General features: G+C 34.1%; 1 long non-coding RNA gene across 6 annotated transcripts; it reads left to right on the forward strand.

Moving 5' to 3' along the window:
• Nucleotides 1-8,006: 8,006 nt before the first annotated feature.
• LOC109081955 lies at nucleotides 8,007-50,731 on the forward strand. Of its 6 annotated transcripts, none has more exons than XR_006158550.1 (6): nucleotides 8,007-8,499; nucleotides 30,215-30,372; nucleotides 33,646-33,749; nucleotides 36,619-36,687; nucleotides 36,796-37,531; nucleotides 41,328-43,497. It is a non-coding gene; the product is annotated as an uncharacterized LOC109081955 (long non-coding RNA). The 6 variants fall into 6 exon arrangements; XR_006158553.1 differs by lacking the exon at nucleotides 8,007-8,499 and adding an exon at nucleotides 19,876-19,937; XR_006158549.1 differs by lacking the exon at nucleotides 8,007-8,499 and adding an exon at nucleotides 29,697-30,122.
• The last annotated feature ends 8,459 nt before the right edge of the window (nucleotides 50,732-59,190 follow it).

Below are 59,190 nucleotides of genomic sequence, written 5' to 3' on the forward strand. Positions count from 1 at the left end.
AAACCAATTTAAACCAAACTTAATTTGGTGGTCTTACTAGTTCAAGACGGCGAACTGTGACAACAAATCCAAGTTTGGGTTTTTCTTGGCTTTTCTATGTTAGGATTTCACGACGTTTAAATACTTTATTATAGTGTTAACAAACTTGAATGAGAGTGGATTTAAACACGATGCATTTTTATTTTTTTCTGCGCTCTGTTCCCAAGCATTTTCACTGAATTTATTTGCTTTTGGTCAAAATCTGTCAATGGGACGTGGCTGAAGACTGCAGAGAGATTTCTGTTGACCAGATCGGCCCACAGCGGCCTGACCATCGAGTGCTTTCCCGTTAATGAAAGTAAAATCATTGGTTTTACTTATGGGAACTTGATTGAATCCCGCTATAAATTGTCAGACAGTAACAAAGGAGGACAGTTTGGTTAATAATTGAGATGTGCAGTTCTCCCTAGACGCAAAAGACAATAAACTTAAATTGCATTTAACGTAATTAGGCTGAAAACCATATGCTATTACAGACACATCTCCAGGACTGAATCACAGAGAAACTTTGCTTTCAAGACTATTTAGTGGAGCAATGCTTGGAAAATATAATTCAGCATCAACCCACGTCAAGTTAACTGTAGTTTTAGAGACCACAGCGAGAGATAATTATTTAATTTCTCTCAGGAATATATTATGTTGTATCAAAAAAAAAATTTTTTGGAAGTTAATGTAGAAAAGCAAGATTGTTTGGGTAACAAAATAAAGATGCTTTAATATGGCTTCACTGCACGCCTCGCACTGGAGCAATGCAGTACGCAGCGCTGCCTTTAGAGGTCGCTGGAGCGCTGCAAATTGTGAAGAACTGCCGCTGGGGATTTTCCACTAAGAAACCTACGTTTTTTTTTTTTTTCTATTATTACGTTTTTGTGTGCATAATTAAAACAGCAGTACTGTGAATGAGCAAATTATGCAGTTGTCAGGCTGCTAATTTTCAATATATCAGATACCAAACACACACAGGCACACAACTAACATCCTACCAATATTCCAGTGAGTAACATAGAAGAGCTGAATCATCTCCTGGAAACGTCAAGAAATTGAATGTTTTGGAGAAATAATAAATAATAGGCATTTAGCTTCACAGTAAAAATCAATTCTTCCAGAAAACTTTAGACAACCAGATGTGCAATAGCTATATCAATTAGGTTTAACATTTTTATGTTTGTAAAGCATTACCATATCAATACATCTCAGATATTATAACCAATTAACCTCATAAATGTATCTTCACTTACAAAGCTAGTGAACTAAATAATACAATGATACTAAACACTAAACGATACTTACAAAACTACACAATACCATGGTACCAGGATATTTGGAATTTGGTACTTTGAAATAAATCTCAAAATAATAGTGTCATTGAATTGAATTGAATGCCTTTATTGTCATTGTATTTTTCTGCATACAACAAAATTAGGAGCACTGCTCCTGACTGGTGTTAGAAAAACATAACCACAGACAATAAATTAGACTATAAGACTGTACAGTGCAATTTTACAAATAAATACAAGTGACTGAGTCGTGATATATTTACATTGAGCAATCTGAGTAAAGTGACCATTTATAGTATTGCACGTTGGCTTTATTTTAGCACACTGGTCTATCTATCTCTCTCTCTCTCTCTCTCTCTCTCTCTCTCTCTCTCTCTATATATATATATATATATATATATATATATATATACACACACACACACACAAGTTGTTCCATGGTGTTTTAGTTAGGTTTTTTCTTCTTCTTACTAACTAGTAGAGGGCAAAATATGTGCAGAAGTCAATATTGTACAATACTGGCTAGCACAAAACTGAATTTAAGTCTAATATAGCAGAAATCTGTATTCACTTGTATACTCATAAACAAATGTGCATGCTAACCAATGCACTTTTGTGTTTTAAAAAAAAGTAAATTGTACTGGTAATCAGAGGTGGAAAGTTAAGCAAAATTCCTGCCACATGTTTACTCCACTCATTAACCCAGCCAGCTGATTTCACTAATAAGTTCTACCTTCTGGCTGAAAACTCTGCTAAATTAGCATATATAGGTGACTAGAACAAAATACTGAGGAGGACTTTCACTTTCTGAACCTGGACACTCCACCTCTGTTGGTAATTTTCAGCCAGGACATTATCCAGTAATTTTATGGACATCTGTTAACACAGAAACAAAATGACATTGAGTGCAAAATGTAAAAATACAGGCAAAACACCTTTAAAAATATTGCTTCATATTAATACAGTACATTGTGCCCTACCTTTTTTTTCTTTTTTACAGTGCACATACTACTACAAAGCAAAAACTGTCACATATCTAAGTAAATACCATGCAAAGTTCCTTTCTGATGAATTTTACATGAGGTTTATGAATACTAAATGACTTAAAAATCCTTATGATACAGATTGATTCATTAAAAAAAAAATCGAGATTCTAGAAAAATAGAAGTCAATTCTTCCGCGAGTTACTGAAATCACTGACAGTTTCGTTATCCACCAGCAGGTGGCGCGATATCCTCAGTAACCTGGCAGAGATCTCCACGCACATTGTAGTGCTGTATGGAACGGCCTTTTCTCTCTCAGATTACGTCTGTCTCTCTCGTGTCAGGTTTTAGCGGGGCCCCTCGTCCCCCGAGACAGATTACATTCAGCGCAAACATACTGAATCACGACCAGCTTTCCCCAAGCGCTCGCCAGCCGCTGCACCGCAAAATGAAACGCAGTTCCAGCGGCCGGATCGGTGGCAAACACCTGCACATCATTAGTCATTAGATTTGTTAGCGCTTTCGGCTCGGTTTGCACGCACGGATGAAGGTGCACGAGAGAACTCGAGGAACCCGCTGATTGCGCGTGCAAGCGCGCACATCTCCTCCAATCGTGCCCCCTTGTAGTGACGAGAACAACGCCACGCTCTACACGCTCGGGGTTCAAAGTGCTGGTAATTAAAGCAGGCCTTTGCGTGTCGCCGTGCCGAGAAATCTTTTGTTTTCATTCACTTTTAATCAGAAAGGACAAGCTGCCGTGATGAGCCGTTGAAAAGACACTCGAGAGAGCTAATGAAAGAAACAAAGAGCAAAGGCAAGAGCGAATTAGGAAAACAAAGAGCTGATGATCATAAGAAAATAAGCTTTGTGCGCTTAAAGGAACAGTTCAACCAAAAATGAAAAAATCTGTCATCATTTACTCACCCTCATGTCGTTCCAAACCTGTGAAACACAACATTTCATACAGTAAAAGAGCTTTCCAAGTCCAAAAAGACCATAAAAGCACTCGTGCACTATATTCTAAGTTTTCAAAGTCGTAGGATCGCTCAGTGCACTAAGCAGACCGACTTATTGTTTAAAAAGTTGACCACTGAAGCTCTGAAGTCTGATTTATGCATATGCTTATTCAAGTGACTTAAGTTATAAACAATTACGAGACACACACACAACAAAAAACAAAGAGAACATCCCAATCAAGTGAAGAGATTTGTGGAAACTGTGGTTCCTCATTATTGTGACCTAACATATGCCTCGCAAACATTTCAGGTGAAGAATAATCCACTTCTTACCTCCGAGACTGTGTTATGATCTATATGACCTTATTATTTTTATTGTGAGTATTAGGCTTATCCTTATTGCTGATCACTGTTGTTGTGCTACATTATTGTAATATTTACCATTATTTAATCAGAGGAGTATAGAAAAGTTTATGAAATTGTCACTCCACAATACAATAGCAAAATATATAAATGTGTATAGTATTTGTTACATTAATCAGTGTCTATCACACCTTCCCAAGGAAGAACAGAAGACATTGCAATACTAAATGATATTTAGACAGACTTAAAGAAGTTCCAGATCTATACTTGTGCTCTTATTATTTTAGTTATTTTGCCTTTAATATAAATAAACATGCAAACAATATATTGTGTGAGCTGTCTCTTTAACACCTTGTGGTTTATATACATGTTGCTGCTGATTGGGCTGACATTTTTGACACACCCACCAAACAAGAGAAAACGTTGCACACCGTTTCCAGGAAACATGTCGTTCAAACCAGAAACCGTAGCAAAACGGTGCACACCGGTTTGAGCTTGAACTTGCCCGATTTAACTCATCAGCTTATAAGTGGAGACTGCAAGACCTTGGCTGCATCCTAAAACTATAAAATGCGGTCTTCGTAGGCAGCATTCCAAGACAGGAAGACATAAAGGCACGTTCGAATCCAAATTCTGCTTTACTTCCTGTCTCTGGAGGTACCTTCTTCTGATCGAATTTTGAAGGCAGCGTAGACGTGTCCTTCGTTGCCTTTTATATCCCACAATCCTGTGCGTTCCATTCCATGATGGTTGAGCTAAAAAAAAAAAAGATGGCGTCTGAAAGTAAATGTAAAAATTTTGCCAGCAAATACGTTTTTAAAAGGAATTTAAAAGGTTTGCGAATGAACATGACATTTCTCTGGAGACGCACAAGTTTTGACAGCATGCAAAGTTTTTCAAGGGAACGCAAAAGCTCTAGGAACGCGAACATTTTACCAGCAAATGCATAATTTCTGCAAAAAGCACAAAACTTTTGTGAGAGAATGGAAAAGTTTTGGCAGCGAATACAATGTTTTAAAGAGAATTCAAAAGTTTTTGTTTTAGCAAACATTTCGGATGAATGCAAGCGTTTTACAAGCAGATACTTAGTTTCTTAAGGGAATTTAAAAGCTTAGTGCGTGAACTCAATGTTCTGTGAAAGTTTTGGCAGCAAATGCACAGTGTTTCAGGAAAACTGAAAGTTTTATTTGTGTAAGCTAAATTTCAAAATGAAAATGCAAAAGTTTTATGAGCAACTGCAATATTTCTTGTGCAAGTTTTGGCAGCAAATGCACAGTGTTTCTGGGAAACTGAAAGTTTTATTTGCGTAAGCTAAATTTCGAAATGAAAATGCAAAAGTTTTATGAGCAACTGCAATATTTCTTGGGCAAGTTTTGGCAGCAAATGCACAGTGTTTCAGGAAAACTTAAAAGTTTTATTTGCGTAAGCTAAATTTCGAAATGAAAATGCAAAAGTTTTGCGAGCAACCACAACATTTCTTGTGCAAGTTTTGCCATCAAATGCAAAGTTTTTCAGGAGAACATGAAAGCTTTGTGAGGAAAAATAAAATAAAAAATCTTGGGGACTGCAAAATGTTTGCCAGCAAATGCAAAGTTTTTTTTTTATGGAGCAACATGCAAGTTCCCCAAGTGGATGCAAACGCTTTTTGTTCCCCATCACCATGTCATAATTTAGCACGTCATATTTGAACTGAACATCTGTGTGAATGTGATTTGACAGCTGCAGTGGAAAATGTCAGTATTTGGATCTGTTCCTCACACAAAGCATCTTATGACTTCAGAAGATGTAGAGAGTCATATGGACTACTTGTTTCTGACCAATCGGGATGGAAAAGAGGATTCTTCTGTTCATCCAACACAACTTAACCCTCTGTGACTTCGGACAGATCTAGTGAAGTTTCATTTGCCCAGTCTCTGCAAGCCTGCACGTTTCATCTGACTGTGTAGGACGAGGCAGCCTTGACTATCCTCCCGCAGAGCGAGTCCAGGCCGGCCTCTCTGGGGAAGCAGGGCCTGAAGAAATAAATTCAAAGGTGTTTTAACAGTCATATATCCAGCACTCACCTTCATCCGTGCGATGTGGGTTTTGGATCAGATGTGAGAGTGTGTTTATCATTACTCCAGCGGCAATGAAATACAGATGTTGCATCTCTACTGGGATGACCGGTCGTGTGATAAAAGGAGAAACCTGACAGCCTAACGTTTAGAGAAGAAATAAAGAGAGAGTATAGTGAGAAAGATCGGTTTCACAGATCGGTTACAATGTGAATATATATATATATATATATATATATATATATATATATATATATATATATATATATATATATACACATACACACTTTACATAAACAATTTCCCTTATATATATAAAAAGGGAAGTTGTTTATGTAAATTCAAGTGTTATAAAATATAACTTTATATTGTTTTTTAAATGTTATTACATTTATTTAAACTTTTATAAACAAAAATATTTACATTATAAAGTATAATAAGTATACACTAATGTTAAAATATATTTATCATTTTATTTTTATGCTGCCATAGAGAATGATGCATAATTGCTATGCAAACCTTATAAAATGGCTAAATGAGTGATATTTTTGTGCCACAAGTAAGGGAAGCTCTAACACTGTATATTGTATAACCAAATAAACGCTGTTATTAATAAACTGCATTTTACTAATGGCTTCTAACGTGGCTCATCCAATCAGAATTTAGAGAAAAATCATTTTATAGCATATAATTCACCCCGGTTCTCTAATGAAGTTTCTGATTAACTAACACTTCAGTATGTCATCTGATCCCAGATCAGAGCACAAACACAATTTAAGCATTAACCTCCAACAGTTTTATCCGGTCACATGACCGGGCCAGCGGAGCCATGACGTCATCCCCCGTTCGTCACACTGGGCTAATCTAATTAGGCCCATCCGCGAGCGTCTTTCTGGGTCATCAGGGCTGATCCTCCCTCTTTGTCTCCAAACACAAGCGCCACGCTAGACACGCGCAGGTAAAAGCTCCCAGAGTTCACAGCGGGACAGACGGCCTCCGTGAACTCGAGCTGGGGCAGCATGTTTGTTTGTGAGTGACACCTGTGACAGAGCCCTTTCTGGAGGACCTCTGATTGATCACGTCACTGTTGCAGAAACATCACCTGTCTGTCTGCGATGTGCTGGAAACACAGCTGTGCTCTCGGGTCAACATGAGACTCAAATGATAATTAGCACATCCAGATGGAATGAATAAATACATGCATGAAGAAAAAAAAAAGAGTTCGGCTCAGTTAGTTCTTAAAACTGGAACAAAATAAAATACAAGTACATGCAAATAAAAACAATATAAAGTCCAAGGCGAAGGAAGTTTTTTTTCTTTATATTCAAATTATATATTATTTATTTTAAACTTTATATTCAAATTATATATTATTTATTTTAAATATAATATTATATATATATATATATATATATATATATATATATATATACACACACACACACACACAAGTCAAAAACATGATTCAATACTTAACCTGTACACTCTGGTTTATGGAAATGTAAAATAATAATGATAACCATTGTTTGCACAATTTGACATTTATTACAGTATTTGTATATATAAACATACACACTTGCATAAAACATCATTGCAATAGATAATTTATCTCTTTTGACAAATTATGTTCATTACCGTTTCCATGTTTTATATAGACTACACACACACACACACACACATATATATATAAATATATACACACAAACACACACTTATGATTTAATATATACACACACACACACACACACACACACAGACACACTTATCATTTAATATATATATATATATATGTATATATTTTTTTATTACTTGGATACATAGATAGTCAGTTTTATGAGTTTAATGAATTATATGAATATTTTTTTATATATTATATATATACACACCTACACTACCGATCCAGAATTCATTCATAGATTCATATAAATAAAAAAAACTGAAATACATGCTGTTTAAAATAAATTATATATATATATATATATATATATATATATATAGCACTGGATAATTGACTTTGCTCATTTATTTTCACAGAATTAGAAATGTCATTCAACTTTAACATGTTTATATACCGTCATACTTATATTTGCTTATGTTGCTTATATTTGCATGACTTTTGATCTGTAAAGCTTCAATTAACGTTTCCAAATCAGTGTTATTTTTGAAGTGTTTGTTATCCAGTATTCACTGCGCTAATCATTGTCGAGCTTTTAGTCGGAGAGTTTGAAATAATCTGTGAGCTCAAACTTTTTATGAAGTTCTTTATACTCACTTCCAGCTGCAAAATACAACTTTCCTCTCAACTGATACACATGCTGAGCGAAATAAGGCTTAAACATGTTTTACACGGTGATTTTCCCTCAGCAGGCACGTGGAGATGGGCGTTGATGGAACAAACAGACGCGAAAGTCCACATCCAAACGTCCCTCGTTCCAAATCGCTGTTTTATCGTTCCGCGTACAAACTTAATTTACATTCCGAAATTCCAGTCGGTGATTTTGACACTTCTCAAGTTGCTTTCCCTCTTTACATGTGTAAATAAAATGGTGGAAAGCAGAGCGTCCAGTGCGTAACCGAGTGTAATCAAAGAAGCGGCGCGACGCGCGAAGACGCACAACACAGATGCGATCAAATGAGTTCACGGAGTTTACCGTGGGATTCGGCTCTCTCTTTGTCCCACAGCACAGTAATCCTTCACCAGGACGTCCTGAAGTTTACTGGAACGCCGAAGGAACTGGATCAGAGATTGCAGACGGATCTCAAAGTCTTAAAAACACTGAACAGAAGTACTGCAAGTCTCTGAAATGACCTCCTGATGTTTTTTAAGGTGAGTGTACCTGTTATAGTTTAATACTGCATTCACAATTCTGTGGGGTTCTTTCTGGTATTCTGATCATTTAGAACAATTCAGCAATTTTTTAGAACATTGAGTAGTTCACCATGGTTCTTATAAAACAAAAGGCATATTTTTAATGCTTATACAAACTTGTATCTCCAAATTTTATCTTTTTTGATGCCATTAGGATTTTTTAATATTATGATACATTTAGAGAGTCTTATAGGATTTTTTTTTACTATGTATAGAATGAAAATACACACCAGTAGCCTTACGGCTTTAGATTGGAAATCTATTTTAACATACAAGTGTAAATATGCTATAATCAGCTTCAATAGGAAATATACATTTTTATGTAAATATTATAAAGGTCTAAAGTAAATCTATAATGCCGCCAGTGATTTTTAATTGAGTCAACTTATCAAACTGCAATTTTTTTACTGGCTGATTGCTTTTTGTGGCTGTATTGACAATACTATATTTAACATAGGCCTGTTTAAATTTTCCAGTGTCCCTGTGATGCATAAATTGTGAATATAATAAATTAAATTAACCGTAACAGTGTATGTTGTAAATTGTAGTTTGGTAATGCAGTCTGTGTGTTTTAGAAGAGCAGAATCCTTAAACGCTCGTCTTAGACTGCCAGCAGATAACTTTGCATTGCAGAATGGCAAAATAATTTAATTTATATGTTGTTTATCATCTCAGTATTTGTGTAAATCTACAGGAACAAGAACACTCTTAAGTCAAATTTTCTAAAACACAGCTTGTCATCTGTAAAATAACTTCAGTCTGTTCAAAATGATCACATTTGGTGTAGATATTATACAGATTGGTATTTAATATGATTAATCTCTAAAGTGTCCTTTTATTGAAGATTCACAGAATTTTCTTTACAAGGAAAAGGTAACATTAAAAGCTCAATACGCACATTTAATTATAATAACTCAAAAAGTAACTAATATTTTTCACTGCGTCAAAATCATGTCACATTGTCATAAGTGCAGGTCACATTTCATTCTTTTACAATTATTCTATATTCTAATAACTGTACTCTAAAGAAATGTAATTGGTGTGGCACCACTTTATAACATAAAAATGACAATGATTTATGCAACTTGTACAGTATGGTTTTAACTGCATGTGGAATGTGCTTTCTCATGTAGTTTGATGAATCTATATATCTCCTGTGCTCTGCCAGATGCTACAGCTTCTGCTCGCCAGAGTTATTGAAAGTGACTCAAGCAAAAGTGATAGTTTTGTGGGTTTTGACTCTGGTTTGGTGGTTTTGGCAGCATGTTTGACTCATCTATATCATCTTAGTCACTGTGGTTTCAATGTGGTGCCATATCGCTGCTGTAAAAGCTCCTATTAGTGCATCACTAAAGCATTCTGGGTAACTGGTTTTGGTCTTTGTGGTTGTAGAAAACTCGGTGATTGTGCTTTGGTGGTAGATGTTATTTGTAATAATCAGAATTTGCCATATCATCATTTTCGAATAATCAGAAGTGGCTTTAAATCTTAAAGCGATAGTTCACCCAAAAATTAAAATTCTGTCATTAATTACTCACTCTCATGTCGTTCCAAACCCGTAAGACCTTCGTTCATCTTCAGAACACAAGCTAAGATATTTTTGATGAAATCCGAGAGCTCTCTGACCCTGCATATAGACAGCAACACAACTGAATTGTTCCCAGGTCCAGAAACAAAGCAAGGATCATTAAAACAGTATTAGTTTAGCCGACATTTTACGAAGATACGAGAATACTTTTTGTGAGCAAAGAAAACAAAAATAACAACTTGATCTAAATCAAAAACAAATCTTCTCCTCTAAATCACGCATTTCGCCATTATAGAGAGCACCACGATGCATGTGTGTGCTTTCCTCTGCAGGTCAACAAGTCGCATGCGCTTTCTACATCAGCAGCATCTATGCACATGCATTGTTTACGTGCAGAGATACTCTCCATAATGGCAAAATATGTGATTTGGAGGAGAAGATTTGTTGAATCAAGTCATTATTTTTGTTTTCTTTGCGCACAAAAAGTTTTCTAGTAGCTTCGTAAAATTGCGGCTGAACTCACATGGGCTGTTTTACTGATGTCCTTGCTATGTTTCTGGGTGTGGGAACATTTCATTTGGGTTGCTGTCTATATGCAGGGTCAGAGAGCTCTTGGATTTCATCAAAAATATCTTAATTTGTGTTCTGAAGATGAACGAAGCCCTTATGGGTTTAAAACCACATGAGGGTGATTAATTAATGGCATAATTTTAATTTTTGGGTGAACTATCCCTTTAATTTGGCATGCATTAAGAAGAGCTTTTATTATTATTATTATTTAGAGAAGGCATAAAAAACAAACTAAAATTAATGATGCTCAAAAGTAACAAAACCACAACTGCAGTGACTAAATGCAAGCTTTTGCATCAATTTAGCTTCTTATGGGTTGTTGTTTTTTACAATTGCGCGCGCAGTGAGCGATCTGGCATCTCCCTTGTGTCAAAAACATTTCAGTTTAATTCCTCTACAAAGCATATAATCAGTAGAAGAACCTCAGGACAGTTGGAAGCAACTTGAGGCCGCCGCGAGAACGCGATCTGTTGAATACAGTGGAGTCACGCGCAGCTGCAGCGAGAGTCTGGATAGTCACGAGTGCTGAGGAGAAAAGATTCTCTTTCATTGACTCTGAGTCTCTGTACGTGCGAGTTTTCGCCGGTTTGTTTACCTCTCTCGCTTCTTTTGACTCGTCTGCAGTTGACCCAGTTCTGCGAGCGCGCAAAAATGCGCGTGGCCGTCCCCTCCCCCAGCGCTTCCTTGTGAGAGTCGCAGAGCGCGGCGAGAGTTCATATGAGGACAGGGAAGTGCTTTCTTTTCCAGCGTGAATCATGAAGGAAAAATGAACCCCTGGAACTAGTTGCCCCCTTCATTTTGGCATGTTCCTCCCCTTTGCTTTATTGTCTATTTTGGCTGAACTTGCAGTTCTTCCCTGAGCTGCCAAGAAAACTTCAAGTCCTTTAAAGATACAGCGAGCGAAAGCTAGTTCCTGCCTCCGCCGCGTCTTGAAAGCAAATGAAAATAAATCTTGTTAGGATTCGGCCATTTCTTCCTGTTTGGTTGTGAATTGGGTCAGAACTCTGTCCCTAAGTGTCCCGTGCGGGATTTAGACCTCATTGTGGTCCCTAACAGTTTGAAGAGGTCCTTTCTCTGTGCTTTATGCTTCCTACAAAGTGAATTTACAACGTGATCTCATTAGTATTCGTAGCCGCATGCTTTCAGTGGGCTACTTTTGGACAGAGACTTAAAAGTAAGATATCTACGTAACACTTACTTATGAACCAATTCAGAGTCACAATGTTGTTATTCTTAACTAAAACTATTAAAAAATCATTTTTCGTTAAATTTAATAAACTAGACATGTTGCCTTAACTGAAATTTAATAAGTACTTGAAGTATTAAATCTTGAAGTACCAGGTGCAGAAAATTATATATATAAAAAAAGGGAAATATAAAAAACTAATAAAATTTACAACTACATATTACTTAAAATAAACAAATAAAAGCTATTACAAAATATTATTGCATTCTATAAAAATTTTTTATAATTAATACTAAAGTAATACTGAGACATACAAATGTTTATGAATCCTTTGAGGTTCGTATTGATTTTTTTATTATTATTATGTGATTTAAATATTTTTTTTTTTTAAATGTACATCAATGCCATTGTTGCCAAAATTGCATCAGTTCTAGCAGGTTTTATTATCCAAACACATTTACGATTTCAGCATTTTGCTTGTATTTCACTTTGACAGTTATTCAAACTCATATTAAAACAATAAAAATGTCTTTTATTATTAATATAAATGCATTTGGTATTGAAAAGGTCTTGAGTAGTTAGAGTTCTGATGAAGGTTCTGGTCTGAGATCGTATTGAATTATTGCATATTTTGAGTGATTATTAAAGTTTCATGTCTGTAATGTCTTGTTCATAACTCAAAATGTTCATTTTTTATAATTTTTTTTTAATATAAGGCAATGTTGTACAGTTTAAAGCATGTAAACCAGAATAACAACAACAAAACATAAAATGAACATAATCATAAAGGCTATATACAAAAATGCCAAGACAAAAAAAAGTGCTATATAATATTAGGGCAGTTACATAAATTTTGAAAAGTTTAGAATTTTTGTTTTTGTTTTTATAAGCTTCTTATTTTGTGATCTCATTTTAGAATTCAAAATGTCCATGTTTTAGATGATATCAGTGTGTAGATATTGTGTATGCCATTGTCTACCCAACATATGTATACATTTTACATATGAATGCCAATAGAGAACCAATGTGTTTGCTATACCAACTGTGAATTGTACAGTCCAGTACAGATCTCTCCAGAAAATATGCAAATTATGAACACATATCTCTGTTTAATCAACGTATGATTTGTGTTTGTATACATTGTCAAATTGAGGTTCACACACCTGATGAAGCTCGAAAGACCTTAATATATTCATTGGTGCTGCCTTGTTCCATGTTGTTACAGCTCTAAAGCATGAAACTTTAGCCATTATTAGAAAAAGAACCAAGCCAGACGGCCAAAGACAACAGTTAAGCTCCTTCGGTTGAGTAATGCTTGGCCATTTTAAACATCCGCCGACCGCCGTGCTGTTTTGTAGCCGAACATGAGTCGAGCTCTTCCCTGTCGCCCTGATGGTTTCCCCAACGATGAAAGACAAGAGTCGGCCGCTGGTTTTGATTGAAGAGCAGCATTCTCAGGTAGCAGCTGGCCGAGTTAGGACAGACTCGGGAATGGCAAACGGCCTAATTAGAATGAATTACCTTGCTGTTGGCGTTCCTGGAGCCTGTGATCGGCTCCGGCAAGGACCTGGACCTGGCGTGCAGACTTCCTATTGGCTGGCATTTGAGCGGGTGCGGATGGTAACGGATATTTTGATTGGTGTGCTAGTGATGCATCTCTGACTGCAGTGCTTAGTAAAAAGCACCATTGCGGTTGCATCCATTTCAGACAGAATATAGGCATTTTTGTCTGTGCCAGTGGTGGAAAAAAGCAACAACAGTCCTTTTATTCCTTTTGATGCCCAGCATGCATTGGGTTGCTCGAACAGCAGTGCACTGCATGAACTGATAACATATAATGCAAAAGAACACAATTGCACACAGATTTAACCATACAGAAAATAAAGTCATTTGAATAAAAGCGTCTGCCAAATGTAAAATGTAAAGTGTTAAATTTGTCACTTGACTCTTCCTGCAAGATAAATCAGAATAAATCCAGAAGCCCAACATGACTTAAGCTGGCTATAGGATTTTAAGGCAGTTTTTAAGATGGATTTGCATCCCTGAATGATCGAGGGTGTTGCCCGATTCGCGGCTTGTTGCAAGCATTTTTTTTGGGGAGGTTGAAACAGTCTTCATGTCTGTGGTCTCCCATGATTTGAAAAGCGTCTAGTGTGCGGCCAGCTTTAGTGTGATTAGCAAATCAATGTGATCAGCTCTGATTTAATTAAATAAATACATGCACTGTGGGTTTCAGAGTGAAATGCAGCACTATGTACATTTACACATGAGCTGCAACATCTCAGAGCGACTTGGTTCGCAGTAAATGCTGCAAAATAATGCAAAATAAAATTATTTTTTTCTTCCAAAAATTTTAGATTTTTTTTATTGTATTTTTAAATTATTTGTATTTATTAATTTTTTATTGTGTTTTATTTAGTAATTTTTATTGAATAATAATTTATTATATTTTTATTATTAATATTTGAAATCAATTATTACTTGTTTATTTTATTTATTAATTATTAAATGTTAATTTTTTTATTTACAATCACAGTTTTAGCCAAACTGTGCAGCCAAGGACAGCAAAACTGCAATGTTGTTGTTTTTTTACATAAAAAACTACAAATTTAATAATTTTTTATTCAGTAAGTTCATAGTTTCATTTAACAATAATAATAATAATAATAATAATAATAATTATTATTATTATTATTATTGTTATTATTATTATTATTATTATTATTATTACTTCTACTACTACTACTTTAAAGCCATATTGATTTATAATTCCAATTTTGGCCAGATTTTGCATCAAGCACTGCGAACATGGGTTTTTCTATTTTTATTTTTTATTCAGAAATTTAAAAAAAAATTTAAATTTTAAATTAAAAAATGCTTTTAAAATGGTCAGTCTAATATAAAAAATCTAATTTTGATTTTATCCCCAAATCGTACAGCCCTAGTTGACTTGTAGCTTTTGATTGTCAGAGGTTATGAATTTGTTGTATTAGCTTCATTACCAGTCTTTTTGATTTGTGTGTGAAATCCGCTTACATTACTTAAGTAAAAGTCAAAGTTTAACTTTACTTTTAATTTGACACATCAGCTTAATATCACATGGTTCAGGGCTCGAGATGCTAAAAACGTTAGCTGTGTCATGTCTGAGAGAATGACTGTGTTTTTAGATAAAAGCATGAATTTTCTTGGGATAAAAACTTAAGAATTGTCTGTTTTGATTTCATTTTGCAGATAAAGTCTCATTTTTCTGCCCATCTCACTCCATGTGCTTAGAATTGAGTATCTGGTCATGCACATGCATGCAACTACGAATGACAAATGAGAACCGTCTGCTAGCTGCTAAAAATGCCATGCAACCTCAGAGGCCCGACGCAGAACACATTAATGCCCTCTCTGCTAAAATAGAGTGGCTAATTTCATGCTACACTCTCTGCTTTATGTCATTTTAATCACCATCGATGTTTTATTTTTCTCTGGGATCATTTAGAGACTGTCTTTTTCTCCCATAGTGCCACATTATTAGCGGTTAGCTTCAATCCCAAACCCGTCCAGCAGTTCAGATTTCTATTTATAAGCTAACTGCTAATGGCAAAAACACTTGCTAACCTAATTTTATGAACACTTTTAATGGGCCAGAAGAAAGTTAAATCAGGAAAAAGCCACTAAAGACAGGGCTTTGAAATGAAAGCTGAGCTATTCAGCAATAGGCTTTTGGCCGAGGACTTTTCTCTGTGCCGCTTCCATAAGCTAAATGCCAGAGGGAATTTGAATGGATCGCGGCCCAGAATCAACCGTTACGGCCCGGTTTCGTTGGAGGTGTGTTTGTGAGCGAATGGCTTCGATTTGGACAGTTGCTGATTTCAGCATTTTTTCAAATGAAACTGTTCTAGTAAGTTTCTGCATCGTTTAGTGAAACGATTCGTTCGCTCTGTGCATGTAGGTACATAAAACGAATCACAGAGTCATGCATTTGATTTTTTGTAGATAATTCTTGTTGTTTGACTCAAAATTTTATCTTTTTTAGTATGTTTTTACTTTGATTAGTAAATCAGTTTGTTTGGATGGTGCATCTACTGTAAATGAAGTGACTCAAAAATTATTCACAGATGAATTCATGCATGTTCCATTTTTTTTTCTTGTTAATTGTCACCAAGTTTTATTGATGAGGTCTTTTATTAGTTGTTTTATGTGTAAAGTCAATACCTTTTTAAATGAATGTAACTTCTAGCAAGTTTCTACATTTCTTAGTGAATTGGTTCATTCGGTTGGTGCATGTATAGGTTCATAAAATGATTCACAGATTCATTTGAGTCATGCATTTTACTTTTTTTATTTTTTGTAGATAAATCTTGTTTAACTAATTTTGAACTTTTTTAGTAAATTTCTACTTCGCTTGAATCGGTTTGTTCAGATGGTGCATCTACTGTGAAATCTTGTTAAATCTTGTTGTTGTTCAACTCGGATATATATTTTTGATAGGGTGCTTTATTAGTTATATTATGAGTAATTTCAGCACTTTCAAATCGCTTGAGTGTGAATCAGTTTGTTCAGATGCTGCATGTAAATAAACCGATACAGTGAATCAGTTTGTTCAGATGGTGCATGTGAATGCCAGTTCAAACAAAATTATACACTGATTCATTCAAATCATGCCTTATTGCACATATTGATTCAAATATTTGGTAACACTTTATTTTGATAGTCCACTTTAGACATTGTACTAACAGTAAGTAACTTCACAACTACATGTCAACTAGCAGTCTTTAGAGTATTAGTAGACTGTCTGCTTAATATCTTCTAACACTTTATTTTGATGAGTCCACATCATACTAAGTATAAGAAACTTTGCAAGTATATATCAAATTATTCTAACCCTGTCTAACCTGACAGTCTACTCTGCAAGTAAGTATGTAGTTGCAAATTATGAGAAATAGTTGACATGTAGTTACAAATTAATCAGAATTAGTTGACATGTAGTTGCAAATGAATGAGCATTAGTTGACTTGTAGTTGCAAATTAATGAGCATTAGTTGACATGTAGTTTCAAATGAATTAGCATTAGTTGACTTGTAATTGCAAATTAATGAGCATTAGTTGACATGTTGCAAATCAATGAGCATTAGTTGACTTGAAGTTGCAAATTAATGAGCATTAGTTGACTTGTAGTTGCAAATGAATGAGCATTAGTTGACTTGTAGTTGAAAATTAATGAACATTAGCTGACATGTAGTTGAAAATTAATGAGCATAAGTTGACGTAGTTGCAAATTAATTAGCATTAGTTGACTTGTAGTTGCAAATTAATGAGCATTAGCAGACATGTAGTTGCAAATTAATGAGCATTAGCTGACATGTAGTTGAAAATTAATGAGCATAAGTTGACATGTAGTTGCAAATTAATGAGCATTAGTTGACATGTAGTTGAAAATTAATGAGCATTAGTTGACTTGTAGTTGCAAATTAATGAGCATTAGTTGACATGTAGTTGCAAATGAATGAGCATTAGTTGACATGTAGTTGCAAATGAATGAGCATAAGTTGAAATGTAGTTTCAAATTAATGAGCATTAGTTGACATGTAGTTGCAAATTAATGAGCATTAGTTGACATGTTGTTGCAAATCAATGAGCATTAGTTGACATGTTGTTTCAAATTAATGAGCATTAGTTGACTTGAAGTTGCAAATTAATGAGCATTAGTTGACATGCAGTTGCAAATTAATGAGCATTAGTTGACTTTAAGTTGCATATTAATGAGCATTAGTTGACTTGTAGTTGCAAAGTTACTTGTAGTTAGTTGTATGTCTAAAATGGACTATCAAAATAAAGTTCAACCAAATATTTTTGATAGGATGATTCATTAGTTATATTATGTGTAAACGTGAATATTTATTCCAGCACTGATATCAGTGCACTTTAAGGGCTCCAGTGTCTTGAAACAACTGTAAGGTGGGGATTTGGAAGCGTTGAAGGCTGCAGATTTGCAGAAGCCATTATAACTCCCTGAGTATGAGAGAAAAGACATTTCGATTAAACCATGCAGTTTAGATTTCCATCATAGGAGGGCTATTGGGCATCAGATATTACGTTTCACATATGGAATCAATTTATAGCAAACAGTACGCCGTAAATTGTTGGATCGCATTTATGGGCTTTCGATCCGAGAATGAAAATAAACTAGGAATTAGGTGGGTTTCATTAATCGACGGATTAAATGAATAGTACATGCATTAAAACGAGGGCTTTAAGTATAATCAGTAAAGTGGATTGTTCTGTAGGTTTCGAATGGCGTGCAGTCAGCCCTTTTCTGGCGTGATGTATGACAAAGTCAACACTTCTCGACTGAAACTCAATTCCCTGTCGTTCTGCCGTGATATTTCACTGAGGTCTACTCGTGGCGATGACATCCCACTGTACCGTCGTGTCTTGGCCCCGGCGAGTGTTTTTGTTGCCGGTCTGAAGGTTTGGTGGCAGGGTTTAGTGTGAATTATGAGCTGAGAGCGCTGAGATCTCGACAGGTCGGCCCTTCATTTGCACGTTTATGCCATTAATGTGGATTTCTGCTCTGAACGATGGATGGCTTTTGCTCTGGGCTCTGAAAGCAGTGACGTATGACGGATTGATGCCATTTTGGCACGTCTGATTTGATTTTTAGAGCAGTTCAGCAACTGTAATATTATGAAATTTTTCCTTTAAAAATCATTTGACTGTCAAATATATAGCAGGTAACACATGTAAAATATGTGTATATAATACATATTTAAAGCAGATATTTACACTCATAGATGGATGGATGTAGATGTGACTATTTATAATGTAGCTTGTAGCTTTTTATGTTTGGTTAATAAACCTTGGATATGAAAAAGTAAAACAGATACAAAATAATAAAACCCCCAAATAATTATGAAATCTTGCATTTAAAGGTAATTTAATTTGTTTCTCTTATAAAAAAAAATAGGATATATGGCATGTAATTTCATTACGTTACATTACTTTTAGTCATTTAGCAGACTTACAAATGAGGACAATAGAAGCAATCAAAATCAACAAAAGAGCAATGATATGCAAGTGCTATAACAAGTCTCAGTTACACGTAGCAAGTTTTTTTTTCAAAATCATATAATAACAAGAAAACAGATATATGCTGCACAAATTGTTTCACATCATTGAAAAGTGCATATGATAATGCATACTATTTATGTGACCATGGTCATGTGGGTCAATTTTTCAGAATTGAAATTTATACATCATCTGAAAGCTGAATAAATTATCTTTCCATTGATGTATGGTTTGTTAGGAGGACAATATTTGGCCGAGATACTATTTGAAAATCTGGAATCTGAGGGTGTAAAAAAAATAAAAATGGCCTTTAAAGTTGTCCAAATGAAGTTCTTAGCAATGCATATTACTAATCAAAAATTAAGTTTTGATATATTTACAGTAGAAAATTTACAAAATGTCTTCATGGAACATGATCTTTACTTAATATCCTTATGATTTTTTGGCATAAAAGAAAAGTCAATAATTTTGACCCATATAATGTATTTTTGGCTATTGCTGCAAATATACCCCAGCGCCTTAAGACTGCTTTTGTGCTCCAGGGTCACATGTATTTTATTTATGTATTTTATATGCATTCTCTGCTGTGTATCGTGTATCTGTGTATGTCTTGGATCAGCTCAGATTTACTGATGGTTGACCTCTGACCCCTGAGCTGTTAGTGCTGCTCATGTGGGTTAAGAGGGTCATAGTGTATGTGTGTGTGTGTGTGTGTGTGTGTGTGTGTGTGTGTGTGTGTGTGTGTGTGTTTGTGTGTGTGTGTGTGTGTTTGTGTGTGTGTGAGAGAGAGGTCCCTGTCCTGTCTACAGCTGCTGTGTGTCTTGTGTTACAGACACTATGCATGTGAATGAAAGGCGGTGTGTATTTACTGGCTCAGCGTCTGGCCTGCGGTCCGTGCTCTTATTTACTTCCTTACTGAGACAGAAAGCATGTGTGTGGTGTCGGGGGGGAGGATGCTGTGGTGTAGTTGGGTTGCGTGCGTGTCGTTTTTTTTTGATGAGCGAGCCAGCGTTTGGTTCGTTGGCCTCTCGGACGCTTCCCTGGACACGGATCAAGGTCAGTCCTGGAATCCATAAACACTAATGGCAACTTCTCTTTGATATCGATCCATCGACGACAGTGTTTAATATCTGTCTGGAAAACTGCTGGTTAAGGTTTAATCCCACATCGCTTCATTATTTTGATGCAGATGTTCAGATCTTGGATCGCTTCCTTGTGCTTTCGGCTTTTATTTATTTATGTCTTGTGCGTGTTTCACATTTTGCCAGAGATGAGCTTCACATACTTTATGCAAAATGTCTTTAAACTCAGTGTTTTAATTAGCTGAGAGGTTAAACGTAATGAAAAAACTAAAAGCAACAGCGAGCAATTACATGTAGTGTATTTTACCATTCATTTTTGTAAAATAAAAACCACAAATGAGATTTCTTTAATATTAATAAAACATACTTTATTAATATTTCAATATACATTTTTTTTACATGATTACATTTTTAAATAAAAAAAAACATTGCAGCATTTAAAATTTCAGATATGATAATTTTAATATTTAATATTACATTAAATCATATAAAATATTTTTTTCTCATAGACAGCAGTGACCAAATACATCTAAAGTAGTGTATTTAAGCCTAAAATCATAATAAATAAAATAAAACAATAAAAAAGAGATCTTTATTGAATAAAATGTTGATTTTTATATATTTTATATATTAAATAAATATTAAATAAATTATAGTGTTTAATGTAAAAAATAATTATAATATATAATACTATATTAAATCATATTAATTATTATATTTTTTCTTCTTCTTGAAAACATTAAGATTAATTTAAGATGTTTGACTTGTGCTGCTCGGTTGTTGTGTTTGTGTCTGTTTTAAGCAACAGTGACCAAAAAGTATTATCTAAATTGTAATTAAGAATTTATTTTAAATATTTTTATATATTTATATTTAATATATATATATATATATATATATATATATATATATATATATATATATATATATATATATATATATATATATATATATAAAACAATAAATGCATCATATTTAATATTAAAAAATAATTATTTTAATATATAATATTACATTAAATAATGATTTATTTTAATCAAGTTGGCAAGATAAGTCAAATAATTCAGATAAAAATCAAATAATTATCACATACGTGTCAAATACGATTAATGTTTTTTTATTTATTCTGAACATTTTGGCCTTTTCTGTATATATTTCTGGTTTTAAGCAAAATGTCTTTTAACATTTTTTTAATATTCCCAAACGGTTCCCATTGGCAACTCTAGAATTAATAAAGGAGCATGTTAAAAACCATTCAGAACACCCTAGCAACCATATAGCAACGCCCTAACAACCGTTCACAGGACTCCAGCAGTACAGCAGTGAGTTGTCTTTGGGCAAATGCTCAAATTTCAATAAGAAAATGTATAAATCTAGTTTTATTTTTCTATTTTGTAGTTTTGCCAGGGAAGAGCAGATAGTCTTGAAGTAATCTTGTCTGTTATATTTTTGGAGACATATTTTTCCAAACACATGAGCAGCGCTGATTTACTGACAGCAAGAGATCAGATGCGTTTCCAGTTGATCCATCAGGTGGCGCTACTGTCTCTTTAACAGAAGACCTGCTGCTGCCAATCACTCGCATACAAAGTCTGACTCCAGTTTATTTATTTCCATCATATTTTCAAATCAGCTTCAATGGCAACATTGTAATGTAATGGGAAATTGTTTGACATCTGTATTAATATTTCTGTATTAGACTGTAGATATAATATTTAGGGTTGGACAATATAAATTAAACTACATCTCAATATTTTTCACTTAATTAACGTTTAATTAAAAAATTGTACATAAATTTACACAAAAAAAAATAGTCATTTTTTACAGTCCTTTTTCGGTTAGAGGAGCCGAGCAGATTCAAATGAGTTAATGTAGTAAAAATCTAGTCAAATCATAAATGATGAAATTTTTCATAATAAAATGATATTATTTTTAATATATAAGCATTATTTTGTCATATTAAAGTATGTGTGTGTAGATATATATATATATATATATATATATATATATATATATATATATATGTGTGTGGTGTGTGTGTGTGTGTGTGTGTGTGTGTGTGTGTGTGTGTGTGATGAATTTAAATTAAAATCAGTTGCTATTAAAAAAAAACTAAAACAAAAAAAAATTGCAAACATAAAAATGTAAACAAGCAAACTATAAAGTGAAACTTGAAAAAAAAAAGAAATTTAAATTATTAATAATGAAACAAACAGCATTAAAATTGTGTTAATATGAAAGTATTTTATTTTAAAATGCCAGAAAATTCATTATAAATATATGCCAATATTCTGTTATTATTATCTAAAATGGTTTAACAAGTTTTGTTAAATAAATTAAATAATTATTAAGTAAATAAATACGAAAGAAAGAAAAATAAAAACATATGCTAAGGCAATACAAATGTTCCATTGGTAAATGAAAAAGTTTATAAGCTGAATATATAATTATTAACTGTAAATAAATAAAAATCTAAAATAAAACAAATTAAACCTCCAAAATTTTGGACTATATAAAGGAATGACCATAAAGTTTTTTTTTTCTTTCAGATTGTAAAAATATTGATGTGTCTGTTGCTCCCTCTTCCCTGTTTTGTTTGTTTGAATGGATGTTGTTTTGTTGAATTACAGACAATAAAAAATGTAATCACAAAACAATAAAAAAATTAAACCTAAATAGTTATATTTAAAAAGAACAAAATCTAATAAGTAGCAACAATTCTAGAATTAAAATGAAAACTCTATAATTGAATCTCTCTTGGCTGAGTCTCATCCTCAAATAAAGTGATTGTATTGTTGTCTTTATAGTTTTTTTTTAATCCTTATAAAAGCGTTAAAAGCTGTTTCTAAAGATGAAATAACATCATACAGGTTTTTGACGAGCATGAGGGTGAATAAATGACTTTTTTGGGGGAACTGTTCCTTTAAGTAGCCACTTAAAGATCTCCAAATGTGTCAGATGTGATGTCACGGCGCTCCGACACATTTTTAAGCGATTAAACGAATGAAATATCGGCGATCTGTATGTTTACTGTGTTTGGCCTTTGAGCAAAACAAACGCATTGTGTGTCGAGCCGAGCAGCTCAGAATGTCCAAACAGAAGGAGAAACGGTTGTTTAGAAAGAAAAACAGAAGACAGAGGAGGAAAAGAGATGGAGAAAGAGGTGCGTTAGGGGTCGCAACAGTTAACTCTCGGAGCTGGACACAGCTGGGCTTTCGCCAGGCATTCTGGGACTTTTGGCTGTCTGACAAACTGCCTGTGAAGTGACCTGAAATACTTGGTTACGCTGGACGACGGTCAGCTAGATCCAGCAGACAATGAGACGCACTTCAGGTCCGTTTTTAATCCGTTCAACTGAAAGCGTTTAACAAAAGCTCAAATCTGTGTGTTTAATCCGAGGTGATGTCTATAAAACTATATTTCAGCTATGTCTATCACCCTGCATACTTATACAAATAAATGGTATTTTGTTTATTATGCAGGAATAAACACATTTTCAAAGTGCAAATGATTTACATAATGTGATTTATTTACCACATTCAGCAAACTGTAGGATCTTTAAAGGAGTAGTTCACCCAAAAATGTACATTTTCTGAAATGTACTCACCCTCAGTCCATCCAAGATGTGGATGAGTTTGTTTCTTCATCAGATTTGGAGAAATGTACCAGTTCATCACTTGCTCACCAATGGAAGTGAATGGGTGCCGTCAGAATGAGAGTCCAAACAGCTGATAAAAACATCAAAATAATCCACACCACTCCAGTCCATCAGTTAACGTCTTTTAAGAGCTATTTTGGACGGTTTTGGCTCGTAAACAGTGGTTGATTTGTGCATATTTCTCTCCTGATTCAGATGAGATGGACTTTTTCACTGGGGGAAGAGTTATTTTATATTATGGACTATTTTATATATAGGATAAATTCGTTTTTTACAAACATGCATCTTCTGGCTTCTCAAGATGTTAACTGATGGACTGGAGTGGTGTGGATTATTGTGATGTTTTTATCAGCTGTTTGGACTCTCATTCTGGCGGCACCCATTCACATGCATTGGTGAGCAAGTGAAGTATTGCTACATTTCTCCAAATCTGATAAAGAAACAACTCATCCACATCTCGGATGGCCTGAATTTTTGGGTGAACCATTCCTTTAAGGAATTGATGTGATGGTGTAAAGTAGGCGCTTTCAATTTTCAATACTTTCAATTTTCAAAAAATTGAAAGTATGTATGTTTTTTTGATGATCGTAGAGCCAATTGTACAGTCTTAGCATTGTGTTTGTGTTGCTCTGGGACAGTTTTGTCTCTGTGATGTCAGTGCCGTCTCATTTGAATAGCGTTTAGGGTTTGTGCGAGTGAGTTCGGGTGATTTGCATTCACTGCAGCCCTAGAGTTTGCTGGTCAACCTGGAGAAAAAAAACAGTCTTTCTTTCTTTCTCATTTGTCTTTCTTTTTTTATTATTGTGTGCCTTTTTAGACACTTAATATACACATAAAATGTCCGAATGCCATTGCATTATATAATAAAATATCAAAGTATTCTCAAAATATCAAAGTATTCTAGAGAAAATTGCTTAAACAGATTTTTCACACAAATCATTTTTGACAGACAGAAGTTTCTGAAATGCTAAAACAATGCACATGAATTTTGCGTTTTCCCCCTTTGTTTTATTTCCCCAAATGCATTTAGATGAAATAAGGTTTTTTTTTTGTTTTTGTTTTTTTTTGCATTACATATTTCTTTATTTGAAGTCATTCATTATAAAAATGTACAAGAACACTTTAAAAGCAAATCATTTGACATAAAAAGGTGACTTCTGTGTGGTGTGAAATGCACACTAAAGGTTTTTTTTTTTTCATGTTTTCCAGTACAAATATCTAAACATTCTTACATTTGAGAAACATTTACTTGAGATGCAAAATGACATGAGACATTAAGAAAAATGAAAAATGTTTTTACTGAAAACAAGACAAATATCTGCCAGTATAGGTTTATAAAATATAAATTAGTTTTAAGTTTTAATTTTTCTTGCCCTATTCTTGGCAGATTTTTTTCTCCTTCTTTAAGCATGAAATCACTTAATTGTATTTATTTAAAAAAAAATAATTCAGATAACAAAACCTTATATATTTAGTAAAGTAAATACAAATTCAATTTAAAAATATTTCAATTTGTGTACTGTTAAATGACAAAAATTCAAAATAAGAAAAATATTCTAGATCTCGTGTAGAAAATGAACACAGTCATTATTGTGTGTGTGTTTGTGATTAGTTCAACATGTTGATAATTAATGTAATTCTCTGGTTACTTTGTTTTGCTAAAAATCACCAAACGAGCAGCTGATTGAGATATTGAGACTTTTTTAAAAGAAATGATGAGGACTCTGTAAGTTTGAGATTTTACGTCTAATGCCGTGGTATTGAGACACTTTGCAGAGTCTGAATGTGTTTGGGAGTCACTGTAGATGTTGCTGTGTCTCCAGCGTGGAGCCGGTTGGGTGTAAGATGGCGGGCGAGGGTCTGTGCCAACTTCTTTCTCCCTGTGGCACAAGACAAATCAACCCGCAGACAGTCATGCATCGCCGCGGCTCCTGCGTGTTTAATGAGCTGTGTGTGTGTGTGTGTGCTGACATACATGTGCAGGTGAGAATGCATGAGTGTGGCTTATTCTTAAATTAAGATGTTGTTCATTTAAGGCCCACAGGTCCAGAAATGACCTTGAAGTTGAAATGAAACAGCATTTGCAAACTATTTTAATTCCATAATGGAAGTGTTTCAAAATGAATGTTTCAAAAAATTGTGAAAGATTATGAACACATTTTTAATGTGCACTGACAAATTATTCACAATAATTATTCACATTTATTCAGACCAAGAATTATAACTAATAACTATGTTAGCATCCAAATCAAATTGCAATTACGTTTTGTATATTAGGTGTGCTGCTGTTTTGTCATCTGTCACTTTAAATGTTCTTTAAAGCAGGATGGACTGTGGCTGCCAATGATTTTATAATGTGAATAGTTGTAGTGCAATTATCTTTAACTAAAACTATTAAAAATTAAATAAAAGCTGAAATAAAACAAAACATGAAGTTCAAACTAACAGATTCCTCTTCGAAAAAGTCTCAAAAGCTGGACCAGCTGATGATTTTTAGTGGATGTTTGAAGCAAAAGAAAGCACAGGTAGAGTATTACATTAATTATCAACAGGTTTAACTAATCACAAAAACACACAAAATAATGATGTTCGTTTTCAACACTAGGTCTAAAATAATTTTTTTATTTTGTATTTTTATTTAGTTTTTCCAGTACAAATATCTAAATATTCTTGAAAGCTTGCTACTGAAATGAGCTGAAAGTTGAAGCACTACAAATACTGGAAATAAAAACTAAAACTGGGATAAAGATAAATTAAACCTAATAAAAATAAAAAAAAACCAAAACCTAATGAAAACAAACAAAAGCACCCAAAAAAAAAATGTAACTACAATTAAAATGGAAAAAAAGCAATACCTTTAAGTCTAGGGGGGGAAAGGAGCGTTATGACTTATATATTCTTATATAATGGTTAAAAACACAAAAAAAAAACCCTAATAAAAATTACAAAAGCATTTACTAAAAATTTTACTACAATTTAAACAAAATCTTAAAATAGAAAATTAAAAAAGCAAAAAATAAAAATAAGAAAAGCTTTATATATAATTAATATATATACTTAATAGCAATAAATCAAAATCTAGAAAAAAAGAAAAATGATTTAAATTGATATTGTGGCAAAAAAAAATTAAAATAACCTTAATAATGACGAATGTGGAATATTTTTGTTTTTTATTAGTTAAAAAAATTTCATTTTGCATATTGTTGCTTCTAAAAACACAATGGTTATATTAATACAATTTTACTTTTACATTTATGTGCTAAACAGTATTGGTTGCCATTTGTGTACTTTGGTCCTGATGCAAAACCAGTTGAGAACCACCTTTCAGACGGACTTAAAGCCAAAAAACTTTCTTTAATGAACATTTAAATCATTTTGTCGCAAACCTGGTTGTGTTTTCTGTGCACATACCAATTTCACACCAGTCACGAGCTCTCAGAGCATCTACATCTAACTCTCTCTTTCTCTTTCTCTCTCCCTCCTCCTCTCCATCCGAGCTTGGGGTCGGTGCACAAAAGCAGCAGCTCTATCTGCATACGCTCTTCATAAAAGAGGCTTTTGTCATGGGCTTGGCACACGTGATCTTCCCGAGTCCACCCAGCCCCCCTCAGTCTAGACCCGAGAGAGAGACAGTCCCACGGACAGACAGACAGCTCCACCTTTAGAAAATGAAAAAGGGTGGGGATTATTAGGCCAAAGCCCCCCCGTTAACTCTGGCTCTGTCTGTCTTTAGGTGAGCGCGCAGCAGCTTTCTCTGAGAGGCCACACTCAGACGCACGGATTGTAGAGTTCATCACGTTCACAAGTAAAAGTCAGCCGACCTCTGCTTGAGCTGAATGCGTCGAGTGCTCTTAGGTTCAGGATTGAGATGTCAAAGAATGTGCATTATTATTATCAACTGAAAAAGGCTTTGCATTGAAAATTGCAGGCTTGGTGAGTGCAAACACAATATAGATACAAAATAAAGTCAATTATTTCTAAAATGACTTTATTAGAAAGTACTTTTGTGCTTTCAAATTTTAATAATAACGTGTTTATTTAAAATGATTATTTAGAAAATAACCTAAATTGCAGCACATTCTCTTGAGAAGTATTATTACAGTAAATATGTAAGTAAATGCAATGCTAGACTGCATTTTAGTTTAGTAAATTTTGTTTTTAAGGCCCAATTTTGTATTTTAGAATGTGTTATGAATTGTAGATAAAACTTTTTTTTTTTTTTTTTTACTATAAAGTCAAAAGCACATTCTCCTGAATCATGTAAGGAGCATAATGACAGTAAATATAGGAGAAATGATTTCCATAGTTTTTAGAAGCAATGCCATTCTTGTAGTTTAGTAAATGCTGTTTTTTTCTAAGCATAGTTTTATATTTTAGAATGTAATATAAATGGAGGGTTTTTATATTTTTTAGATAAAGTCAATTATTTCTAAAATAGCTTTATTTGAAAGTACTTGATATCTGTCTTTTGTGACTGTTAAATTCAAATAATAAAATATTTTTTTGAATTTTAATTAAAAATTATAGCACATTCACATTACAGTAAATATACAAGTATATAATTTCCATACTTTTTAGAGGCAATGCTAGGCTGTGCAGTTGAGTTTAGTAGATTCTATTTTTAAAGCCTACTTTTATAATGTAATATGGAGGGTTTGGAAAAGAATATTATAGAAGTTTATTGCAGCAATTGTATTAAATGTAAAACGTGGTAAAATACTTTTTAAAGAAAAGCAAAACCTCAAAGTCAAGATAAAAAAGTGTGATAAAATCCTTTTTTTAATTATTTTTCTTATGGCTAAATACAGTCAAAATTAATGTGTTCACTGGTCAAGTTAAAACTAGCTAAATGAAAAAAATGCTAAATATTATTTTGTGATCAGATACATCCAACATTATTCAGTTTGAATCTATATATTGTCAGTTTGTCTGCATGAATTTTGCTCTTTGACCCTCAGTTTTGTGTCTCACACATACAGTTAAAATGTCTGAATGTCACTACATTACATATTTGATTTGGTATTTCATGTCCAGAAAAATGCATAATTACACTTTTAAAGCAAATCATTTGCCAAAAAGAAGTTTTAAATGCTAAACCAGTTGTTTGTTTTTGTTTTTTGCGGTTAGTTAGTTTGTTAATGTGTTTCTCCACACCTGTGTGAACTCGACGAGAGCTGATTTTATACATCCACTAAAAATACACTGAGATTTCAGACATGATGAAGAAAAGTCAAGCTAGTGAAGAGGAAAGATCCTAGCGTTTTTAGATTTTGCCATTTAACGGTATTTCAGCTTTTCTAAGCATCCAAGTATTTTTGATGTTACTGTATTTACAAGCATGAAGGATTATTGAGTTCATATTGCCGAGATATTACATTATTTACAATTATGCATTTAGCAGAAGCTTTTATCAAAAAGGAAATTATATGACTGTGAATTTTCCTTATCATTCGATTGAATTTTAAGCACGGATTGTGAAAGACATCAAAATTGCATGCAGATGGGTCTTTGTTGCACTTTAAGTGGCTCAAAAGTGTTTACTCAAGTAATCACATAAAATCCAAGCGCTTTGAGATGATTTCAAATGTATTTCACAATTAGGTAAAGATGATGTAGATGCACAGATTTGAGCTCGGTTGCATCCGGTGTAACGCAAAAACTAAAAAGTCCCAGCTAACAGGGAACACTCTTATAACTGTGGATAATGTTCTGGCGAGTTCTAAACAAACTTTCTTCCAGTAACGTTAATAGAAAGTTGGTTTAAATCTGGTCATTAATAATGTTCTCAAAACATGTATACATCATTTATGGAACATTTAAGTTGGACGGCCAACTGATGTTTTCAGAGAACATTCAAAAGTAACATTCCGATAATGTTTGCAAAATGATCAAATGGAATGTTTTTTTTTTTTTTTTTTTTTTGGAATGTTCGGAAGAACATTTAAAATTGTATTATGATTAAAAGGTTCCGTTGAAGCTCATAGAAGCAAGAGAAAATGTTCCGAGAGCATTCAAAAATAACATTTTCATAACCTAATGGTAATATTAGCAAAACGCTCTTTGCACTCTGAAGTGTGAAATACAAAATAAGTCACGAAACAACGATGCTTGTTGCTCGTTTGTGCTGGTTAAAACAATTTTCGACTAAAATTTCAAAAGTGTGTTTTAATGGCCCTGTTCCGCGTTAATGTACAATCAGAGAAACATCACAAAAGACAAAGTGTTTACTCTTGACGGCTGCCGTTGTGTCTTACGGATGTGCTTTTATTTGCTGATGTCTGGTCTGTGAAGAGGGGCACCATGGGTGTGTCGGGTTCGACCGGAGGAACATGATGATGCCCGGCCCAACAGGACATTGCTGACGTGGCACTTAGGCAGGTCCTGGTCCCAATGCAAGAGTATTTAATGCACTTTATAGGTGAATTTGTGCACACATATGCCAACCTGCTTTGCCATGCATTTCATTGTCCCCAGCGTTCGAATCCGCTGAATTTTAACGGCGTAAATTCCCATATGTTTCAGTTTGCACCTGGTTTGTTTCTGTGTTTTTCTTTTCTGACCAGTTTCTTTCTCCCTCACTCTCTCTTTGCCAGGTCACGTCCCGCGCCAGCTTTGGATGAAGAGTGGCCCAAACAGAAGGACACAGCTTCAGTCAGACTCACTTTACAAGGCTGTCAAAGACGCAAGCACCAGCTGCGAGAGTAGACCTGAAACGAGCACGTGGAGCTGGCTCCACACACATCTTCACCGGGTGAGTCGAGTTTACATGTGGTCATTTTTATTGTGGTCATACATTCAAATCCAAAACAAAAAATGTTGTTTAAAATGTAAGTTTGTATGAAAATACTTTGAACTAAAAAAAAAAATGTGGAGTTACATTTGAGAAATGTCATGTTAGTTTTTACAAACTTAGAAAAGGAAAGCTGAGATTTGCATTTGATGCTTTTGTTAAAAGACCTGCAGAGAAAATGATTTAATTCTCGTTTATCGTGGGAAATTTTAACCAACCTAAATAACTGCCGCTCATATTTATCCATAAGTGTGCGCATTATATTTTTGTTAGGAAATCATCTAAACTTTAAAAGATTTTATAGAAAATGGTTGTATTGTCTTTTCATGCTTCTCCATTTAGGGTAAGATTGAAAATCATAAGAAATGATATTGCGTGTGTTTATGATTGATGTTTTGTTGAAGAATTAAATGATTGTGAATATCACAGGCAAAGAAGATTTGAGTGTCTTTACACTGGTGTGTTTGAATTATATTTTCACACACCTTTATTCATCGCATGAGGAATACGATATTTTTGAATATTTTTTTTAATTTTTTTTAAATGGGATATTATCAGAAAATATTGTGGCATTTGGTTCACTGAATATCAATGAAGACAGTCTGTGACAAGAGGCTGAGGGTTTTTTTTTTTAATTAAATTTCTAATTTTAATAATAATAATAATAATAATAATAATAATAATAATATAATTTAAATAATATTTGCCTATTTAATGTAAATTTATTGGCACAGTTTGTAGTTGGACACTATTTAAATGCTTAAAGTGAGTTTTAAAATGTCTAATTGCCTTAATGTTTTTATAATCACAGAGAAAACAGTTAATAAAAATTATTTCTTAAAGGACTATTGAGTGTAGTTAGTAAAGCTAAATATGAGTGATTTAGTGGGGAAAAACCAAACAAAACACAATGGATATTTTCTTTGTCTCAGTTTTGTTTCTCTTGTTTTTCTCTCTCGCTCTCTCTCTCTCTTTCACACACACACACACACACACACAACTCTCATTTGCACAAAGACACTATATATTTTCCCCTCACAGTGTTTTATTTTAGACATAGGACATGCATAATATGTATTTATAAATATTTAATATTTGAAGGGCTTTGCACAAAATTTGAGTGGGAAAAATGTATCTTATGTAATTGCTAGTTCTACTGAAGTTTTACACAAACTTACTACAATATTGTATCATCTGTATGTAGAAATGTTGGATTTGAATCATCATTTACATTACATAATTAATTATATTAACTTTATTATAAACTTTCTTTCAAATGCAACTCTAGCATTTTTACAATTATTAGAAACCAGTTTTTAATTTTTAAAAACATTACTTTTCAAATTCTCTGAAAGAATTATCTTGCTTTCTTTTAAATGTTTCATTAAGCTGATCATTTTGGATAATAGGTTTTAAAAGATTAATTCCAACATTTTAGTTAAATAATTATGGAATATAAATTCATATGAAGGTTCAAATTTGCATGCTATTATGGATTTCTGGATTGCTACAGATCAGGTGCGCGAGCGGGACGCGTCCCTACAGAAGCGTTTGCGAGCGCGAGAACCTGGTTTCACTTGGATGATGCCAGAGGTCAAGGGTCAGCAGCAGTTAATAAGAGGAGCTGTCTGAGGTCCCAGGGGTCATTCCCAAGGGTCTGACCCGCTTGTCGGCAACACTTAATGTGAGCGTAATCTTTACCTCTCAAAGCAAACAACTGTCGCACCCTCTCAATTTAGCTTGAACGGCCCCTTGAGTAACGCTTTTGACCCAGGGGTCGTGACCCAGCAGGAAGTCAATGGAGCAGTTCTTTAGGCACGTGTGGAGGTCAGAGGTCAGACCACCAAAAACAGCCTTTTTTGTGTGAAGTCGGGAGATTACTTGTGCACCGCGGCCTGTGACGGATATGTGAAGTTATTTAAATTGTCATAATTTTTTTTGTCAAAGTAGATTAAAATTAAGTGAGGAACTTTTGATGAATGATATTTTTATTGTGTGCAACTTGCATGTTTGGACAGCAGCCGTTTAATGAATGCAACCGCTTTAAGAAACAAACAGTGCTGCTCTTTTGAAGAATAATTACCTTTAAACTCTTAGTATCCATTTTTCCGGACATGAAAGATAATCGGAATTCTTAGCTCTCAAATCTCCTGCTGTCGGCTGCGTTCTTGCTGGCTTTCATTTGTCCAGCATTTCCTGTTGCGACAAACACTGTGTGTGTGAATCTGGCGAGGAGAGTTGCACCACCTCGTGCTTTCTGGCCTCGTACAGACTACTTACCCATGCTAATATCAGGCCAGCATCACGATATCAAAAAATACAGTGCTGACTCAAATGTTTGTGCTGGTTGGCATATTATTCCACTTTTATTATTCCATATTATCCAGTTAAAGTCTGGTTCATCTGATGAAGGATCTATTGGAGAAACATTCAAATATAGCTTCCCTTGCTTGAGAGAGAGAAAAAAAAAGTTGCATTGCATAGCATTGAATTAAAATAAATACAAATGCATTTTAAAAATATGTTTTAAGGCAACAAATACATTACTTTAATGCTGATGTTAATGCAATTGTTATGCATTTAAATTTTTATTTGAATGTAATTGTTATGCATTTTAAATGTGATTTGAATGCAATTGTTATGAATACAGATTTTTATTTGAATACAGTTGTTATGCATTTTCACTTTTATTTTAATGCAATTGTTAGGCATTTTCATTTTTATATTAATGCAGTTATGCATTAAAAATTTATATTAATGCAGTTGTTATACATTTAAATTTTGATTTGAATGCAGTTGTTATGCATTTTAAATGTGATTTGAATGCAATTGTTATGCATTTAATTTTTTTATTAATGCAGTTATGCATTAAAATTTTTATATTAATGCAGTTGTTATGCATTGAAAATTGTATTTTAATGCAATTGTTATGCATTTTAAATGTGATTCAAATGCAATTGTTATGCATTTAAATCTTTATTTGAATGAAATTATGCATTTTTATTTTAATCTTAATGCAATTAATTATTTATTCAAATTAATATGAAAAACAATTGCACAAAATGAAATGAGAAACTGAAATATTTGTTTCATCCATGCATTTTTCTTCTCTCTGTAAAGAAGGAAAAAAGTGCTTTACAGCATCAGTTGCATTTAAACTCGTTTGAAATATACACACAGTTCAGTGAAAAAAAAAAGTTTTTCACAATGCAGTCTTTATTATGTTTCTTACAGAAACGGTCTAAATGGCTTCAGATATAAGACAGTCGACATCTACGAGATGGTGGCAGCCGCCATTTTGTGATGTGCTTGGCCTCAGAGAGGTGAAGTATATTTCCGTGAGTGTTTGCACAGCAACATATTAATATTAGCATTATGTTTTCAACAATCCTCCTGTTCTGAATGTGGTATCTGGGTACGTTTAGCACGTAGCATCTTTCACATATTTTCTCGTGCACTCCGCAGTGCAATAATTGTGAACGAATGCACAGCTATTGCAATCATACCACTTTTGGATTTATGATTCATCTGAAATATGCTGTTCTGTTTTGTCTCTAATAGGAGCCGTGTTTAAACATAAAGGCAGTGTTAAAGTTCAGGTCATTAATAGTTGGCCAGTAACCTGTAAGTAAATGCTTGTCCTTGGTCGAACACGATGGCACTGCTGCAGCACCACAAACAAAAAAACCTAATAAACGGAGAGACGTTCCAGCGAAATAACAAAAGATAAAGCTGTTGCTGTGCTGCTCGCTCAGTCTTTGGGGATGCAGTGGGCTATCAGAAGTTTGAAATTAAATATAAGCGTGTACGGTTTTATCTGCGAGGCCACCGATTGGTCCGAAGCCGTGGCGAGATGTGACGTGGGAGGAAAACGGCGGGGTCCCTACCTAACACCGTTGATGATGTCCAACAGGCCGCACGATCCACGCAAGCTTGCTTTTTCACTCCGAATGCACTAACTTTGCAGTTCTGCTTGGCAGTGTGTTAGTGTGTGAGGACAGACGTGAGCCAGTGGCGAAGGGGACGGGTGCGCCCTCGTGCATCGGCCATGTTAGATCAGCCCGATCGCAGCATTCACACTTTTAGACACAGAAAGACGCTGGTTAGGAAAGCAGCCCCACCTTCTGAAATGTCACAAGTCTTCCCACAATCCCCAGAGAGACTGCAAAGAGAAGTGTTGAGTAAGTCCGCAAGAGCTGGAAAGAGATTTTCGCAGTTCGCAGGCTTTCTCTTTTTCTGCGCTCTCATTAGTTGAGCCGCCGAGAGGAAGCGCGAGGGGGAGAGAGAGAAAGAAAGAAAGAGAGAGAATGAGCGTGTGCTCTGCATTCGGAGGGAAAAAAAGTTTGTACAGTGAGTCCGGCCTCGAGGGGTTTCTGGAGCGAGAGCCAGAGCAAACACAACCTTTTTTGCTGTGTCGTTTTCCTTTTCATTTATTACAATAGCGCCTGCCATAGCGTTGAACACTGGGAAGAAATGGAGGGAAACGATATCGCCACACATCCCTTGCAGCACGGTGAGGGTGTGTTTGAGGGAACGTCTAATGTTTTTTGTCGTTTTCTTTCCCAGCCTCGTTCTGTCACCGCAAGGGAGGGATTCAAGGGAACGGGGCAGATGGACGGATGAACGAAGGGTAGAGAGATAGAGAGAGAGAGAAAGAGAGAGAGAGAAAGGGCACGTGAGGAGAGCAGTATCGTGGGGGTGGAGCCTGTCCATTTTCCTCCTTTCTCATTGGCTGGAAGGTCAGAGCTGTTCCTCAAATCCAGTGCGGAGACTCTGATTGGTTGGATGTGGGTGTTTCTTTAAGTACAGGCACTTTTATGAACCAGGAGTTGATTTATATTAACCAACAGACTTTAATTTTTGCTTTTAAGAAATGCTTTCATTTAGGTTTTCTTTCAAATATTTGTCCTGACCCTAGTCTGAAACTATGAAAATGCATTGTAAAAATATTGATTGCATTTTTAAAACTATGGTGTAAACAAAAAGTTACCATTTCAATATTTATAATGTGAAAATGATTTATAAATTTTTTTGTGCATAAATTACAACCGTCTGTTATGAGTTTCAGTGTAATTTCCACTATGACAAACCGTTTCGCCCCTAATAAGTTTAGTCAGTGAAGACCTCGAGATGATATATGACACTTGATGCATTAAGAAGTCAAAGTTAAATTAAGGTAATTACTGGACATGTATAGTGGACAATTTAAATGAACTAGTAAGATTCGGAAAATGTCTGTTTTAGGAAACTCTATTTTCAAAGTCGAGTGAACTTGATGGTTTAAAGTAACATTATACTTTATTTGAGGAAGACACCGAAGTTTAAGTTGTTAGTGAACAAAAATCCTCCTTTTTTCACGTTCATGTGCAGAATTCAAAATTAGCTTGTTGAGTCCGGACATACATGTGAACAATGCCATTTTGGCATCAAATACTTGGACACGCCATTTCATTTTTTGGGGTTATATGTGGTGTTATCAGTCCTTTTTGGATTGTTCGGAGAAGTCTACTTTGTGTTCGAGAAGAAATAAACCTGCAGCATTCAGGGTTTCGAAATGTTAAAGTGTACTTTTAAAGCAAACCTTTAAAGCAACCAAATGAATGTTTGATGGAAAGAAGAACTAACAATAAATCTACTGTTTACGTTCAGAAACTGTGTGGAATTCGAAGTTTCAAATACTTTTTCTGCAGAAAGTTGCGTTCTTCTGCTGTGTTTCCACTCCTTTTTCTTTCTTTCTGGTTGGATTATCTGTGTGTGTGTGTGTGTGTGTGTGTGTGTGTGTGTGTGTGTGTGTGTGTGTGTGTGTGTGTGTGTGTGTGTGTGTGAGAGAGAGAGAGAGAGAGAGAGAAAACACACTGAGTCTGCGCGCTGGGGGAGGAGTATCTATGTCACACTCTCTCTCTCTCTCTGTCTTTCTCCTCCCGCTCCGTACTTGCAGTTTTTCCGCCCTCCCACTTCTCTCTCTCTCTTTTTCTCTCTCTTTCAAGTGCAAGGCCATGTGGGACGTCTGATGAGGAGTTTCACCCCTCTACGTCTCCAGTTTCATATCTCTCTTTCCCTCTCCACCGTTCTTTCGCTTTCCGTACGGGTTCCTCGAGCTCCGCTGTTTTTGCAAGGTGGAGACCCACTGGAGACTAGTTTAGAGAGTGTAAGGGGGATAAAGGGGAAAGAAAAAACCAAGCTTCTTCTTTTTTTTTTTTTTTACAGTGAGGGCCTCCTGACTAGAGCGCGAAAGAGGCTCCCCCACAAGCCTGCCAACACGCTCCCAGATTTCCAGTATGTTTCTGTGCTTTTTCATGCACCCGATTGCGGAATTTTAGCAAGGTTTGCAACTGCATTCGGTTTGCGAAGTGCCTATTTTGACATTTTCTTTTTCAATTTCAGTGAGCGGCCGAGTCCACCTTGACCCGCAGCCCACGCCGGTGCAGGGCCAGGCCAAAAACCTGCTGGATTTGCCAATTGGAAGTACTGACCTACGACTTACCCGTTCCCGATGCATTCGGACAGGGGATTCCGGAGTGAAGCTGCTCCACTCTGGGACAGGTGCCAATTGCTCACAAAAGGCGAGTGAAAATATCAGTGATCTGCACAAGGAAACGTCGGGGGTGAGTGGAAAATGCAAACTCGCATGCATCCGTGCAACTAACGCAGAAAAAAGTGAAGGATGGTTGCGAGGGGAGGGGAAGACACAGAAAAAGAGGATCGTGAAAGAAGAGGTGGGGGCGTTTATTCAAGCCTGTTTGATGCTCCTCGGGCCTTCGAGAGCCGATCGCATGTGCCGTGGTAACTGCGGGACCATTTGCATGTGGCAGACACGCTAATTGTGTGTTTGCTAACACGCACCATTCAGCGAGACGCGCTCCGGTCCACAGACGGTGTTCACACACGCCTCCCAGACGCCCCGGAGGCCTCCTATTGTTCCAGAGGCCCAGCCGAACAGCCGGAGAGCCTAACCAGAGCCCTATGCTGGCCTGCCGAGAGGAGAAACTGGAATTGGAGACCAGACGGGATAACGGAACGGGACGGACTCGCAGCCCCTCTCTCTCTTTCTCTCCGCAGCAAGAAAAAAGAGGCCTGTGGGAAGCGCTGCCTCCGGACGCTGACGTCCTCGCAGATGTGTGTAAGTCACAGCAGCGTGTGCAAATCTGTGTGTATGTGTGTGTGCATGCTTTTTTCCCTTTTCGATACACTGATTGCTTACATGATGGAAGCATTTATAACATACATTTCGGAAGCACAGCGTACGGCGATTAAAATGCACTGATTCAGATAAAATGCAAAGACACCGGCAAACTTCTTTTGTGCATTTTCACATTGTTTGCAATTTGAATTTACGAAGCGTCGCGGAATTCAGTACTATTCTGAAATGCCTGCAAATGCAGTAAACTCTCCAAAATAAATTTCTGATTACAATTATGTATCTTAAGTTTGCTTATGCTGATCGTTTTCAACCATGTTGATAACTGAAACTTTTTTATATAGCGGCCTTGTTTTATTAAATATAACATGGTGAAAAATGTATTTTGCAGTATTTAAATTTGGGTCAAAATGTTGTTAAATCTTACTAAATTATAATCGGTAGCAATAATCCTGGCTTTACTCTTTGTATTTGGCCTCTGTTGAATTACAATCTTGGCAACAGAACTGGGTCTTTGATCCATTGTACTGAGCTAACTGTGATTTTTATTCATTGCAATCTTTTTCTTCTTTGAATTTAAATATATTTATTTTAATTGCCATTGTATACAGTGATTTTTTTTTTTTTGTATGTGTGCTTTTTGATCAAATATATTTTAAACCCTCTGTTAAGGTAATGTGTTTGCACCATGCATTTTAAAAGCAACAAAATTGTTATATATTCCTGATAATTATGATTAACACATTTATGATCAATTTAATGTAAATTTCTTTTTTAAGTTTTTAAGACAATATGGCGTCCCTAAATTTTAGATATAATTCATATATTTATATGTATCGGGGTATTTTATAAATTAAAGCTAAATATTGAAACACTAGATTTTATAAATATATTCCCGAAATAATATTACAGTGAATTCTGAAACTAGAACAATATTTATTTACTATTGGTTATTTCTGATTTGTAGAATTTGGGATTGTGTTTTTTGTAAAGGTCGGTTGTTTCTAATAATTCTCAGGTAGTTTTTAGGACAGAGAGTTTGATATTGTGCTGTAACGCGTGTAAATTTATGCCTTCCAGCCAAATACTCCTGCTATAACTGTTATTGTGGGTGTGGAATTATTCAATTGGAGTCCCGGATTGTGGCCTAGTGTGTGTGTGTGTGTGTGTGTGTGTGTGTGTGTGTGTGTGTGTGTGTGTTTGTGTGTGATTTTACCTGCAGTTGTCATTGAATTTGCTGACTTTGGGATTTCACTGTGGTTGGCAAAGAACTACCAAAGCAGGAACAGGGCACTTCATCGAACGCGGAGACTTCTAACATTTTAATTGTGAATTATATATTAGCTCCACATGCTTGCACACACACACACTTTTACAGAAGTTTTTCAAAAATACATATATCTCACAGCTTAAAATTGAATTTTGGGATAGTTCTAAATATTTGCATCTTGATTGGTCAGGCATGCAGTTAGAAGTACTTAAAAACACATATTTATTATGGCAAAAATTTACTACACAGCTTTAAATTGAATTTTGGGATAGTTCTAAATATTTTTGAACTCGATTGGTCTCACACACACACACACACGGCCTGCAGTGAGAGGTTCTCATTCCTCAGTAATTTGGGCCTCAGTGTGTGTGAAGTCCACCATTTTGGTTCAGTGTGTGAATTGAGCTCTTTCGGTATTTTAAGTCAATATAGAAAAAATGGTTCTATTATATTGACAAAATTAAACCCCAGACAGCAGATTAATTGTTTTAGAGTTGCCACTATATTTTAAGACAGTAATGTTCTGTCGAAAGTAGTTTATTTACCAAAACACACACACACAAGTCCTGGTTTTATTTCATAATTTAATTATTTTGTGCACATTTGTTGAAAACTGAAACACTGGCTCATATCATATGTATGTACACACACTTTTACCTTTTACCTTTTAAGGTCCTCACTTAGATAAAAGCGATCCTTAATTGAAATCAGTGTTTTGTTTTTTAATTTTGTGCAAAGTGCAAAATGATTCGTACAGGTTTTAGAGTTAGTCTATTAATTATAATTAGCTTTATATTAAATCTGTATAATTTTAATGGTAAAATATATGTGTGTGTGTGTTTTGCATTGTCGTCAGCATGTGTGTGTGTGTGTGTGTACTCGCCTTTTAATTTTTTTTAACTAAACTAGCAAACACACAATAACCAGAATTGCAGATATTATAACACGTATAACATTTAGTGACACTTTTAGTGTGTGATTGTGAATTGTTGTCTATTAACGTGTGTATTGTCTAACCTACTGTAGACATTTTAGTCCCAAAATAACACTGCAGAATCACGGCTTTTATGATGCACTGCAGGACATTTATTGTGCTGCATTTTATGTTTGGTTAAATCCATTTAAGTTTTTTTTAAACCTATTAAATTCGTAGTAATTGTCTTTGTTTCTGATGTTTTGCATGTAATATGTTTGAGACATTACCAGTGCAATACAAAGACACGCAACATTCATTCCGTACATTTTTAAATACACTGCACAAATGTTCGTGTAATATAACGAATTATATATTTAATCATAATTTGTTTCTCTTCTCCAAAGTCCGAACTTTCATTGAGTTCACCACAATGTTAGGATAATTTGTGTTAGCTGACAGATTTATTGGGTCATTTACTGCTAGATAATCCTTTGTAAAGTTTGTTGCATGATTGTTAGTGGCAAAACGGATTTACACATCTTTTCGTGTTTTTGCCATTTTGTTTTACAGAAAAGTGAGACAAAAAAAAGTAAAAGGATGAAAGAGTGTGTGTTCGTGTGCATGTATAGTCATGAAGAGTCACTTACATAATTAAAATACAATTATAGTCCCACAATTTACATGTTTATCATGTTAATGTTCAATAGTGTAATTAAAAATTAATATATTTTTAAAGTTTTACATTTTTATTGTTTTTGATTGTTGTACGCTAAATCGATAACAAAATATTACATATTATATTTAAATGTATATTTTAAAATGAATTATCTAAAATATGTTCTTTAAAAAAAAAAAAAAAAAAAAAACTCTGCACAGTACTTAGGTTCATAATAAAGAAATAAAGCATGTCAAAGAAAATTTATTTTAATGCATAAAAGAATACAAATCTTCACACATCACAACACATTTTAACTTTTGAACTCTAAAAGCTTAGATTTGTTTTGTTTTTTTGGAAATTCTCAGTTATTCTTTAATAATTATAAATGTGTCCATACTGGATTCATTAGATAATGATGCTAATTTCTGTTTTTTTTTTTTATCTTTGTTTTAAGTTACAACACCTTGTATTTTTTATATTTGTACTAGCTCGTTTTTAGTTTGTAAATGAAAATTATGTGCTTTAATGAGAAATGCATTCAAAATTTGTTGGCATTTTTCCAACTAATGTCATGTCTTTTTTTTTTTTGCAGAATCACCAAATATAAAATTTGTAGGACATCTTTTTGAATTGCATATTCACATTTAACCTCCTCTGTTCAGTTTTTCATAATCAGCTGATTTAATAATCACTAATTACTTCACCTTTTGTTGATCTTTGATAAATAATTCCTCACAGTCATCAATTAAGCATATTGATGATTTACTTCAATAAACAAATAGCGAAATGTTTATGAAAAGCATGGATTAATTAAAAAAAAAGTGTTATTTCAGGATCACATGTATAGAGTGAAATACCACAAATACAGCAGTAACTGTGTTTACATATATAAGTATTACAATTATAATAATATATGTTGTGTCTTTTTCTTCAGGCAAAAGTAGAGTTTGAAATGGACTAACCAAGATGCAGCCCTGCACAGGTCAGTACGGATATTATTATCTTTTATAACTACTTTAATAACATGGGGAAAAAATTTTAATTTAGGAAATGAATGCCTGTGCATTTAACAATCTCATGCGGTGGCTTTATATTTATTGATTAGATGGTCTGTATTCTAAACTATAAGATGAACTGAAATGCATTGATTGTTTTTTCACAATTATTTTATTTGTTTAATGAATCAGAAATATTTTTTTTTTTAGAAAAGAGTAGTTTCACTACTGTTTCTAAACAGTATAATGAATATAATACACATTTGTATGTTCTACCCTGGTGGAAAACACATTTACTTTCTTATGCACCTGATAGTGTCGCCCTCTAGAGTCCAAAGCCAACTTGACAATCCCATAATAACAAAGCAGATGTCAAAATTCATGTGTGAATTGCCCAGTGCAGTTACCACCGTAGAGCTAAACTTTAATAGAATCACTAAATTGTCCAAAAGAGTAAATAAAGCAAGACACTACAGGCAAAAACATTTTTTTTTTTTTCATGCACTGGTCAGTTCTGGGATTTTGCTTTTCATAATGTGTTGACTTAAGGCAAATTATACTTTTTTATTGCACTTAAACTATTTGCATTTGTAGATTTCAATTACAATATTTTATAATATTTTATATTTAATATTTTATATATTCAATAACAATTTTCTCAAAATGAGTTTGTCTCTCCACTTCAGCAGCACTTACATACACCAAAATTTACAGTTTTATTCCTGTTTATATTCTGAAGGATTTCATAGAAGGGTTTGTTCATGTGTCATTCACCTGATTTTATTATTGAACTTTATCTCTTTATGTTTGTAGATTTCAATTACGCTGCATATCTTTAAAGGTCGTTTACTCAAAACGAGTTTGTTTCTCTACTTCAGCAGCACTCACATACACCAAATTTTAAAGTTTTATTCCTCTCTATATTCTGAGGCTTTTTATAGAAGGGTTTTTTTATATGTCATTTATACATCATTTTATTCCTAACAGCATAGTGAAAATGACTTTATTTTGGCTTTTGACAGTATTTACTAAATTACGAAGCAATAAAAACAGAAATCCAAAATCCCATCTGTAAAAACCTTTTACTCTAATATGTAAATAGAATGAAATTAGAATTTTGAATCAGGCTTTGTCCAGTGTTCATATATATGTTCTGGAAATATATGTAAATGACTGCACATTTTATTAGATAATGCATCATTTGTTTTTGTTTTTAAATAATTTTTCAGAAAATTGTGATGCAAAAAAAATGTCTGCAATTCTTAATGGAACTGGGGAAGTATGGTAATATATTTTGGTTCATTTTTTTAACCCAGTTCATCTGTGGTATTTTGCATTAACTCCTAGTGCAGCCGCTGTGGACATATTTCCAGATTTAGTCTTGATTGTGAATGATCCACATGTCATTTCGCCTACCCACAAGTCACGACAAAACTGTGGGTGCTAACAGAGCTCCTATCTAGTTAAGATGTTTTTATGCTTTTATTGAAGTTTTCATTTTTTAAATAATGTAATTTCATCCTCCTGAGTGGAGGGTGAGAGACTTGTTCAAAGGCAGCTGGATGTTTTATCACTGACAGTAAAATGTCTTCAAATTTGTGGAATAATTTGTTTTTGGTTAATATTTGTCAAAAATTGGTCAAGTGTGTTAAACTGTTGCCATCATCTTGTTTACAGCTGATTATTATTTGTTATGTTTACAGTAGCTGATAAATCAAGTGCAAGTCATGTGATCTGTGCCTATATTTCTGAGTTTGCTCTGAAATGCACAACTTTGGACAGAACAAAAATGAGTTGGAGATGAGCATTGTAGGCTATCACTCTTAAAAATAAAGGTTCTTTATTAGATACTTCTCTAAAAAAATAAAGTTTCCAAAAGGGGGTTTCATAGGGATGCAACAGAACCTTTCAGTGAACCATCTTTTTTCTTAGTGTGAAGAACATTGTAATAATCTGAAAAAACCTTTTTCTGCTATACAGAACCATAAAGGTTCCATGGATGTTAATAGTTCTTCATGGAACCATCAGTGCCAATCTAGAACCTTTATTTTTAAGAGTGTAAAGAATCTTTTGTGGAATGGAAAGGTTCTATTAATGTTAAAGGTTCTTCATGGAGCCATAAAAGCCAAAAATAAAGATTCCAAAAAGAGGTTTTCGCAGTGATGCCATGGAAGAACCATTTTTGGTTCCCCAAAGAACCCATCAGTTATCAGTTCTTAAAATAACCTTTTTTTTCTTAGTTTGAAGAACATTTTAATAATCTGACAAACCTTTTTCCATTATAAAGAATCTTTTGTGGAATAGAAAGATTGGAAGTTAAAGGTTCCTCGTGGAACTGTAGATGCCAATGAGAACCTTTATTTTTAAGAGTCAAAGAAGGTTGTTTATATGATTTAAAATGTTCTTAACACTAATAAAAAAGGCTTCTTTTAAGAAGTGTTCACAGAATGATTTTTTTGGAGCCCAGAGTTAGTCTTCTAAGACGGTGCTGCGAAAACCCCCTTTTGGAGCCTTTTAAGAGAACAAGAAAGAAATAACAGCATTCCTTCTTATTTAGCCGCTTAATTGTCACCAACTGACTGCATGTAAATAAGCGCCTTCACAGCATCCATCTGTCCCTCTCAGAGTCCTGACCTTGGATCTGAGCCACAAACTTATTTTTTCAGCATTGGCAAGGATCTATAGCAGCATTGTGATCTCTCTCACCACCTTTACCAGCTGAAATCCCTCCTAGTTTGGCTAGTTATAGCACTGTTGGGGAATATCTATCTTATTTATCTCTGGAAAATAACTCACACTGGGTGAAATCTGCATTGTTAATTGTTTGTTAGTTCACAGTTTTGATGTGCATCTCGTAAATTATTTTTGTGTATTTGTTATTTTTATGTTTCCATCATAGTATATGCACTTCTTGCAAGATAAAAATAGTCATAAAAGTTTTGTTAAAAAAATTCATGAACATATTGAAAATTATTTTTTTGTAATTACTGTTTTATATTTGAATATGGATATGAAAATAGTTTTTCCCAGAAGCACTTGACTTAATATAAGAGCAAGAGCAGTAAAACAGGTTTGTTTGCTACTAGTAAGCAATGCTAGTCTTACACAAAAGGCCAGGAATGCTAAAAGTTGAGTTGAAATAATCATTTGAGCAAATTATTCAGCCACATTGAGTTAAACTTGCATGACCTTTTTTGTGCATTTAGTAAATTATTTGTTAAACCTGTTTCCATCAAAATATATGCACTTCTTGTTAGATAACGACATTAAAAAAATACATTTTTAATGAACATTTTAAAATTTCATTTGGGGGAAGAAAAAAGGTGTTTCCATCCAACATTTTCTATGCAATAAAAAATTAGAGGAAGGGCATCTGGCTGTTATTATTGTTTTATAATTGATTATGGATTAAAAAATATATAAATATTTTTCCCGAATCACTTGACTTACTCTTAGAGCAAAAAAGTAAAACTGGTTTGTTGGCTGCTAGTAAGCAATGCTAGTTTTACGCAACAGGCCCAGGATTGTCATCGTACCAGTTACTGCTGTTCCCCTACTTGGTTTTGGCAAGAAACACCATCCATATTGCTGTGTAAAAATGAATTCTGATCTATATTGCATAACTGTACCCAATGCACACGGATTTCCATGCCACCTCCTGTAGGAGCGCAGCACAGAAATCTCTCTGAGAGTTCCTTTCCCACCAACCTGTGTCTGCTTACATTTCCACCGAGCAGATGGCCACGCAGCATGGCATGGGATCTCACACGGTGTGACGCACTCACATATGTAACGGGAAAACTTCACAAGCGGACCAGGAGAAATTTGGGTTATTTTTCTGATTGAAAGTCTCTCTAAACTAGCTACCACATCTTAAGGGTTTTTAGATCATGCTACGTTCCACAGCTACAAGTGAAATATAAATTTGCTATCAAAAATAGTAACCTCAGTACAATTAAAAATGCCATAATTGTGTAAAATTTATATATATATATATTATTTATCATCTTACCCATTATTGCATCCACAATTGCACCCAAAAATGAAGTTTTGCTGAAATCTTCTCATCCTCAGGCCATCCAAGATGCAGATGAGTTTGTTTCTTCATCAGATTTGGAGAAATCCAATGGAGCAAATCAGTGGATCCTCTGCAGTGAATGGGTGCCGTCAGAATGAGAGTCCAAACAGCTGATAAAAACACCACAATAATCCACAAGTAAACCACTCCAGTCCATCAATTAATGACTTAGAAAAGCCAAAAGCTACATGTTTGTAAAAAAACAAATCCATCATTGAGACATTTTTAACTTCAAACCTTTGCTTCTGGTTAAAATACGAGTCCTCTGTCCATGATATTGCTTTCTCAAATGAAAAATTTTTCTTGTCTGAATCAGGAGAGAAATCTGTACATATCAAGCACCAATTACAAGCCAAAGCAGCTCTAATCAAATATGTGGGTGGATTTTGATATGAGATGACAACAGATGATGGACTTTTTGACTGGAGAAGGACTCATATTTTAACCAGTTTAAAGTTAAAATGCCTTGATGATGGATATGTTTCTCACAAACACACAACTCCTCTCTTCTCAAGATGTTAACTGATGGACTGGAGTGGTGTGGATTATTGTGATGTTTTTATCAGCTGTTTGGACTCTCATTCTAATGGCACCCATTCATTTCCATTGGTGAGCAAGTGATGTAATGCTACATTTCTCCAAATCTGATGAAGAAACAAACTCATCCTAATCAAATAAAATCAAAAAAAGTAAATAATAAATACAATTTAAATTGATGGACAGGATATTGTTATTGGGTAAATTAAAATAAAAAAGTATGTAATTTTACATTGAAATACATTTTAATGCACTTTTTTATTTTAATTAAATGATTACTCATTACTGATTACTTGAGAGATAGATAGATAGATAGATAGATAGATAGATAGATAGATAGATAGATAGATAGATAGATAGATAGATAGATAGATAGATAGATTATGATATGATATATATTAAGATTGTTTTATATTTGCTTCTGGATTCTAAAATGCATTAATGCATAACAAATGCAATTAAGATTTCCAATAAAAACTCAAAAAGTTTCAAACTTATATCTCACACAAAGCTATTGTATATTATAAAGAGCGATGCATTAACTATTTCACTGGGGGGTTTTTTAGGAACTTGACAAACATGGTCACTATGAATCATCATTACATGGAAAGAACAGAAAGAAGAAATTCTCCTGAAGTGTTTGACGCATATGCGGGTGAGTGGGCTAAATAATTGTGATTCTGTGGCTTTAAGGCTCCTGGCGTGGCGTGGGGTACAGTACACGAGACTGTAAGCGGCTGAGAGTGGGCTTGTCAGGTGCTGTTGGCAAAGGTTAGCGCTCCGCTTTAATAACAGGATGCAGCTGCTCTCCTTCATGAATACACCAGACTGACTCTGACCAGAGACACGGAACATAAGTCTTTTCTGGCCTGTCACTAAATCGCTTTTTCACATTGTATCAGTTACAGGGAACTAAGGTTAACAAGGCTAGTTTGGCCGAAGAGCAGTTCAGTTGAGGTTACGTTGAGTCGCTGGTGGAACAGCTTTGGCCGAGAGCCTCCATTGGCCATTGTCTCGCAGTTATGACAAATACGGTGTACGTTTGGGGAAATTATGAACAAATAAGGTGGAAACAGTTGCTGGAATGATAGCGGGGAGGAAATCAGAGCAAGCCGTATTCCTCTGGCTATTGTTGGTGTGAACCTGATCTGGCCCTCATTGATTGATCATTGCTCCCCATTCCTCGTCTCTTTAAAGTATCTCTTTTTTTTTTTTAAACGTTTTTTAATGATGCCATAGTAAAGAAAATGCTCACGGAAATAGTAATGAGATTAAATGGTCTATTCAGTCACATTATTTGTTGAGGTAAAGTCAAATGACCTGTTTAATGTGCCTTTAGTAAATTATTTGGTAAATGTGTTTTCATCCTAGTTTATGCACTTAATCTTTTTTTGGAAAAAAATGTCATAAAATTTCAAATAAAACAACTAATGCACATTTTTATTTATTTATTTATTTTAGTTTGTTTGTTTGTTTGATTCTAATCCAGCATTTTTTCATGAAATACCCCAAAATTTGAATAAAAATGTGTGTATAGACAACAGGGTATTGTTATTGTTGTTTGATATTTTACTTTGGATAAAATCAAATAATGAAATTTTACAAAAAAAAATATAGATTTTATTTAAAACAATTACTGTTTTATTTCCATATTGCTTTATTTTATTTTATTTTATTTTCAGCTTTTTTATGCAACACCCCAAATGCTTAATAATTTGAATAAAAATCAGTGTATGCGCAACAGGATATTGTTATTGTTTGATATTTTGCTTCAGATAAAATCAAATAGTGTAATTTTACAAATTAAAAATGAAAAGATTACTATTTTATGTCCATACTGCTTTATTTTTTATTTAATTGAATTTTTCTTAATCCAGCATTTTTATGCACTACCCCAATAAAAATTAATGTTTGGACAGCAGGATATTTTTATTTTTGTTTGACATTGTACTTCGGATAAATAAAATAATGTAATTAATATGTATATTCCTAATGCACATTTTGAAAATTTTACTTGAAAAAATTACTTTACTATTTTATTTTATTTCCTTCCTGCTTTATTTTTAATTATTTATTTATTTTTTCTAATCTGTGCGATATGCCAAAATATAATATCACAGTTCTGACCATTTTCTCAGAATTCTGAGATTTTATGCAGATTTTTCAGGAATTTTTGATGAATAGAAAATTCAGAAGAACTGCATTTCTTTGAAATGATTATATATATTTTTTTTTTTTGTAGTATTAGAAATGTTATTAATCTCACTTTTGATCCATTTAATGCATCCTTGCTGAATAAAAAAAAAAAAAAAAAATAAAAAAAACTGTACTGACCCCAAAACTCCAAAACAGACATTTCTGATTGGTTTGCATGTTTGCATGCTTGTGCTGTGTATTTGTGACTTTGGCCTGTAGCTGCGTTGGCCCTCATGCCCTGCGCTGTAACTCATGAGATCACGCAGGGGTCCTCCCCCACAGCCAGAGTCCCGCCCATCTGTAACAGGAGCTGCTGGCATATAAAAATAGCTGCTTCAGGCCTCTGCCCTGTGAACCCGGGGCCCGCCGAGCCTCTCCTGCTCTGTTTAGTGTCTCCTGAGCAAACTCAGCTGTCTGGATTCCTCCCGTCTGCACCTAGGGCCCCTTGGGGCCGCCGCATCGGCGCGGGACGATCCTAATTAAAGGGTGTGCTGGGTAGCACAGTAGCACAGTTTTATGGGGTTTTCAGTCCAGTAATTTATTCAGTTTTATATGCAGTTTATACAGGTAATGATATGAACGCACCTATTAAATGGTGAGCATATTTCCTGAATTATGATTCTGTTTTGTTGAGCTTGAAGTCAAGGTTGTCTAACTGTCCTGCAATCTTAACAAACCATAAATAATACTAAAATAATAATAATAATAATAAATGGGTTTACTTGAAATAAATGTTAACCAAAACAAAATATTTGTAAAACGATTTTTCAGTTAGTTTCCGTTAAGGCAACATCATTTTGATTTGACTTGAAGAATTCAACTAAATAAACTAAAACGAATAAGTAAGAAATCTGTGTGTCAAGGTCAGTAAGTCTTCGATAATTCTGTCTGAGTTATCAAGCTCAAGTTATTCATGATTTAGAAATTCAAAATGTTCCTTTGAAAAATCTCAAAAAAATGATTTAAAAATTCAGAAAATTGCTTTATGTTAGCAAAACTAGCATTTTTTTCAATTGATTTTCATTAAATTAGTCAATAAATAAAAACTTTGAAATGAAATGACTGATAATGAAAAATATTTAGCAAATATTAAAATAAGTAAAATATTAATTTAAATATTTTTATTTTACTGCTTCATTTTTAATGCCAATATTTAAATACAGGTAAAATAAACAAATATTTAAATATTAAATAAAATATTTTAATACATCATTTAAAAAAGTATATAAAATGTTTATTTTTATTATTTTGTCTAATCTAAATTTGATATAATTTAATATAAATATTTATACATATTTTATGAGGTTTTCAGTTGACAAATATGAAACAAATATTTAAATATTGAAAAAAATGTATTATAATATTTGTATATATTTATTAATAATATATACATATACACACACACACACACACACACACACTTGAACTAAAATATTTAAATATAAATATTTATACATACTTTGAGGTTTTCAGTTGACAAATATTAAACAAATATTTAAATATTAAAAAATAAATATTTATTGCTTAATTTTTAACACCAATATTTAAATAATTAATTAAATATTTAAATATTAAATATTATAATACATAATTAAAATACATATTTAAGAAATATATATATTTTTTATTTTTTATTTGCTTTACTTTAAATTTAAACTGAACAAAATATTTAAATATAAATATTTATGCATATTTTGAGGTTTTCAGCTGACAGTAGAGATCTGACACAAACAATAGCAAGAATAGAGGTTGGGATTATAAAATAAGCAAATATAAAATAAGCAAATATTAAATATTTAAATATGGAAAAAAAAACTTAATTAAAATAAGTGTGTAAATATTTTAAAAAATATATATAATTTTTTTTTACTCTAAATTGAAACAATAAAATGTTTAAAAATATTAAAAATATAAATTATGTTTCATGGGTAGACAGAAGGCAGGTTGGGAAATGACACAAACAGGATTTGGCTTTTCCTCATGCGTCTTTACCAGACCCAAATCTGAGCTATTCCTAAAGAAAACACTGATCATAAAATCAGCAGAAACTGACAGACTTGTTTTTCTTGGTTACAGATGCAGACAGACAGAGATGAAGACAGAACAAGAGTTTGAAACGCTTCTCTTCATGAATAGTTTGCTTGTTTCGTATCCGAGTTCATTTCCTCTCTCCATCTGTTCGGTTCTGAGTGTGGACCCCGCAGGTGCTGTTGAAGACCGCTGCTTCACGTGTCTGCTGTGATGTGTTGAGGACATCTCTCCAGCGGATCCCACTGTCCTTTGGGGTGAGGTAGTAGGTTGTATAGTTTTAGGGTGACACCCTTCCTGTTAGATAACTATACAACTTACTGTCTTTCCTGAAGAGGCTGTAATATCACCGTCATCTTCCCCATTAAGCCTGACCACGGATGGACCAGTGTTATTTTAGTATTATTGCTCAACTGTTATAGTTTTTGTTCATCTTTTGAATTCAATTTTATTTTAACATTTTCAGGTTTCATTTTAATTTCAGGCAAAGGTTTAGTGTTTTTTCATCATTTGTATTTTTATATATTTTTAAATCATTTTAATTTATTCATTTTAGTTTAATTTGTAATTTTGATGTCTGAGATGTGGCAAGTAGCTGAAATAAGGTAGTTATATATATTTTTCATTTGTTGTAGTAATGAGGTGTGTGTGTGTGTGTGTGTGTGTGTGTGTTATTTTATATATTTTAATATATTTTTAGGTCTTTCTGTTTTCATTTTGAATTTTAGTCAAGGTTTCGGTGTGTTTTTGTCATTTTTTTAAATTAGTTTTAGTTTTTGTTATGTTTCAATAGTTTTTAATACTTTTTATTTATTCGTTTTAGTTTATTTAATTTGTTATTTTAATACTTTATATTAAATGTAATAATCTCTCCATATATTTAATAAATATTTATTTTTTATTTTATATATAATGTATATATATATATTTTTTAAATAGTCATATATTTTAGAATGTTTATTTGTATATTTTAATTTTAAAAAATAGCTTGTAATTTTAATATATTTATATATTTTTATCTCTTTTTTTTTTTTTTATACAGTTTAGTTTGTTAACCTTAATAACCCACACAGCTGGGACAGATGAAGTCTCTGGGATGGACAACATTCATCAACAAATCATTAAAACTGAATTACATGATGTGCATATTTGGATCGAATGATTAATTGATTTCTTGATTTTGATTTGAGGATATTAAATGATTTCCCAGAAGATCTTTTTGTTAAGAAACGTTTCAGATCACTGTGATTGATTTTTCCCTACTGCTTCCGCTGCAGTTTTTTTCGAGGAAAGTTTTCGCAGATGTGCGCTTCAAAAGTACTTTGCAGAAATATGAGATCATTTTGTCATTCGCATTATGGAAGTTGGGAGAATATTTCAGCATCTGGAGGTCTCAGCAGTCATCTGTAGTGCGATCTTTGGCATGAAGGTGATTGTTTTGCAGGACTGTGATCTCGGGACGCTCCTGATGTTCGTACAGGGTGAGGTAGTAGGTTGTGTGGTTTCAGGGTAGTGATTTTGCCCCATCAGGAGATAACTATACAACCTACTGCCTTCCCTGGAGGGCAGCGACACAGCAGCAGTCTTCCAGCAGGAGGCGCCGCTTCTCACACCTTCAACACTGACAGGTACAGTACATCAACTACACACACATACTACCAGCACACTTTACATTTAACAGCCCTTTTCCACTATCAGCTACCTTTTGTGGACTGGAAATATGGAGCAATAATAAAAGAAGCTTTATTTGTTATCCATCAAACTTGTCTGTTTTTATTTTAGGATTACAGGTCATTAATAATATGATTACTTGAACTATATTATTTTATGATTACAAGTTATTTCTTAATTTTATATATATATATATATATATATATATATATATATATATGAAAATATTTATAATAATTTTATGCTGTTTTTATTTTTAGATTAAATTTATTTTTATTTCTATGAATGTTTAATTTTATTAACCATATTATTAATCAACTATAATCATAAAATAAATAAAAAATAATAAAAAATAGCCAAATAAATTTTAAAAAGATTAGTTAAGATGATCAAATACAAACAGCATTCACAATTATTATTTTCTATAGCTACAAAAACAAAACAAAAAAGCATGAGCCCACCTTCCTGTTTCAACAGAAAATATGTTAGAAATAATATTAATATTATATAAATATAAAGATTATTATGAGAATATAATTCAGCAATATCTGTTTATCTTCACTGAGCAAGAATATTTATAGATCGCATCTGTCATATGCAATAAACCAGACTGTTAATAAAGATGTCTTGTGTCGTCTTATTTCACATTGCCTGAGAAAGAAATGACTCTTTGAATAAGAAATGAAATATCAAATACAATAGCTTGAGAAATACTGACTGAATTAAGATTGCAGTGACTTTTTTGCACACACTTTGTAAAGGAGCTCATCTAATCACATTATTTCCTGACCACCAGAACACACAAGATTTTATGAAACGCGTTTAACGAGTATCCTTCAGTTGTGTATTGTGTTTGTTTATTGCATTTATAACCAGAAATTTAATCTAATGCAAACAATTGTAACCAACTCATGGCCACTGCACCATCGCACAAATTAGTGTTGATTTAGAGGTCGTCTCTAAGAAATAATCAAACATAGATTTAATATAACAACAAATAAATGTGCAATTTGAAAAAAACACATAATACCATGTATGCTTTCATCAATATTACATAAAAAAGTCAATTAAACATTATTTTAAATAATTTAAATAGCATTTGTGATGGTAAGGTTTTTGGCTTCTCCCTCACTTTTCTTTTTCAGCAGGACTTTTAATTTGCAAAATGAAAAATTACATAAAATCACATTTGCTTATTGTTCTAAATATAGTTTCATTGTTATGCAATGTTTTTGGCACAAGTATGCATTTTTTTTCTATAAAGTATATCATTTTATTGGTGTCCCCTTGATTTCACGTCAGCCCTGTTACCCTCATCTAAAAACCCTTGTGAAATAATGTTCATTCAGGTGACATCACTTCTGGGAGTTTACATCATCTCTCACTTAAAACACAAGCGTGTTTCTCTCTCACTTCTATAATCTTCTATTTTTTGATGATTTATGAGGCTTGACTGACGGGGGACATCATGCAGTGTCAATACTGTTTCCGTTTTTAAAATGTAAATTTAAACAATTATTACATTTAATATAATATCTACAAGCAAACTTATTTGAGAGTGTACAGTATGTGCTTTTGTGAACTCGACCATTAGCTAGAAATGAGCAAATTAGTTTGAAATTGTCAAACCTGTTACTGTCAACTTGTTACTCTTTAGAGGGACCGGTTCTGAGATGTGGGTAACAGGGATGACATTGATTAGGTGTGACCCGTTAAAGACTGTCTGTGTAAAATTCAAACATTTTAAAGGTCACCTTCAGTATATTATTGAGCTAATGTCTATAGCCTATCATTCAATTAAACTATAGTGTCTAGTAACGCTTGTGTCATAACGGGGTTGACAAAAGTAGCAAACCATGAGGTAGAAAAATAGTCATGAATTAGACTACATAGCCTGAGGTGGCACAATACAATTATTGTCATTTTAAGCTGTCTTCATTTCATGGATATTTAAAAAATATTGATTAAACTTATTTTATTTTTCACTTTTTCCAAGTGGAAAAGGCAACGATTTCATGGAATGACCCATGTACTGAGTCACAATTTTTGCTTTTGCGCCACAAAATAAGATTAACAGGCTGTGTGTGTGTGTGTATATATATATATATATATATATATATATAGTATATATATATATATATATATATATATATATGCCTGCATTTGTTAGGAACGCTTGTGTAATATTTCTGATTTTCTGCAAAATGGCGCTGAATCATATGGAAAACTGCTGAGCTAGCTTATGTTTTTTAGCCAGAGCATCATCATAACCTCATAACAGAGACATGGCGCCATCTGTTGGTCACCCTGATGCAGTGCGGACAGATAGATGTCGATATTTTCCATCAACTACCAGTATATCTCTGAAATGTACATGATTGCATATATAAAATGGTGCTATTAACGTTATTTGTTTAAATGCATATGCAAGGTGTATTTGATAATTTTCAAATGTAGTTACTATTTTTAATATATATTATTTTATTTTTTATGTTCATAGTTTATGTTATGTAATTATTATATATTTTTTCATATTTTGCAACCTGTGTATATATATATATATAGAGAGAGAGAGAGAGAGAGAGAGAGAGAGAGAGAGAGAGAGATAAACATACACATATATACACACTGCTCATAAAAATTGAAAACACATCAGATCTCAATGGGGAACAATATCATGCTGGATATCTATACTGATATGGACTGGGTAGTATGTTAGGGAACGAAAGGATTCCACATCTTTTGATAGAAATAAAAATGATCAACCTACAGAAGGCTCAGTTCAAAGACACCCTGAAAATCAAAGTGAAAAAATGAAGCAGCAGTCTTGTCCATTTTGCTGAAATGTCATTGCAGCATCTCAGAATGGTACTCAGTAGTTTGTATGGCCCCCAATGTCCTGGGGTATTTCCTCCCAGATCTGGATCAGGGCATCACTGAGCTCCTGGACAGTCTGAGGAGCAACCTGGCGACATCAGATGGACCAAAACATAATGTCCCAGAGGCGTTCTATTGGATTTAGGTCTGGCGAGCGTGGGGGCCATTCAGTGGTATTGATTCCTTTATCCTCCTGGATCTGCCTGCATACTCTCACCACATGAGGCCAGGCATTGTCATGCACCAGAAGGAACCCAGGACCAATGCACCATATAAGGTCTGACAATGTGTCCAAGGATTTCATCCTGATACCTAATGGCAGTCAGGGTGCCATTGTCTAGCCTGTAGAGGTCTGTGCGTCCCTCCATGTATATGTCTCCCCAGACCATCACTGGCCCAACACCAAACCAGTCATGCTGAACTATGTTACAGGCAGCATAACGTTCTCCACGGCTTCTCCAGATCCTCTCACGTCTGTCACATATGCTCAGGGTGAACCTGCTCTCATCTGTGGAAAGCACAGGGCATCAGTGGTGGACCATTTCTGATGTTCAATGGCAAAAGCCAATCGAGCGCCACGGTGCCAGGCAGTGAGCTCAAGGCCCACTAGAGGATGTATATATAAATACACATACATGCATGTGTGTGTGTGTGTATATGTATATGTATATGTATATACAGGTGCTGGTCATATGATTAGAATATCACCAAAAAGTTGCTTTTTTTCACTATTTCCATTCAAAAAGTGAAACTTGTATATTATATTCATTCATTACACACAGACTGATATATTTCAAAATGTTTATTTATTTTAATTTTGATGATTATAACTGACAACTAAGGAAAATCCCAAATTCAGTATCTCAAAAAATTTGAATATTGTGAAAAGGTTCAATATTGAAGACACCTGGTGCCACACTCTAATCAGCTAATTAACTCAAAACACCTGCAATGGAGTTTAATTGTTCTATAGGTCTAGTTCTGTAGGCTACACAATCATGGGGAAGACTGCTGACTTGACAGTTGTCCAAAAGATGACCATTGACACATTGCACAAGGAGGGCAAGACACAAAAGGTCATTGCAAAAGAGGCTGGCTGTTCACAGAGCTCTGTGTCCAAGCACATTAATAGAGAGGCGAAGGGAAGGAAAAGATATGATAGAAAAAAGTGAACAAGCAATAGGGATAACTGTACCCTGGAGAGGATTGTGAAAACAAACCCATTCACGGAAAAATGTGGGGGAGATTCACAAAGAGTGGACTGCAGCTGGAGTCAGTGCTTCAAGAACCACTACGCACAGACGTATGCAAGACATGGGTTTCAGCTGTCGCAACTCTTGAACAACAGACAGCGTCAGAAGCGTCTCGCCTGGGCTAAAGACAAAAAGGACTGGACTGCTGCGGAGTAGTCCAAAGTTATGTTCTCTGATGAAAGTAAATTTTGCATTTCCTTTGGAAATCAGGGTCCCAGAGTCTGGAGGAAGAAAGGAGAGGCACACAATCCACGTTGCTTGAGGTCCAGTGTAAAGTTTCCACAGTCAGTGATGGTTTGCGGTGCCATGTCATCCGCTGGTGTTGGTCCACTGTGTTTTCTGAGGTCCAAGGTCAACACAGCCGTATACCAGGAAGTTTTAGAGCACTTTATGCTTCCTGCTGCTGACCAACTTTATGGAGATGCAGATTTCATTTTCCAGCAGGACTTGGCACCTGCACACAGTGCCAAAGCTACCAGTACCTGGTTTAAGGACCATGGTATCCCTGTTCTTAATTGGCCAGCAAACTCGCCTGACCTTAACCCCATGGAAAATCTATGGGGTATTGTGAAGAGGAAGATGAGATATGCCAGACCCAAGAATGCAGAAGAGCTGAAGGCCACTATCAGAGCAACCTGGGCTCTCATAACACCTGAGCAGTGCCACAGACTGATCGACTCCATGCCACGCCGCATTGCTGTAGTAATTCAGGCAAAAGGAGCCCCAACTAAGTATTGAGTGCTGTACATGCTCATACTTTTCATGTTCATACTTTTCAGTTGACCAAGATTTCTAAAAATCCTTTCTTTGTATTGGTCTTAAGTTATATTCTAATTTTCTGAGATACTGAATTTGGGATTTTCCTTAGTTGTCAGTTATAATCATCAAAATGAAAAGAAGTAAACATTTGAAATATATCAGTCTGTATGTGTGCATATGTATGTATGTATATATATATATATATATATATATATATATTATATATATATATATATATATACATATATATACATATATATATATATATATACATATATATACATATATATATATATATACAAATATATATACAAATACATATATATATATATATATATGTGTGTGTGTGTGTGTCTGTGTGTGTGTGTATAAACAATGTTTATGTTTGCATTCATTAATAAAGTTAATAGAATTTAGATTTAGCATCACAATTTAAAATTAGAATTTTTCATTTTAGTTAGAATTAAAAATTTCCAATGTGACCATATTTTTGTAATATCTGTTGAGTAACAAGTGAACATAAAACACAGTATCAAATGTGTTCACAAAATAATTTCTCAAAAATGTCATGTTGGGGCAAGTTGTCGCATGTATTTTAAATGTTGCATATTTATAAAATGCATTGATAACACTATTTATTTATCTTAAAAAAATTGAAATAAAGTGGTAACATTGTTTTAATTGTTACTGTGTGCATTTTTAATCAAACAATGAATTATACTGGTGTCTTGTACCGCAGAATAAGAAAACTAAAAGGGTTCATCAGAAGATCTTTTGTTAGGAAACATTTCAGATGGCAGTGATTGATTTTCCACACGGTTTCCTCAGCAAAGCCTTCAGGAGATCCCAGCTGCGCTTTGCAAAAATCAGTGTTTTCACCATACATTATGCAAGTCCTATTATTTCAGCATCTTGCAGTCTCATTGTCCAGGATGTTTGTTTTTCCACTTTAAACAAAGTCTCTGCCATGACTATTCTCTGATGTTTCATCAAACACACTTTTCCAAGTTCTTTATTTTGCAAGATCCCTAAATGACTGTAAATGTTTTTTGGGACATGCTGTGCACAATATCTAAATTCGTCCCTTTTTCCACTGCTAAAACACTTGCATGTTATTCTTCACTTAATTTTCGGATTATGGTTTGCCTTTTGATAAAGGTCAAAAATAAAAGGAATAGTTCAATGAAGCATTACATTTTGTTGAAGATGTTACAGTGTTTTGGTGTTGTGTGTTGTAGATGAGTTTGTTTCTTCATCAGATTTGGAGAAATGTAGCATTCCATTACTTGCTCACCAATGAAAGTGAATGGGTGCCGTCAGAATGAGAGTCCAAACAGCTGATAAAAACATCACAATAATCCACAAGTAATCCACACCACTCCAGTCCATCAGTTAACGTCTTGAGAAGAGAAAAGCTGCATGTCTATAAGAAATAAATTCTTCATTAAGACGCTTTTGAGTTCATATTCTACAGTATAATAATGCTTCCTCCAGTGAAAAAGTCCATCTCCTTTTGTCGTCTCGCATCAAAATCCAAAATCCAAAAAATTTGTTTAGAGCTGTTTTGGACTGTTTTTGCTTGTAATCAGTGCTTGATCTGTGCAGATTTCTCTCCTGCTTCAGGCAAGACAACTTTTTGTCAAGCGAAAACAAGCGAAAGCTTGTATTTTAGCGGTAAGCAATGATCTAAAAATAAAACGTCTTAATGATGAATTTGTTTTTTTTTTACAAACACAGCTTTTCACTTCTCACGTTATTAACTGATGGACTGGAGTGGTGTGGATTATTGTGACATTTTTATCAGGTGTTTGGACTCTCATTCTGACGGCACCCATTCACATCCATTGGTGAGCAAGTGATGTAATGCTACATTTCTCCAAATCTAATGAAGAAACAAATTCATCTACATCTTGGATGCCCTGTGAGTGAGCACTTTTTTTTAGCAAATTTTTGGGTGAACTATACTTTTAATTGTGAAATTTAATAGCAATTTCAGTGTGAAATTGTTTTTACTCCATAAATTATTGTAGTGTACAATTCTTGTACAAAGACTGTTTTTACTGTGTGAGAAGTGATACACAGAATGATAAGAATGTTTTATAGAGTATGTTTATATAAATATCTAAATACTTGTACTGCTGTACATAGAGAGTTAATAAGCAAGCCCGTGCTTCAGATGTTGGGAGGTGTCCAGTTCTCCAGAGTCCCTGATCATCCGTCCCGTTCCTGCCCAGTGCTCAGCGCTACGTGACAGGCTCAAGTCCCTCGGCTGGCATGCAGGGCTGTCTGGAGCTTGTCCAGAGGAGAGGACCTCACCTTCACTGCTCTGTTGAAATCTGCCCCATCTCCTCCCACCCACTTGCCCCCTGGGCAATATCAGTGCAAGTCCAAAACTTATGTCTG

This window comes from Cyprinus carpio, chromosome B25, assembly GCF_018340385.1.
Source record: "Cyprinus carpio isolate SPL01 chromosome B25, ASM1834038v1, whole genome shotgun sequence".
In the NCBI taxonomy this organism is placed as follows: Eukaryota; Metazoa; Chordata; class Actinopteri; order Cypriniformes; family Cyprinidae; genus Cyprinus; species Cyprinus carpio.